General features: G+C 44.3%; 2 protein-coding genes across 13 annotated transcripts; one reads left to right on the forward strand and one right to left on the reverse strand.

Moving 5' to 3' along the window:
• Positions 1-8,927: 8,927 nt before the first annotated feature.
• On the forward strand, positions 8,928-35,388 carry dhrs7b (dehydrogenase/reductase (SDR family) member 7B). 9 transcript variants are annotated; one of them, XM_078240165.1, is made up of 9 exons: positions 8,928-8,970; positions 15,190-15,327; positions 18,054-18,189; positions 18,727-18,902; positions 23,331-23,446; positions 26,507-26,717; positions 31,091-31,183; positions 32,871-33,023; positions 33,932-35,388. In XM_078240165.1, the coding sequence occupies exons 4-9, from the start codon at positions 18,731-18,733 to the stop codon at positions 34,135-34,137; spliced, it is 951 nt and encodes a 316-aa protein (XP_078096291.1). In that variant the 5' UTR covers positions 8,928-8,970; positions 15,190-15,327; positions 18,054-18,189; positions 18,727-18,730; the 3' UTR covers positions 34,138-35,388. The 9 variants fall into 9 exon arrangements, with proteins under 9 accessions (XP_078096291.1, XP_078096290.1, XP_078096295.1 ...); XM_078240168.1 differs by having other exon boundaries at positions 8,946-8,970; positions 18,095-18,189; XM_078240169.1 differs by lacking the exon at positions 15,190-15,327 and having other exon boundaries at positions 8,934-8,970; positions 18,095-18,189.
• Positions 35,389-53,711: 18,323 nt separating this feature from the next.
• On the reverse strand, positions 53,712-67,231 carry tmem11 (transmembrane protein 11). 4 transcript variants are annotated; one of them, XM_078240173.1, is made up of 4 exons: positions 67,113-67,168; positions 59,794-59,880; positions 56,922-57,009; positions 53,712-55,772 (listed from the first exon to the last, which is right to left on the reverse strand). In XM_078240173.1, exons 2-4 carry the CDS (start codon positions 59,807-59,809, stop codon positions 55,256-55,258), a joined length of 621 nt encoding a protein of 206 aa, XP_078096299.1. In that variant the 5' UTR covers positions 59,810-59,880; positions 67,113-67,168; the 3' UTR covers positions 53,712-55,255. The 4 variants fall into 4 exon arrangements, 3 of the variants coding, with proteins under 3 accessions (XP_078096299.1, XP_078096301.1, XP_078096300.1); XM_078240175.1 differs by lacking the exons at positions 56,922-57,009; positions 59,794-59,880 and adding an exon at positions 66,067-66,134 and having other exon boundaries at positions 67,113-67,132; XR_013500655.1 differs by lacking the exon at positions 56,922-57,009 and having other exon boundaries at positions 55,642-55,772; positions 67,113-67,164.
• Positions 67,232-72,089: the final 4,858 nt, after the last annotated feature.

Raw genomic sequence — 72,089 nt, forward strand, 5'->3', positions numbered from 1 at the left:
TTCTGACCTTACGATGGAAGGAATGTCATCGGTGAAGCGGCTGAAGATGAGCCTAGGAGACCACCCTGAGGGATTGTCCAAACACCACAGCCGTCTTCCTTTGAGTTAGGTATGACTCCAACTGGTGGAGGGTTTCCCCTGCACTCCCCCCGCCCCCCCCATCCCCGATTCCCTTTGATTCCAGTTTAGCTAGGGCTCCTTGATGCCATCTCAATCAAATGCTGTCTTGAGGGAGTGCTGAGAAGGTTTACCAAACTGATTCCTGGGATGGTGGGACTGACATATGAAGAGCGATTGAGTTGGGAAGGGTTATATTCGCTTGAGTTTAGGAGAATGAAGGGGGGGGCATCTTATGGAAACCGATAACATTGTCATAGGGTAGATGCAGGAAATGATGTTCCCGATGGTTGGATTGTCCAAAATCAGGGGTCAAAATTAGGTGCATTGGCCTTGCTAAATTCTCCCTCAGTGTACCCGAACAGGCGCCGGAGTGTGGCAACTAGGGGATTTTTCACAGTAACTTCATTGCAGTGTGAATGTAAGCCTACTTGTGACTAATAAATAAACTTTAGAAAACTTTAGATAGTTTAAGGATACAGGGGTAAACTTTTTAGGACTGGAATGGGGAGAAATTTCTTCATCCAGAGAGTGGTAGGCCTGTGGAATTTGCTACCACAGTAAGTAGTTGAGACCAAAACATTGTGGCCGGGATTCTCCCAAAAGAATTCTAAGTCCCCAATTTGCGGGAAAATGGGAGTAAATCCTGCTAATTTTTTTTAGCATGATTTCCAGAATGAATCTCCCACACGCTGTGTATCACAGAGTGCCCTAGTGGGATTCACTCTGGAAATGTGTGGGCGGAGCCTGTTCCCCGCCCAAGAGGCTGGCAACATAGTGCTGGGCGGGGCACTGTGCATCTGCCAATCTGTCAGAGAAACCGGCACATGTGCAGTGGCCCCGCACTGCCGGCCTCCCAATCGCTGGCCTACCCGATTGCTATCCAGCCCCACAACTCCCACCCCCCCACAATCGTTGGTGTTCCAACACCACCCCCCCAGATCACTAGCCTCCCGGATTTCCCGGGCAAGCCCAGATGGTCCACCCCACCCACCCCCTCCCTGCAAGCCTGGGCAGTCCCGATCACCTCCTCCCTCTCTCTCCCAGTCATCCCAATTCAGAGCAGCAGCGGCACCCCCCCCCCCCCCCCCTCCCCATCCCCACCCATTGCCCTCCCACTAGGCCCCACCCCACTCTGGCCCTGCCCCTTGGCATTGCCTGATGACCGGTGGGCAGTGCCAAGGTGCCTCTCAGGCATTGTCAGTTTGTCCCTTGGCGGTGCCAGGCTGGAACTGTCCAAGGGGCACCCCCCCTTACCCCCAACCTCCTGGAGGAGCGTCAATGGTTTCTCTTCCATCGAGCGGGGTTGTGCTGCCTGTTCCTTGTTAGTGGGGAGCAGTTGTAACACCGCTGGAGTGAACCACTCCCAGCGGGGATGGGAGATGCTGATTTCCATATTGTAATAGGCTCTGCGCGGATTTCCGTGGCACCCAGCAAGAAGCCCCCGAAACGGCCTCTGCTGATGTCTCCTGGCCCGCTGCACTGCTCGAGCAAGACCCAGGAAACCCAGACTGCAGGAATAAAAAACACAAACATTTTAAAATGGAGGCAAGCAGCCTCTGATCCAACTCCTGAGAATAGATTGGTCCCTAATCCCACCTCCATTAGAAACTGGACTTGGGCAAGTTTGTAACACATTAGGTTTGGATTTGACTTTTTTAACCGTACAACTTCCCAACTCACCCATTGAAATTTGGGATTTCAAATTATACCTAATTTTCTGCTTTGAAGGTTTAAAAGGAATTCATTATTCCCCCCCCCCTCCTCCCTGGTACTTGGTAATAGATGTGGAGATGCCGGCGTTGGACTGGGGTAAACACAGTAAGAAGTCTCACAACACCAGGTTAAAGTATTCACCACCAGCAGCAACCAAGCCTCCCCCAGTACCACAGTGGAACGGACTTTAACCCATGGTGTTGTGAGACTTCTTACTTGCTCATAGAGCCACAGACCTGGTGATGAAGATCATGTTAGCCCTAGTCGGCTATAATACCTCACCTAGCGACCACTGAAACCACCAGATTCAAAATGCAGGCACAAAGCAACAACATACAGGTCAAATCTTATAGTACCGAGCAGACAATGGCCTTTCTCTCATTGCCTCTGATGTTTAGGGCGGCACAGTGGTTAGCACTGGTGCCTCACAGCACCTGGGACCCAAGTTCAATTCCCGGCTTGGCTCACTGTCTGTGCGGAGTCTGCATATTCTCCCCATATCTGCGTGGGTTTCCTCCGGGTGCTCCGGTTTCCTCCCGCAGTCCGAAAGATGTGCTGGTTAGGATGCATTGGCCATGCTAAAGTCTCCCTCAGTGTACCCGGACAGGCGCCGGAGTGTGGCGACTAGGGGATTTTCACAGTAACTTCACCGCAGTGTTAATGTAAGCCTACTTGTGACAATAATAAATCAACTTTAATGTTCTGGGTGCTGTCAGTCCTCTCCCTTGTGAAGTTGAAATCTCCATTTCGCGAGAGTCTTCCTAAAGAAGTGAAGCCTTTGTGTGATTGTTGTTAGCCCGTGGAGGACTGATCTGGCTAAAATACAAATGCTGCAGATTGGTGGCTTTTTTTGGGATCTTCGAAAATACTGAAACCCAACTCGTACACTGATCCAAGAACAACAGTTGCTAGCAAAAAAAAACCTAATTGTTAGGACCCAGCTGAGCTTGGGAATCAGCAAACTTGCCCCAGACTCCCACAGAAACAAAGTAAATGGCACAGTGCTCCCTAATGACACACTTGATCATTTCTGTTTTCTATCAGCTTTTATAGAAAACCAAAAATAAATCTCTTCAGCTCATTGGCTGGCTACAGACCAGGCATGTTCCCCAGAGGAACTTGCCTCAACTTTCTTTCTACTTCTTTCACTTTGCATTGCATAAAAGTTCTTGCCCTTACTGTTTAATTACTGTGAGGCTAAGCATGTGTTTAATTGCTCTGGGGCTAAGAATGTTCTGGAAGCTTCTTGGGAACTACAGGCAGGGTTCCAGTGGGTGCTGGAATATTTCATCCAAGCTCTTTCATCCTTGCACTGCATATCGGTTTTGATTCACTGAAAAAAAACTACAAGGGGTTGTGAACGTAGCCCAGTTCATCACACAAACCAGCCTCCCATCCATTGACTCCGTCTACACTTCTCGCTGCCTCGGAAAAGCAGCCAGATTAACCAAGGACCCCCACCCCCCCACACACCCTGGATATATTCTCTTCCACCTCCTTCATCGGGAAAAAGATACAAAAGTCTGAGCTCACGTACTGACTGGTTACATACCAACCAACTGGGGTGGCATGGTGGCACAGTGGTTAGCACTGCTGTTTCACAGTACCAGGGACCTGGCTGGGTCACTGTCTGTGCGGAGTCTGCACGTTCTCCCCGTTTCTGCATGGGTTTCCTCCGGGTGCTCCGGTTTCCTCCCACAGTCGAGAAGACATGTTGGTTAGGTGCATTGGCCATGCTAAATTCTCCCTCAGTGTACCCCAACAGGCACAGGAGTGTGGCAACTAGGGGATTTTCACAGCAATTTCTTTGCAGTGCTAATGTAAGCCTAATTAGAATCATAAAATCACAGAATCACTACAGTGCAGAAGGAGGCCATTCGGCCCATTGAGTCTGCTCCGACAACAATCCCACCCCATAATCCCACATATTTACCCCGCTAATCCCTCTAACCTATGCATCCTGGGACACTAAGGGTCAATTTAGCATAGCCAATCAACCTAACCTGCACATCTTTGGACTGTGGGAGGAAACCGGAGCATCCTGAGGAAACCCACGCAAACACAGGGAGGATGTGCAAACTCCACATTTGCGACACCAATAAATAAACTTAAAACTTAAACCGACTTCTTCCCTGCTGCCATCAGACTTTTGATTGGACCTACCTCATATTAGGCTGATCTTTCTCTACACCCTAGCTATGACTGCAACACTACATTCTGCACCCTCTCCGTTTGTAAAATTTGTGAGAAAGAATACTTTTCACTGTATCCCAATACATGTGACAATAATAAATCAAATCAAAAAGATGCAATATGGTTGACCCTATAAGGATAGATAGTTGTAGTGTATCTATGCTAAAGTGAATACAGCTTCTCTGATGTCTGCATTGGTTAATTTGTTGTCAACTATGGACCTGAAGTGTGTACAGTAGTTAAATGTATATGTTAACTGGACTAGCTCTCCAGGGAATGGTAGTACAAAGCTCACCATGTCAGATTGAGAAACTGACTTTAGCTTTAAAAAATTGTACTGTCTTGTCACTTTACCTTAAACTCATAGAAAACCAGAATTTTATTTAAATGGAGAGTGTCAGGAAATGGATGTCGTTTAAGATATATCTGTATTTATGTGTGTTGGATATAAGCCAGAGCTTTAAGTTTTAGTTTCATTTTGAAAAGTTGCCTGTAAGTTTGTGGGTTTGTTTAGATGCCTGTGTTGTAATGAGGTTTAAGAACCCTAAAACAAACACGATATAAAAACTGGGCTGATGCCTAGGAACAGAGGGGCCACAGGGGAACGGAAAGCAATTTGACTCAGTTGAAAGAATGTAACCCAGAAGCAAGGAACTTTTCACAGAATCTGCTGGAACAGGGACATGAAGAGAGATTGCAGAGAGCAGATCCCAAACTAAAGAACAGAAGAGTCCCAGAAACCAGAGAATTGGACAGAAGGAAGTTCCAAAAAGTCAAGGAACAAAGAAAAGGAATCCGGGGGGGCAGAAAGTTAAGATTGAGGAGCAGAGAGGCTCTAAATTAAAGGCTGGGCTGCAAGGTACAGACCTGGGGACATCAGCTTGCGAGAACAGAGAGATCCAAGGTGACCCAGAGGTTGGTGACACCTTACTATGGTCTGTGAAGCATGTTCTGTTGGCATGGCTGGGTATCTGAGAGATTGTGTGGAAAGGAAGCTTGAACGTATGTGGGGAAGAAGGAATTGCCTCTGTGCCAGACAGGTTAATGACTGAGTCTGCAGTCTCGATACTCCTGCCACAAACATGAATATTACTTTATGAAATAAAGTCACGGATTCACTGATTTCTCTCTGTCAAACACCAACATGCTATTAAATGTGAGAGCCTAAATCTGTGGATGGGGCTTCTACTTGCCTATAAATATAGGGACAGAAAATGCTGGAAGTGCCCAGCAGCTCGCTCTGTTGGCATCTGTGGAGACAGAAACAGAGTTAAGGTTTCAATTCGAACGATCCCTAGATGCTGCCTGACCTGCTGAGTATTTCCAACATTTTCTGTTTTTGTTACAGATTTCCAGCATCTACAATATTTTATTTTTGCACCCAATGCAAGGAAAATATTTTACAAAAAGGGAGACATTCCTGTGCAGTGGTGACGCGAGGTGGCATTTCCCACTAATTTGATGCTGCCATCAGTTCAAAAAGACATTGTGCCCACCATGCAATTCGTGGTGTGTGAATTTGAGTGCCAGTGTGTTTCTAAGTGTATTTAGATTTATTGTCACATGTACCGAGATATAGTGAAAAGTATTGTTTCGGTGCTATCCATACAAAATCATAACATACATAAGTACATCAGGGTAGTGGAACAGAGTGCAGAATGTAGAGTTACAGCTACAGATGCAGAGAAGATCAGTTCAGTATCTGAGATGTCCATTCAAAAGTCTGAAAACAGCAGGAGAAAAGCTGTTCTTGAGTCTGTTGGTACGTGTTTACAAACTTTTGTATCCTCTGCCTGGCGGAAGAGGGTGGAAGAGAGTGTAACTATGTTGGGAGGGGTCTTTGATTATGCTGGCTGCTTTCCCGATGAAGCGGGGAGTATAGACAAAGACAATGGATGGAAGGCTGGTTTGCGTGATGGACTGAGCTACATTCACGACTCTCTGTACTTTCTTTCTTGTAATTTGCCTGAAGTACTAGGTTGTCGTACCCTCACAGCTGATTTGTCCTTGGCCTGTTCACTGCATCTCACTGATGTCTAAGATATCAATCTGAAAGCCTATCTCTCGCAGTAAATGGGACATTTTCCCGCAATGGAATAGTGTTCGGATGTTCTAAGTGTCGTTCCTGGTGAAAGATTGGCCTTTGTCAAGGGTTGGACTTCCTTTCGGCTTCCATCTAGTCCCATCACACATACATCCTTTGATGTGCCATCCTTTCTTCGCAAGGGTTTGCCTGCATGACTACTTCTTGCTCTTACTGCAGCAGTGATGGGTTTTCACAGGCTGAGGCTGCTAGCCCCTTCCCAACCCTCCTCTTTATCCAGCCAGGCTTGAGATTGGCTTCAGCAGGGTTGCTAGTTTTGACAGGATTATGGCAACAAGGTTGGTCTATGCATCAGCTGCGAGAAGACCAAAGCAGTGATGGTTGGGTGACAACAAGGCCCCTCCCATCAACATCGGGCAGAAGAACATTGAGATTGTCGATTATTGCCTCTCCCGAGGGAGAAACATCTCCAGGGAGGCGGATATAGAGATTGAAGTCCACACAAGAATCAGCAACGCACCATCAGTCTTCACAGCAGCTCCACACGGTCTGGATCTCCAGCACCATCAACATGACCATGCAGTTGTGACTCTACATGTCCATTGTGGTACTAACTACAATCTATGCCAGTGAGACATGGAGGAGAACAGCAAAAGTGTCACATAAATTGGATATCCTTCACCAGCATTGCCTACATGAGATCCTGGGCATCATGTGGTGAGCCAACATCACCAATGAAGAAGTGCTACAGAACACTGGTCAGAGGCGTTTGCAGAATGGAGAGTTGACTGAGACTGGCAGAACACTTATTTTGCCTCCCAGACAGAGTGGCAGTAGAATAGACACTACTGGATGGAAGTCCTGGCAAAGTATTTTGAAGGAGAAACTTCAACAGTGAGACAGCACCTGGGCTGGAGTGAAATAAATTGTGATCAGCTGGGGCCAGTGTCAAAGCCTTGCAGCCCATTGTCCGGCATGGTACTGGAGGAACTAAGGGCAGCTCTCGCTGAATAATCCTGACTGTGCTAATAGCTACACACTAATAATTTAACATAATCAGTCAAGCCCATACGATAACTCATTTCGACTTTCTCCACGGCAGGTAAATGTCCAGGAATGGAAAGAGAAGCTATGACAGGTACTGCTCTGGCTATAATTAGATAGATAAGAATGGAACTGGGTAAGTGCAATCGTACCAGCTGATCCACAGCGGAGAGGTGTTGGAGGAGGATAGTGTTGTCACCATGTTTAATGGTCACAGGCGGGATGAAGAGGGAAAGTTTACCTTAATTGTTATATTCATATAGGATGGCATTTGCAATTTTGATAGGAGCCATTTCAGTACTGTGGCGAGGCGGAAACCTTTTTGGAGGGATTCAGTCACGGTGTTCCAGGAATAATGGGCATGAATTTGAGAAGTGACAACATGTTTAAGGATTTTGGAGAAGGAGGGAAGGTTGGAGATAGGACGGTCGTTCTCAAGGATGGGCTGAAGGATATTCTTTTCCTGTGAGAAGATTTTCACCAACACCCATTTTGAAAATACTCTCATGGCTCTGATAAAGAGTCATCCATTCTCTCTTCTATTGTGTCTTCACAAATGCTGTCAGATCTGCTGAAATTTTCCAGCATTCTGTTTCTGTTTCCAGCATCCGCAGTATTTTGCTTTGATACTATTGAAAATACTCTCTGTTAGCTCCCTAATGAACTCACCCATAAACTCTCAGCCCCTTTACCTCATGGTACAACTCTCAACACTGATTTTATTTCACCAAACCAGTTGCCTTTTCAATTCCCAGTGGTGCCATAACTCCCTGTCTTGGTATAGCTGCCACATGAAGAGAAGTATTAACCTAAACTCGGTTTACCAGGTTGATTCCTGGGATGGCAGGTCTGTCATATGAGGAGAGACTCAGGCGGTTAGGATTATATTTACTGGAGTTTAGAAGAGTGAGAAGGGATCTCATAGAAACTTATAAAATTCTAACAGGGCTGGACAGGGTAGATTCAGAAAGAATGTTCCCGATGGTGGGGGAGTCCAGAACTAGGGGTCATATTTGAGGATAAGGGGTAAACCTTTTAGAACTAAGGTGAGGAGAAATTTCTTCGCCCAGAGGGTGGTGAATGTGTGGAATTCACTACCACAGAAAGTAGTTGAGGCCAAAACATTGTCTGATTTCAAGAAGAAATTAGATGTAGCTCTTGGAGCTAAAGGGAACGAGGGATATGGGGGGTGGGGGGATGAGGATATTGAATTTGATGATCAGCCATGATCAAAATGAATGGTGGAGCAGGCTCGAAGGGCTGAATGGCCTACTCCTGCTTCTACTTTCATTGCTTCTGTGTTTATTGCCTGTACGTAAAGTGTTGTGGATGAGGTTTAATGAATTGACTGTATTCATGGAAATGATTCCTCATTTCTGTGAACTGACCCCCATCTGATCTTTGGTGCCAGACCGCAAGGCCATTTCTGTGGCAAAGTGTCTGGAATTGATGAAGAGCTGAGACCAACATATAAACTACTAGCGCAGAGTGATAATCCCACTCCCGGCCAACTGCCACCAATATTTATATCTGAACCGACTCCCCGTCCAACTTAAATCACAAACTTGACGGCGAGTAATTTTTTAAAAGAGATTATTTGAAGAAATATGACAGGACACGTGCATCGGAACCAATCTCGCCTGTTCACTGGATCACTCCGGACGCTGTTTACCCTCCCCTCGCTGTCCCTGGTGTGTCGGTAATCAATGTCCGGGTCTGAGGTCCCGCCCACCACGGCCCCGCTGATTGGCTTTCACGGGTCTGCGCCGCAGGCGGCGTGCCTGATGATTGGCCGATGGAGCTGTCAGTCACTGTGATTGACAGGCGGCCTGGAGGATGTTGTCTCAGCTGAGCAGGTGAGTGCCGGTTGAGGGAGGGGTGGGCTGCAGCACCGTGGGTCAGCCACTGTCCAGTGGCTGGAGTTTACTGACCAGAATTTCCCCCTCCTCCGGCCATTGGAAACGTCGGGTTGAATGGTCATTGTTTAGTGATTGAGGTCCCAACCACAACAGCACACTACATTTATATAGCACCTTTAACATAGTAAAACATGCCAAGATACTTCACAGGGCAAGCAACATTAAGCATGGAGATGGAGAAGGGGTGGCGCGGTGGTTGGCACTGCTGCCTCACGGCGCCAGGGACCTGGGTTCAATTATGACCTCAAGCCACTGTCTGTGTGGAGTTTGCACATTCTCTTCGTCTCTGCGTGAGTTTCCTCTGGGTGCTCCGGTTTCCTCCCACAGTCCAAAGATGTGTGGGTTGGATTGATTGGCCATGCTAAATTGCCACAGAGTGTTGGGGGTTTAACAGGGTAAATACGTGGGGTTACAGGGATAGGGCAAATTGGATTGTAGTCGGTGCAGACTCGATGGGCCAAATGGCCTCCTTCTTCACTGTAGGATTCTATGATATTGGGGCAGGTAACCTGTGGCCATTTTGCTTGTTTTTGAACTATTGCCTATACTTTTTTCTTGCCTGAGCCCCCCACTTAGTAATTTAAAGCTCTTTGTTACTGCCCTAGTTACCCTTTCTGCTAAGACCCTGGTTTTAGCTCATATTAAGTGGAGTCCGTCTCAACGGGGCAGTCATAGAATAGGTATTCTATGAAATGGAGCGTCCAAAAGGTTAAAGTTTATTTATTCGTCACAAGCAGGCTTACATTAACACTACAATGAAGTTACTATGAAAATCCCCTAGTCGCCACACTCCGGCACCTTGTTCGGGTACACTGAGGGAGAATTTAGCATAGCCAATGCACTTAACTAGCACGTCTTTTGGACTGTGGGAGGACACGGAGCACTCGGAGGAAACACAGACAGATACGGGAAGAACATCTCTAACCCATGCCACTCCCTCCGCCACTTGTTCACCTCCCCGATCTGCTTATCCCGATGCCAATTTGCACATGGCTCAGATAATAGAGAATTATAACCCTTGTTGCCATGTCCTTTAATTTATCTCCTAGTTCCTGGTACTCTCTGATGTATGTATGAGAATGATGCAGGAGAGTGCAGAGGGTTTAAAAATAAGGAACTTTATTTATCTGGCGGCTTACTTTCTGCCTGTTTCCCGCTCTAGGGACTTGTGACGTCACTTCCAGTGAATACATTAATACAACATGGCTCAGTTAGCCAATAAGAATGAATACAAATACATAACATTTCATCCCCCCTTAAATTGAATGCTCCCAACAAGTTCAAACCAATAATCAATACGTCAGTCACTATTAATAAGTCAGACGGTCTGGAGGTCATCGCTCTCAATGGTTAACAGCGAAGATCTGGTGGCCTTACACTGGTGATGAGCTCTGGTGTTGCCATAGGAACTAAAGGTTGTTGATGTCGGGGATGTAGAAAGGTTCAGGTCAGGACTTTGTACGGTTAAATCTGGATTCTCAGCAGCTTCCGATTGGACCTCCAATTGGACCATAGTACCTTGGAGCAGAAGGCTGTCCAAAGGTGGTGGGGCGAGGGGGAATGAAGGAGGATGCCGAGGATTCAGGTCAGTTCTGAGGTCTTCCCTCATAGTACCACATCTGTCACTTCTGAGAGTATTGGATCGCTCCGAGTATGGTTCCTCACTTGTCCAGAATCGACTGGTGTATTGTCTACTTGTTCAAAGTAGCAGATATTTCCGCTTGAGTAGCCTGATGAACCACCTGGCAGTGGCAATCTTGAAAGTCCATCCTCATTACCATGTGGACTTGATTGTCAATACTTAATGGTGTAAGTACGTGCAGACAAAAGCAATGCCCAAACTTCTTTCAAGATCGTTCCAGATGTCCGTCACCCTGGTGCCAGGCAAGCCACAATCTATGAAGGATTCTCAATTCTGCTTATGAAGGGTGCTATCTGCCCCCTAGTAATTGAATCCTCTACATCCTCCTTCACCCCCCCCACCCCACACCTATGGACAGCCTTCTCCTCCAAGGCTTTATGGTCCACGTTCTGCCTATCCTTCCAATAGTCTTCATCCTCAAAGGTAACAACATTGTACTTGTTGTATAGGTTCAGTTTCTGTGAATCCTCAGTCATTATCTCACTTGGGTTCTCCTTTGCATGTTATCAGTCACACCAACTTCACCCTAAGCCTGTATCTCTCTACAAGGTGTGCCTGAAGTCTGGAGCAAACTGCCCACATGCTGCTCTCTGTCTCTTACGTGTCAGAGTGTCGCCACCTCTCAGTCAGCTTAATAACTCTATAAGATGGAGACATCTGCTGTAAATCATCATAGAAATCATAGAAACCCTACAGTGCAGAAGGAGGCCATTCGGCCCATCGAGTCTGCACCGACCACAATCCCACCCAGGCCCTATCCCCACATATTTTTACCTGCTAATCCCTCTAACCTCCACATCTCGGGCAATTTTTTTCACCTGGCCAATCAACCTAACCTGCACATCTTTGGACTGTGGGAGGAAACCGGAGCACCCGGAGGAAACCCACGCAGACACGAAGAGAATGTGCAAACTCCACACAGACAGTGACCCGAGCCGGGAATCGAACCCGGGACCCTGGAGCTGTGAAGCAGCAGTGCTAACCACTGTGCTACCGTGCCGCCCTATGTGTTCACTCAGGACAGCTTTGCTGTCCACAGACTGACACGTTATAATACAGACACACAAAGTGCTCTGTAATATCTTAGTATCGATTACTTATATCTGGCTTAGAGTTCATAAGTTTTGCTTTCCTTAAGCAACACCGTAAGTGTTGGTGATTTTTTTAAAAAGCAGCACCTCCTCCCCCCGCCCCCCCCCTTCTGCACTAAATTCCTAATTGCACCACATTTTTTACTTTAGCAATCTGTTAATGCTGCAGTCTTCTAAACAACTCTGTGTGGTAGCAGATACTGTCTACTTTCCTGTACCTGAACTAGAGGGTCCCACATTTGGTCATTCTCCTATGAACTCTGTTGGTAAGGGGATTGTTGGGTCATATGCAGTCGGGAACAATTCTTCTGTTGCACGTGATGTTTATCAGAGAATTGCTTTGGGAATAGAAGTTGAAGATTAAGTTGTGTGAAATGAAAAACGAAACCTAAACCGTTACAATTCAGAGGGCTCCCCTCCTGAGAGTAGATCACAAAACCTGCTGTGTAAATAATGGCCATTTAATGGATGCATAGCAAAAACAGAAAATGCTGGAAAATCTCAGCAGGTCTGACAGCTTCTGTTTAAGTTTTATTTATTAGTGTCACAAGTAGGCTTACACTAACACTGAAATGAGATTAGTGTGAAAATCCCTTAGTCGCCACACTCCGGCGCCTGTCCGGGTTCAGTGAGGGAGAATTTAGCATGGCCAATGCACCTAACCAGCACATCTTTCGGACTGTGGGAGGAAACCGGAGCACCCGGAGGAAACCCACGCAGACACGGGGAGAACATGCAGACTCCGCACAGACAATGAGCCAAGCCGGGAATCGAACCCAGGTCTGTGGCATTGTGAGGCAGCAATGCTAACCACTGTGCCACCCTAATCTGTGGAGAGAGAATAGAGTCACAACGTTTCAAGCCTGGGTAACCCATCGTCAGAACTGCTTGACGTGTAGGATCACTTAACTTTCCATCTTTCTATTTTCATGGCGACTGCACCACTTGTTTATTTCTGTCAGACACCTTTACAGTTGTGGGGCCAGGTAGCAGTTTCCCTATTGACATTAGTTGGTGATCTCTACCTGCATTGTAACCATAGACTCTGGCTGTTTCGTGCACTGCTTATTTCAGTCATCAGACAGCAAATGGGGATTTAATTGATGAGGAAATCTGACACAGTGCTATCCTGTTTCATCCCAGCTGAACTGGTCATGGCTGTTTTATTCTCTGTCGTCTAGTTGCAATGACCCCACACTCTGCAGGAACTGTGGTTCAGTTGTCACAGTTTTGGACTAACAATCCAGGGATCACCGATTCAGATCCTACCGCCTGGTGATTTGTGCACAGGCACTTGGAGCAATGACCCTGAAAGCTGCTGCCTTCCAGTAAAATCAACACTGATTCACTAATGTGCTTGAGGGAAGCAGTCTGGCCTAAAGGGAAAACACCTTCCCACACTATGTGCTTGATCGACTTCTAATCCCCTTAGGACAACCAAGAATTGACAATAAATACCACTCTATGTTGCCACTCTTCAAGAACAAATATTAAAGATATCAACTGACTGATTTTTCAGCCACTGTTAAGTACACCAGTACAGTAATCCATGCTCCTTAGTGAAGGTGATAACGTGCCATGCTTCAGCGTGCTTTGAAGTTGTGGGGTTTTTAAAGGTCTGTGATACTCAATAGCTAAGGTCTCTATAATAGATGGAAGTGATAATTGAATCTTTGATCTGATAATTGGATCTTCTACTGGATAAATGTATCTGTTCAATATCATCATGTTCCTGAGGTAATACAAGGGAAATGAAGGATTGGGGCTCCCCCTGCTGGTCCACTTGATAAACTTATGCCCACTAGCTGTTCTGTCTGGAGACAATACACATCTCTTTAACCTGTGTTGAATGCTCCCTCCACCCACATTGTCTGTACATTTAAGACCTGGCTGGCTGTAGAGATTTGCATTCTAATCAGTATTCTGTAATTTGATTTCTGTGTCTGTTTGCACTGTTTGAGAACAGATATCCACTCCATCTGACGAAGGAGCTGTGCTCCGAAAGCTTATGGTATTTGCTACCAAATAAACCTGTTGGACTTTAACCTGGTGTTGTGAGACTTCTTACTGTGCTTGCCCCAGTCCAACACCGGCATCTCCACATCACCACTTGATAAACACAGTAAGAGTTTTAACAACACCAGGTTAAAGTCCAACAGCTTTATTTGGTAGCAAATGCCATTAGCTTTCGGTCCACTTGATAAAGGCAGACTGACTGAGCCACACAGATCAGAAGGTCCAAAGATTCACTTTCTGGTGCTATTGTAGGGGGAAATGGAACGGGAACAGGATTAATCCTTCCTATATCCCAGACATATGTGCAGACATGGATTTGCCTTTTGTATCTTCACCCTATTCCCATGGTATTGGGAATATTTACATAGAAACATAGAAACTAGAAGCAGGAGTAGGCCATTCAGCCCTTCATGCCTGCTCCATCATTCATTTTGATCATAGCTGATCATCGAATTCAATATTCTGATACCCCCCCCCCCTCTAATCCCTTGATCCCTTTAGCCCCAAGAGCTATATCTAATTTCTTCTTGAAATCAGACAACGTTTTGGCCTCAACTACTTTCTGTGGTAGTGAATTCCACACATTCACCACCCTCTGGGTGAAGAAATTTGTCCTCACCTCAGTTTGAAAAGGCTTATCCCTTATCCTCAAACTCTGACCCCTAGTTCTGGACTCCCCTACCATCGGGAACATTCTTTCTGAATCTACCCTGTCTAACCCTGTTAGAATTTTATACGTTTCTATGAGATCCCCTCTCACTCTTCTAGACTCCAGTGATTATAATCCTACTTAGTCTCTCCTCATGTGACAGACCTGCCATCCCAGGAATCAGCGTGGTAAACCTTCTCTGCACTCCCTCTATAGCAAGGACATCCTTCCTCAGATAAGGACGCCAAAACTGCACACAATACTCCAGGTGTGGCCTCACCAACACCCTATACAACTGCAGTAAAAAATCTCTATTTCTATACTCAAATCCTCTCGCTATGAAGGCCAACATACCATTTGCCTTCTTTACTGCCAGTCAGATATTGTACTGGTCCTGTATGGCAACAGGGTTTATGGTTTCCCATGACCCATACAATGAGGAGGGAGTTATGTACATCCATTGGAGGTGAGTATCCTGCTGGATATCAAGCTCGAGTACTGAGCTGGAGGTTCAGATTTCACTTACCAAGAATCCAGAATGAGATTCGAATCCTGCACCTTTGTACTCAATGGTGTGAATGTTATCACTAAACCTAAAGCTCTGTCCTGTGGACAAGCGTGAGAATGGCCTCTGTCTTGGCTGTGATGCCCCATGTAGTCAAATAGCCTAGCTTTTAGGGCAAGTGATTGGGCACGGCATGACGGCTCAATGAATCCCACTTACTGCATGCGTATAACTTGCTATCTGATTTTCACAGATTTGTGTAGAAGTTCCTGAGGGACTGAAAGTGTCAGATTTCTGGTGATAACATATTGCTTACTTTGACACTATGAAGAGTCGGATGTGATGAATGGCAGGATGGCGGATGTTTACACAGGAAAGAGCCAACACTAAGGTGAAGAGGGTGGCATACTGGTTATCACTGCTGCCTCACAGCGCCAGGGACCCGGGTACAATTCCAGCCTTGAGTGACTGCCTCTGCAGAGTTTGCACGCTTTCTGTGTGGGTTTGCACGTGTCTGTGTGGGTTTCCTCCGGGTGCTCTGGTTTCCTCCCACAGTCCAAAGATGTGCAGGTTAGGTGGATTAGCCGTGTTAAATTGTCCTTTAGTGTCCCAAGATGGGTAGGTTAGATGGATTAGCCATGGTAAATGTGCAGGGTTATGGGGATAGGGCAGGTGGAGGGGAGCGCCTGGATAAGGTGCTCTCTTGGAGAGTTGGTGCAGACTTGATGGGCCGAATGGCCTCTTTCTGCACTGTAGCAATTCTATAACTTTATGACAATGAAGGACAAGTCATTTGACCTATAATTGGGCATTAGAGAATTCTGAAAGTACTTCTGAGGAACAAGGTTACTGTAGCAAACAGCTAGAATGATTGATGAGACTGAGTGATTGAATTATGAGGAGTAATTATATAATTTGGATGCATTCTCACCGGAAAGCAGAAGGTTGAGAAGTGTTCTAAAGGCTCTAAATGTAATATATTCACTAATAAATCCAATAAAGAATTAAGGAGGAGCTTCATCAGAATAATAGAATAGAATCCCTACAGTGCAGAAGAAGCCATTCGACTCATCAATTCTGCACTGACTCTCCAAAACAGCCTTCCACTCCGGCCCTCCCCCTGCCCTATTCCTGTAACCTAACACATGGCTAATCCATCTAACCCACCTATCTTGGGACACAAAGGGGCAATTAACCATGACCAATCCACCTAGCCCGCACATCTTTGGAGTGCGGGCGGAAACCCACGCAGACACGGGGAGAAAGTGCAGACTCCACACAGTCACCCGAGGCTGGAATTGAACCAGGGTCTCTGGGCGCTGTGAGGCAGCAGTGCTAATCACTGTGCCACCGTGCCGCCCTTTACCCAGAGAGTGGTTAGAATGTGGAGCTGGAGGAATTACAAGTAGTTGGGGTGAATGGCATCGGCACATTTAAAGGAAAGCTTGGTAAGAATTTGAGTGAAGAAGGATATGCCAAAAAGTGAGGTGAGGGAGGAGGCTTGTGCTCCGCATATAATACCAGCATGGAACTGTTTGACCAAATTACCTGTGTTGGTGCTGTTCATTCTTTGTAACTTGTGAATGGAGCTGAGAAAGCAAGATTTCCCCTTGTGCGCTGGCAGCCTAACACATGAGCGACCTTCAGGCTTTATCCCACAGTCAGACAAGTACTTCCTCATTCTCAAGGATGCAGTCTACCCCCTCTCTCTGGTTCTCTGTGTCCTCTCTCTTTTTCAAACCGGCTTCCCACTTTGTCAACATTGATCCTTTTGTTGCGCAGTCCTGACCCACTGTGTGTCCTGATTTGTTTAACTTCCCCCTGGCTGGCTGCGGTCGCTTCCTGGTCAGAACAGGGAATCTTGAAGCAGAGGGTAAACAAATCCCATTACCGTGAAAGATTCCTGTGTGGTGTCGGGTATCTTTGCATGGACCAACTGAACTTCTCATTCGTTGTAATTTGCCCCAGTCAGCACAAAAGGAAGTGAGATGAGGGGTGAATGTGATGATGGGGCAATAGAATGTTTTATTTCATGGATGTTAAATATTTTCCCCCTGCTGAAAGTGTTGACTTGCACTCAGATACGTCAGTAAAGTCCCACCTCTCCCAGCTCTTCCATTTTGAGGCTACGCCATAGGCGTCAGAGACTTATTCCATTGTTTGGGGAGGAGACTATCCTGCTGTAACCCTCACCCCACCCCATGCCCACAAGCACAGGGCAGTGAACAGGATCATGAAAACAAGCCTTGGCTGATTTGCTTCGCTCCCCCTCCACCCTTCTGCTTCCTCCCCTTTGCCCCTTCCCCCCTCCCCTTTGCCCCTTCCCCCTCCCCTTTGCCCCTTCCCCCTCCCCTTTGCCCCTTCCCCCTCCCCTTTGCCCCTTCCCCCTCCCCTTCCATCTTCCCCTCTCCTTCCCCCTCCCCTTCCATCTTCCCCTCTCCTTCCCCCTCCCCTTCCATCTTCCCCTCTCCTTCCCCCTCCCCTTCCATCTTCCCCTCTCCTTCCCCCTCCCCTTCCATCTTCCCCTCTCCCTTTCCCCCTCCCCTTCGCCCTTTCCCCCTCCCCTTCGCCCCTTTCCCCCTCCCCTTCCATCTTCCCCCTCTCCCTTCCCCCCTCCCCTTTGCCCCTTCCCCCCTCCCCTTTGCCCCTTCCCCCCTCCCCTTTGCCCCTTCCCCCTCCCCTTTGCCCCTTCCCCCTCCCCTTCCATCTTCCCCTCTCCTTCCCCCCCCCTTCCATCTTCCCCTCTCCTTCCCCCTCCCCTTCCATCTTCCCCTCTCCCTTTCCCCCTCCCCTTCGCCCTTTCCCCCTCCCCTTCGCCTCTTGCCCCTCCCCTTCCATCTTCGCCCTCTCCCTTTCCCCCTCCGCCCCTCCCCCCATTCTGTCCTCCTCCCCCACTCTCCCCTCTCTCACACATCCCCCCCTTGCTTCCCCCTTCCCTCCCCCTGACTGCAGCTTGACAATAGCCATTTAAAATGTTGCCTGGGTTGAGGATGTTAGCACCGTAATGCCATCCACACTGACAGTTAAATTGAGCCACAAAAGACCCTGGTGTTTCCAACGTCATTCAAAGTTCTTTTCCAAGTATTTTAGTTACCGACGCTAGCCATTCCTCTTCAGGGCAGCCCAAGCTGACATATCCATGCTGTGTGTCATTAAAGGAGGGCTTATCTGCTCTGAGACGGTCTGTGGATCGCACCGACAAGGGGGCTTAGCTCTGTCGAAGATACATTCGTGGGGGACGCCAATCACAAAGGTGGGCTTTGAGTTATTTTTGTTTTATTTCTGTAAATGTGAAGCAAATGTAAGCAGTTTTTTTTCTCCCCTGGTTTTAACAAACGAACTCCCAGTGACTGAAATTAAAGCCAAGTTGGGTATAAGACAGAGTTCAGGTGCTGAAAATAGAATTCACAGCTGTTGTCAGGCTGATGTCATGGTGCCCTGAGCATGTCCTCTCTGGCTTGGACTGTTCACTAGTGGAGAATCAAGAGGCGGACAGGCTAATTCTTCATTTGCCAAAGAGACTACTTTGTAAAAAATCTACTGCTGCAATGTTGTAGGGGCTGCCTTTCAGCTGAGACGTGAAACCGAGACCCGTCTCCCCCTTCAAGTGGATCTCACGGCACTAATCAAAAAGCTGGGGAATTCTTCCTACTCTGTGAGCCTGGGGATTCATGCCTGACAGAGTTCTGCTCGGAGAGTAAATTCTCTTTAACTCTGGCACCAGAGATTAGTCGGCACTGCAGGTGAATTGCTTTATTTTTACACGTTCTGTTTCCCACCCCCCCCGCAGGAAGATGCTGTACAAAGGGACTCTGATGGAAATATCCTCTTCAAACCTCCTGCCACTGCTGCTGGGTAGTGTGGGCCTTATTCTTTTATTCAGGCTGCTGCAGAGCATGAAGGAGAGAGCAATAGTTCAGGATGCTGTGGTGGTGATAACGGGAGCAAGCTCTGGCCTTGGTAAAGGTAAGGTAATAACACGCATGTAACTGTCCATTCACTGTGTATCTCTGTTTCTGTACCAACTCAGCATTCACTTACTCCCTCCGTTCTTCCTTAGTTGTATCGGGCGACACAGTGGTTAGCACTGCTGCCTCACAGCGCCGGGTTCAATTCCCGGCTTGGGTCAATGTCCGTGTGGAGTTTGCACGTACTCCCCGTGTCTGCGTGGGTTTCCTCCGGGTGCTCCGGTTTCCTCCCACAGTCCGAAAGACGTGCTGGTTAGGGTGCATTGGCCGTGCTAAATTCTCCCTCAGTGTCTGAACTGGCGCTGGAGTGTGGCGACTCGGGGATTTTCATAGTAACTTCATTGCAGTGTTAATGTAAGCCTCCTTGTGACACCAATAAATAAACTTCAAACTTAAACTTTAATCGGGTATTTATCCAGTTCCCAACTTTGTCATTTCATCATGGAGTCTGACAAGCAGGTGGAATTTCGATGTTACTCTTGAATCTGTTCCCACCACTCTTTCAGGCAGAGCATTCCAGATCACAACAACTCAGAATTAAAAAATGGATTCCTCAGATCACAAATCTACTTCATTTGTCAAAGTGAGTCCTACGGTCATCATGTGATGAAGGGGCGGCGCTCCGAAAGCTCGTGATTCCAAATAAACCTGTTGGACGTTAACCGAGTGTTGTGAGACTTCTTACTGTGATGAAAGATGTCAGTGTTGGGGAACCATTTCTTTTTGTTGCTTTTGCTACACATGAAATTGGAATCGTGCATTGGATGCACCACAGATGAAATTCACTCTTACTGTGATCCCAACCATGGGGTTCAACCCCATGCTCAGCGCAGCAGTCCTTCCTACTTTGTAGTGAGCTTTTTCCTCTGCGCACACCAGCTATCCCTGTGAATCCTCTGAGTGAGTTTGTCAATTCAACGCCATTATGGTTTTTGACCCCCTACGAATGGGTTAGAGATTAGCCAAAGTCATAGATCATAGAATGGCTACGGCACAGAAGGTGGCCATTCACTCGGTTGTGTCTGTGCCATACTGTCATTTCACAATGGATCCTTACAGGAGGTGTGATGTCACTGTCAGAGCGCAATATGGTATCCGCCCCCCCCCCCCACAACCAGAGCGCAGTATGGTATCCCCCACCCCCCAACCAGAGCGCAGTATGGTATCCCCCGCCTCCCCCCCCAACCAGAGCGCAGTATGGTATCCCCCCCCCCAACCAGAGCGCAGTATGGTATCCCCCCCCCCCCCAACCAGAGCGCAGTATGGTATCCCCCCCCCCAACCAGAGCGCAGTATGGTATCCCCCCCCCCAACCAGAGCGCCGTATGGTATCTCCCCCCCCCCAACCAGAGCGCAGTATGGTATCTCTCCCCCCCCCCCCCAACCAGAGCGCAGTATGGTATCTCCCCTCCCACCCCCCCCCCCCAACCAGAGCGCAGTATGGTATCCGCCCCCCCCAACCAGAGCGCAGTATGGTATCCGCCCCCCCAACCAGAGCGCAGTATGGTATCCCCCCCCCCAACCAGAGCGCAGTATGGTATCCCCCCCCCCCAACCAGAGCGCAGTAAGGTATTCCCCCCCCCCAACCAGAGCGCAGTATGGTATCCCCCCCCCCAACCAGAGCGCAGTATGGTATCCGCCCCCCCAACCAGAGCGCAGTATGGTATCCCCCCCCCCAACCAGAGCGCAGTATGGTATCCACCCCCCCCAACCAGAGCGCAGTAAGGTATTCCCCCCCCCCAACCAGAGCACAGTATGGTATCCCCCCCCCCCCCCCCCCGAGCGCAGTATGGTATCCCCCCCCCACAACCAGAGCGCAGTATGGTATCTCCCCCCCCCCCCCCCCCCCCCAACCAGAGCGCAGTATGGTATCTCCCCCCCCAACCAGAGTGCAGTATGGTATCTCCCCCCCCCCCCCCCCCCCCCAACCAGAGCGCAGTATGGTATCTCCCCCCCCCAACCAGAGTGCAGTATGGTATCTCCCCCCCCCCCCAACCAGAGCGCAGTATGGTATCTCCCCCGCCCCCCCCCCCCCAACCAGAGCGCAGTATGGTATCCCCCCACCCCCCCCACCAACCCAGTCTCTGATAGTTTTTAGTAATTGATCTTTAAGAAGTGAAAATCTTGATTACATAAATCATACTGGAATGATAGATTTGATGTGATTTATTATTGTCACATGTATTAACATACAGTGAAAAGTATTGTTTCTTGTGCAGTTTACAGACAAAACATACCGTTCAGGGAAGGAAACGAGAGAGTGCAGAATGTAGTGTTACAGTCATAGCTAGGGTGTAGAGAAAAATCAACACAATGTGAGGTAGATCCATTCAAACATCTGACGGCAGCAGGGAAGAAGCTGTTCTTGAGTTGGTTGGTATGTGACCTCAGACCTTTTGTATCTTTTTCCCGACGGAAGAAGGTGGAAGAGAGAATGCCCGGGGTGCGTGGGGTCCTTGATTATGCTGGCTTGTTTTTCCAAGGCAGCGGGAAGTGTAAACAGAGTCAATGGATGGGAGGCTGGTTTGTGTGATGGATTGGGCTACATTCATGACCTTTTGTAGTTCCTTGCGGTCTTGGGCAGAGCAGGAGCCATACCAAGTGGTGATACAACCAGAAAGGATGCTTTCTATGGCGCATCTGTAAAAGTTGGTGAGAGTTGTAGCTGACATGCCAAATTTCCTTAATCTTCTGAGAAAGTAGAGGCGTTGGTGGGCTTTCTTAACTATAGTGTCGGCATGGGAGCCCAGGACAGGTTGTTGGTGATCTGGACACCTAAAAACTTGAAGCTCTCAACTCTTTCTACTTCATCCCCGTTGATGTAGACAGGGGCATGTTCTCCACTACGCTTCCTGAAGTCGATGATAATCTCCTTCGTTTTGTTGACATTGAGGGAGAGATTATTGTTGCTGCACCAGTTCATAGAATCATAGAAACCCTACAGTGCAGAAGGAGGCCATTCGGCCCATCGAGTCTGCACCGACCACACTCCCACCCAGGCCCTACCCCCACATATTTACCCGCTAATCCCTCTAACCTACGCATCCCAGGACACTAAGGGGCAATTTAACATGGCCAATCAACCTAACCCGCACATCTTTGGACTGTGGGAGGAAACCGGAGCACCCGGAGGAAACCCACGCAGACACGAGGAGAATGTGCAAACTCCACACAGACAGTGACCCGAGCCGGGAATCGAACCCGGGACCCTGGAGCTGTGAAGCAGCAGTGCTAACCACTGTGCTACCGTGCCGCCCCAGGTGTCGTCGCCATAGTTCACCAGGTTCTCTATCTCATTCCTATACTCTGTCTCGTCATTGTTTGAGATCCAACCCACTACGGTGGTGTCATCAGCAAACTTGAAAATCGAATTGGAGGGGAATTTGGCCACACAGTCATAGGTGTATAAGGAGTATTGTAGGGGGCTGAGAACACAGCTTTGTGGGGCACCGGTGTTGAAGATGATCGTGGAGGAGGTGTTGTTACCTGTCCTTACTGATTGTGGTCTGTGATTTAGGAAGTTCAGGATTCAGTCGGAGAGGGAGGTGCCGAGGCCCAGGCCACAGAGTTTGGAGATGAGTTTCGTAGGAATAATTGTGTTGAAGGCTGAGCTGCAGTCAATAAATAGAAGTCTGACATAGGTGTCCTTGTTATCTAGGTGTTCCAGGGTTGAGTGCAGGACCAGGGAGATGGCGTCTGCTGTGAACCTGTTGCGATGGTAGGCAAACTGTACTGGATCCAGGTAGTCCGGGAGGCTGGAATTGATTTGTGCCATGACGAGCCAGAATTAGTCAGAAAGAAGTGTAATTTCTTTTCAATCCTACCCTTTGGTGGAGCAGTGACATTACATGCTTGAATGTGTTGCAATCATAGAATCCTCTACAGTGCAGAATGAGGCCATTCGGCCCATTGGGTCTGTACCGACCACAATCCCACCCAGGCCCTATTCCCATAACCCTACATATTTACCCTGCTGATCCCCTGACACTAGGGTCAATTTAGCATGGCCAATCAACCCAACCGGCACATCTTTGCACATCAATGCTGCAATGGAGCAGGGCTGAAGGTTCAGGGGTCGCCACTGCATTTTTGATCCCAGGCTTCTTACAGAAATCCTTAGCCCCTTCTGCCCCAATGAGTCTTAATCATTGCACTATTGATGGCCAGACCTCCAGCCACCTAGGTCCTAAACTCTGGAATTCACTCCCTGAATTTCTCCACCTCTTTCTCCTCTAAGATGTTCTTTAGAATTGACTGAGCCCATGGTCACCTGTCCTAATATCACCTTATGTGGCTCAGTGTTGAATTTGGTTTGCCAATGCCCTATAAAGCACCTTAGTACATGTTACTATGGTTACATACACTATATAAATGCGAGTCTTGTTGCTGTTGAAGCTAAAACCAATGATCTTTGCTTTCCCTGTCAGAATGCGCCAGAGTTTTCCATGCAGCCGGTGCCAAGCTGGTATTGTGCGGACGGAACAAGCAGAAGCTGGAGGAACTTGTGAAGGAGCTAACAGGAATGGTGAAGGACAAGAAAAAGGTAAGGAGTTCTGTGATATATAAGTGATAATACATTTTAATGAGGATGTCCAGAAACCGGAGTCATAAATATTAGATGGCCACTAATAAATTCAGTTAGAAATTGAGGAGAATCCTCTTTATCCAGTGAGTGGTTTGTGCTGCTATATTGGAGTGGTTGAAGCAGATACCACAGGTGCGCCGTAGAAAGCATCCTTTCTGGATGTATCATAACTTCATATGGCTCTAGCAAGACCGCGAGAAACTACAAGAGGTTGTGAATGTAGCCCAATCCATCACACAAACCAGCCTCCCATCCATTGACTCTGTCTACACTTCTTGCTGACTCGGAAAAGCAGCCAGCATAATCAAGGACCCCACGCACCCCGGACATACTCTCTTCCACCGACTCAAGAACAGCTTCTTCCCTGCTGCCATCAGACTTTTGAATGGACCTACTTATATTAAGCTGATCCTTCTCTACACCCTAGCTATGACTGTAACACTGTATTTTGCACTCTCTCCTTTCCTTCCCTATGTACTCTATGAACGGTAGGCTTTGTCTGTATAGTGTGCAAGAAACAATATTTTTCACTGTATACTAATACATGTGACAATAATAAATCAAATCAAGGATGTATCTAAGCAGAGGCTAATTAAACAGACAAAGGAGAAGAGAATAGTATGACGTGATGGGATTGGCTGGGAGAAGGCTCTTGTGGAGCATAAACCGGCATGAACCTGTTTTTGGGCTTTATGCTCCCTGTCCCTTGCTTTGAAATGAGTCAGGCCTGGATAGAAAAAGAGTACCAAAGTCTCTATAATATCAGGGCTTTTTGTTGGGTTTTGGACTGCCCTAACGTTTTTGAGGCTTTTTTGTGGAGGAACTTTAGCTCATTTTCTAGATTGGTGCGGATGTAACTGATTCCAATCTGGGGATATCAGAATAATACTGCGAGTGAACCAGGCTAGAAGGACAAGGGGAGATAAAGTAAATTCAAATAAATGTACAAGCAAAGAATGATTTCACTCAAATGGTGATTAAAAATTCGGAATAATTTGGCAGCAATGATGAAGAACATCTGCAAGTGCATTAAATGTAGTTGAAGGTTAGCTAGTGCAATATATGACCCCTAACGCTTGAGTAAGTGACCGTCTGAATATTCTGTGCTAATGCCATGGAGGGGTTTTAATATTAATGGGATAAAGGTGGGGGGGGAAGATGGAGCCAGTGTAGGTCAGTGCAGGTAGGGCTATTGGCTGTGTAAAGTTTAGGGCAGGATTTTCCTGCAGGCTTCAGAATCCTGACATTGGGACCAAATGGGGGTCCCAAGCCTAAACTAGCCAGGAGCCAGACCAGTGAAGGTAATTTTCCCGGAGGTGGGCTTTTAATTGACACCTTGTTCACCATCGTTAGGCGGATTCCCAATGTTGCCGGGTCAGTAGCTCCAGATCCTCGACAGCCCCAGCAGGATAGGTGGGAGCTGCTGAGACAAGTGCACGTAAAAATGATGAAATATGCTCGAGGAGGGAAAGCGGCAGACCCCTCGGATCGGAGAGGGAACACATTCCACTTGGATTGTGGGGGCTGTCTATCCTGCTGATGGTCCCCTCCACAGTGGGGTGGAACCTCCATCTCCAATAGTCCCTGGACAGCTGCAGAGAGGCAGCCTCCATGAAGCTGATGCACCCAATACCACCCCACACACACACACAGGTGGCTGATCTGCTGCCATCAAATGGCTCTCAAAATCACCCCAAATTAGAGCCTTGACTATTTAAATTGCCTTAAATTCTCATCTCTGTGCAGTGGGCAGCTAACACGCTTCCCAGGGCACCCATGGAAAACTTCCCCTGGGGCCTGGAAAATTCAGCCTTCAGTGTGCGACGGGTGAGAAAGCTCTGGGCAAGTTGGAGTTTGAAGAGGATTGGAGACCACCTGTGTGTATGTGTGTGTGTGAGGGGAGGGATGGGGAGGTGGGCAGTATCTTGGTGATAAAGCAGCCAGCCTTGGTGACGGATAGCTTTTGGCGAGGTTTAAATCTCATCCGAGGTCTTGTTTGGTTTGAAGGAGATGCCAGGGAGGGAGATGGGAGCTTGTGGGAAGGAAGCAGAGAGGCTAGCAGGGAACGCACGCGATGGTTCCAGCCTTCCCATTGTTGAGCTGGGTCAAGTTCTGACTTCTCCGTGTCCTTAAAGCAGACAAAGACTGCTAGTTAGTGTCAGCAACAACAACTTGCTTTAATATTGCACCTTTAATGTAATAAAACATCCTAAAGCGCATCACATGGTTAGGTGCATTGGCCATGCTGAATTCTCCCGCGGTGTACCCGAACAGGTGCCGGAATGTGGCGACCAGGGGATTTTCACAGTACATAATCTTAAAATTACATAGAGTTCGCATGCGGAAACAGCTAGCCTAGCCGGTCAGCTGCACACACACAAACCTCATCCCTCCACTACTTCATCTAAACCTATCAGCAGATGCTTCAATTGCTTTCTCTCCCATGTACTTAACTCACTCACTTCATGGTTCAGCTACTCGCTGCTAGCAAGTTTCACATTTTAACCAGCCTTTGGGAAAGTTGTTTCTCCTGAATTCTTTATTGGATTTATTAGTAACAATCTTATGTTTATGGCTCCCCCCCCCCCCCACAAATGAAAATGCATTTCTCTAATTCTAACCTAACGAACCCTTTCATAATTTTTAACAGCCTATTGGTTCTTTGATAAAATGTCAGACAAGCACTGCTGGTGGCTGCCAACAGAGAAATGAACCGGAACCTAACCAAACCCCAAATGAGACTGTTTAAAATTACAGCAAGTGATTTCATGGCTTTAGCCAGGGTTCAGGGAAAAGTTAAAATTTGGTTAGTCATTGTGTCCAGTATGATTTCCAGCCTGTTATTGCTTCTCTTGTATATTACTCAGCACTTGGTCTGAGGTGAGGGAGCCCTGTCCCATCTCCATTGCAGTGCCCAGAAGACATTATCTTTTTCCCGGTTTTCAGTAACTTACAATAGATACAAAATTGGATGTGTTGTTTAATTTTTTTCACCGCAAGTTTGGGTTCTATTCACAGACGCACACACCTCATGTGGTAACCTTTGACCTGGCGAACTTGGACACAGTGAGAAGCAGTGCAGAAGAGATCCTTGATTGCTTTGGCCATGTGGATGTGCTAATAAATAATGCAGGGATCAGTTACCGAGGCGATATCCTGGACACTGCCGTTAGCGTTGATAAAGACGTGATGAATACCAACTATTTTGGACCAGTTGCTTTAACAAAAGGTATCAGCTTTTAGTCGTGTGGGTTTTCCTTTATTGTTGACCCTGGTCTCCAGGTCCTCTCCCCAACCCCAAGAGGATGGAGCCTAACACCCGTCAGTTCTCCGTCAGTATTGTTCCATAACTGGCCAGGAGGAGAGAATGAGCTGGGATGAGGCTGACTGCCTCAATGTTTTGTGTAACATCCCATCCCCTCATTAAAGGCTGGGCTGAAGTCAGAGGCCAGCAGTGTGGGAAGAGACAGAGAAAAGGACGTCTTGCATTTATAGTGCGCTTTTCATATCCTCAGGATGTCGCAAAGCACTTTACAGGGAGTTAAGTCCTTTCGAAGTGGAGTTACTGGCGTAATGTAAGAAATATTGCAACCAATTTGCACACAGCAAGATCCCAGAAAACAGTGATGTGATAATGACCAGATAATCTGTTTTAGTGATGTTGGATGAGGGATAATTGTCGGTCAGGACACTGAGGAGACCTCATCCTTCCTCTTTGGAATATTTTAGATCCAGTTGGGAGGATAGGGGCCTAGGTTTAGCGTCTTACCCGAAAGACAGCTCCTCTGATAGTGCAGCACTCCCTCAGTACTGCAGTGGAGTGCCAGCCTAGATTTCATGCTCCAGTCTCAGGGGTGAACATAGAATCCACAGGTTTTGAGACAGGAGACCACTCACTGTCCTGTGACTGATTAAGCTCCTATTCTGCTAGCTGTCTCACTGTGTTTTTTAGGCCACCGTGTTAGCATGGGACATGCACCCCTTAACGTTGTGCTATTCTGTAAATAAGAAGCATTGGATGTGTTACTATTACTGAAGGAACAGTGATTAAACTTTAATTGTTCTCAATCACGGCCTGGATTCGATCACTGTCAGAATGTTTAAGGAACAGCTCTCTCGGTTCTGAGTGGACAAATACACCACCTTCTGTCTTACTGGATGAAGAAGGCTGATCTCAGCTGGTGCAACATGGCCCAGTGGTAGTACACTGGCATCGAGAGGCAGAGGATTGTAGGTTCTAGTCGCATTCTGCAGACCTCAGCACGTGACCTAGGTTAACATTCCCAGAGTGGGAGTGAGGCAGCACTTCGCTGTCAGAGGGTGCCGTCTTTCAGATGAGATGTTAAACCAAGGCCATCTTCCCTCTCAGGTGGACATCAAAGATCCCCTGTGTGGTGAACCATTGTTGGTTACCACCAGGAGTGCTGAGCCATGGTTTGGCCAGTACTATGAGTCTGTAGATATGTTACTGTTGGGGTTAGGGTTGGGCTGTTCTACCTGTTAATATAGTCCTATGGTACACCCCAGTTGGCTCCGCCTTCCGGGAGAGGTATGAAGGTCACTGCTCTGCCTGGTGACCCTTTAGTCTGGGATCGTATATTGTATATAGTAGCTCCGTTATTGTTGGCAATAAAAGCCTTTATTTCCCCGGTACATCCAGCCTCCCGTGTGATTTATCGCGCATCACCCTGGCATTTGTTCGAAACACAGCAAGAGTTTTAACAACACCAGGTTGAAGTCCAACAGGTTTATTTGGTAGCAAATGCCATTAGCTTTCGGAGCGCTGCATCTCTACATCATTTGTTTGAAAAACAGGGGAGTTATCCTAATTCTCCTGGCCAATAATTATCCCTCAATCGACATTGCTAAAATGCTATTTGGTCATTAAGGTAATAGCTTGCAGGAACCGTCTGTGTGCAAATTAGCTGCCACATTTCCTACATTACAACAGCGGCACAGTGGTTAGCACTGCCGCCTCACAGCACCAGGGACCCGGGTTCAATTCTGGCCTTGAGTGACTGTGTGGAGTTTGCACGTTCTCCCTGTTTCTGCGTGGGTTTCGTCCCACAGATATGCAGGTTAGGTGTGTTAGGCATGGTAAATGTATGGGGTTATGGATGGAGGGGGAGGGGGCCTGGGTAAGATACTCTGTCAGAGAGTTGGAGACTTGATGGGCTGAATGACTGCCTCTGCACTGTAGAGATTCTATGACTATAATTGTACATAATTTACTGTAAAACGCTTTGGGATATAGTGAGAGTGTGAAGAACGTTACATAAATAAGTCTTTCCTGAGGGTACTGCGATAGGGCTCACGTATAGAGGGAGTGGGGTGAAATCAGCCACGTTTCCTATTCCCAATTACTATCCACTGATCCTTGCTGCACATTGCTGTATGTACCTGTTGGATGAAGATGGGATTTCCTCCACAGTCAGGTAATTACCAACACTCACTGTGCATGTTCATGCTTAAATGGACAATCGGGCAAGGAACTGCATCTTTCTGACACCTTGGAACTGCAGTTCCACACGGATCATCCTCATCAGAGGATTAGGGAGAAAAAAATGAATAATCCCAGTGGAGTTATTATGGGTGACCACTAGATGGTGCTCCAGCACCAGAAACATGAGAAATTTATTATGCTACATCTGCAAAAGTTTTGAAAAACTCTGGAAAGTTGAACATTAATTTTTTTTGAATGGTTTCTTTTGTTTTGTTCATTAAACAGTAAGAACTAAGTGTGATATTTCCAAGTTTGCAGATGACACAAAGCTAGATGGAATGTGTGTTGTGAGGAGGATGTAAAGCGGCTACAGAAGTGAGTGGGCAAGGATGTAATGTGGAAAAGTGAGAGCTAATCCATTTTGGTAGAAGGAAGATGTGCAGAGTATTTCCTAAATGGTAAGAAATTAGAAAGTATAAATGTACAAAAGGAGCTGGGTATCCTTGTCTATAAGTCACTGAAGGCTAGCATGCAGGTGCAGCAAGTTATAGGAAAGGTTAATGGAATGTTAGCCTTTATCGCAAAAAGATTTGAGTACAGGAGAAGTGAGGTCTTGCTTCAATTGTATAGGAGCTTGGTTAGACTGCACCTGGAGTACTGTGTGCAGTTTTGGACAACATAACTCGGAAAGGATATTTTTGCCATAAAGGGAGTGCAACTAAGGTTCACCAGACTTGTTCCAGGGATGACGGGACTGTTTTATGAAGAGAGACTGAGCAAATTGTGCCTGTATTCTCTTGGAAGAAACTCTAAGAGGATACAGGCCCAATTCGCTGGAAGTCTTAAAGCGCATCAAGGTAGATAAATCCCCGGGACCTGATGAAGTGTATCCCAGGATGTTGTGGGAGGCTAGGGAGGGAATTGCGGGTCCCCTAGCAGAGATATTTGAATCATCAACAGAAACAGGTGAGGTGCCTGAAGATTGGAGGGTGGCAAATATCGTGCCTTTGTTTAAAAAGGGCTGCAGGGAAAAAGCCTGGGAACTACAGGCCGGTGAACCTCACATCTGTAGTGGGTAAGTTGGTGGAAGGTATTCTGAGAGACAGGATCTACAGGCATTTTTAGAGGCAAGGACTGATTAGGGACAGTCAGCATGGCTTTGTGAGTGGAAAATCATGTATGACAAATTTGATTGAGTTTTTTGAAGGGGTAACCAAGAAGGTAGATGAGGGCAGTGCAGTTGATGTTGTCTACATGGACTTTGACAAGGTGCCGCATGGTAGGTTGTTGCATAAGGTTAAATCTCATGGGATCCAGAGTGAGGTAGCCAAGTGGATACAAAATTGGCTGGATGACAGAAGACAGAGGATGATTATAGAGGGTTGTTTTTCAAACTGGAGGCCTGTGACCAGCGGTGTGCCTCAGGGATCAGTGCTGGGTGCACTGTTATTTGTCATTTATATTAATGATTTGGATGAGAATTTAGGAGGCATGGTTAGTAAGTTTGCAGATGACACCAAGATTGGTGGCATAGTGGATAGTGAAGGTGGTTATCGAAAATTGCAACGGGATCTTGAACAATTGGGCCAGTGGGCCGATGAATGGCAGATGGAGTTTAATTTAGATAAATGCGAGGTGATGTATTTTGGTAGATCGAACCGGGGCAGGACTTGCCCCATTGACAGTGATGGAACAGCAGTATAGTTGCAAGTCCTGGTGATGTGTGGCTTGGAGAACAGGTTTGTTGGTCTCATCCACCCATAGGACAAACTCATTGTATTACTGGGAGAGCTGCTCGGGAATTTTCTGTCGCCTGAACCAAGGTCACTGCACCGAATCTGGGCTGGTTCTATTATTGTTTCACGCAGGCTCATGTTGCTGGTGAAGGTCAGGCTGCATAATTCATTAAGAAGTCTCACAACACCTGATGAAGGGGCAAGCGCTCCGAAAGCTCGTGATTCCAAATAAACCTGTTGGACTTTAACCTGGTGCTGTGAGACTTTTAACTGTGCCCACCCCAGTCCAACGCCAGCATCTCCACATCATGTATAAATTCATGAATGAGGATGGCCACAGCCAGGTTGTGTCCCATTCACTTACCCAGTGTGTTAGGCACCGCAATGCAAAGCTTTAACGTTGTCAATCACTTCACATTGCAGCCATTCTGCCATCCATGGTGCAGCGAAGAAGTGGACATGTCGTAGTGATTAGTAGCGTACAAGGGAAAATAGCAATTCCATTCCGATCTGCTTGTAAGTACGGCGACGCAATCATCACTTACTGTCTCATGAACATTTCATTCACTGGTATAATTGGGTAGTATACACAATAGCTCGATCATTTCTGGCTCTGATGTATATATTGGAGTGGGGCCTCTCTTCACGATGTATGTTTAGATTTTCACAAACTGGGCTCGCAAGGTTGCCGGAAGTGCCAGCTAATGGACTTCGTGGTGAGGAAACTGAGGCATCTGGGACCTTGGTGAAGGACAGGACCAACAGTCTATCTCCTTAACCACTGAGATTAAAGGATTGAGAAATAAAAAGGAGGGACTGAGAAGGGGTGTGAATTGGAAAATAAAGAGGAAAAGTCAGAAAAATAATCGACATCATTAAAATTTCCTTAAACATTTCACAACCTTAATGAATGAAAATCCATGTTTATTTATTTTGTAGAAGAGTCTTATGGACTCAGAACGTTAACTATGTTTCTCTCTCCACAGATGCTGCCAGACCTGCTGAGTTTATCCAGCATTCTCTGTTTTTATTTCGGATTTTCAGCTTTTACTCTGTTTATTTTGTTCGCTTTCTGGGCACAGAGGTTGATTGCCAGTCATTAACAATCATTATCCTGTTAAAGGATTAACCACCATTAATAAACAGACTTAATCTTCTGTGGCACATTGATGGGCAATTAATGAGCAAATGAAGCAACTGCATGAAACTCTGGCAGGTTGAGGGTGAGGTGCAATTTTTGTAAAACTGACAGTGGGGGAACACAGATCAGCCAGCAACTAGTGGTGATTCACACATCAGCTTGTAGCTCTCTTTCACCACAACCTGTTGGTCAATTTACACATTGATAATAATGTATCGTTCAGATGCTGTTAATTTTTCAGCTAAAATGGACCATTGCTTGAACTGGTAAACCTCTGTATTAATATTTGGATTGTATCAAAATGTTTGCCATACAATATACTATTCTGATTTAATGTAATGATGTAATCTAATAAACATTCAGTCGCACCATTACCGACAAACAGAGGCAGCAGTGTGTCCAAGGTGTACGGTAAAAACTCACCAATGTTCCTCAGACAGCCCCTTTCAAACCACAACCATTAGCATCAAGGGCGAGGGCAGCTGATACCTGGGAACACCACCTCCTCCTGGAGGTTCCCCTCCAAATCACGCACCATCCTGATTTGGTGCCAATGTCTATAACATCATTACGGGTATGAGTATGACAGTATAAATGGGTGGAAGAGTCAATTGAATGGCGCAGATGGCAGTCTAACTTCTATACACAACTGTTACTGTTTTTCCAGGCCAATCCCACATGAAGCAACCACAACTTGCAATAAGAAGCACCTTCAGTGGAGTAAAACAAATCCCAGAGCATTTCACAGGGAAGTTACCAGACCAAAAATTGACACTGGGACAAAATCCTGGAGCTCTCTCCCTAACAGCACTGTGGGTATACCTACACTGCAGGGACTGCAGTGGTTGAAGGCAGCAGCTCACCACCGCCTTCTCAAGGGCAACTTAGAGATGGGAAATGCTGGTCTGGTCAGCAATGCCCACATCCCATAAAATAAGAATTTTAAAAGTCGTCAGCCTTAGTCAGGGGGGCAATTTTAAGGTAACCTTCACATTTTTCCCTTTTTGTCAACTTTGTGGATTACACGGAATCAAAATGTTCCTAACTGGGTTCTCATTCCAGATGCAGCATCGAAACATGCTACCCAAGCCTTCTTTGACTGCCTGCGCGCAGAGGTGGAGCAGTACGAAGTTAAGGTGACCATTGTTAGTCCAGGATACATCCGCACCAACCTTTCTCTGAATGCAGTCACTGGGAACGGATCCAAGTATGGTGGTACGCTTTTAATCATTCTGAACTATACTGTATAGTGCCAGGATCTCTTTACTAATAAATCAGTGCCAATGTCTATGACATCATTACAGGTATGAGTATGGTGATATAAATGGGTGGAAGAGTCAATTGAATGGTGCAGGATGGCAGCCTAACTTCTATACACAACTGATACTGCTTTTCCAGGCAAATCCCACATGAAGCAACCACAACTTGCAATAAGAAGCACCTTCAGTGGAGTAAAAAAAATCAGAGCATTTCACAGGGAAGTTACCAGACCAAAAATTGACACTGAGCCAAAGAAGATGGTCATATACGTGTGTTTTAGGAGGAGAGAGGCAGAAGGCCTTGGGGATAGAGCTTTAGGGTTTAGGGAGCCAAAGACACGACTGCCGCTGACGAATCGATGAAAGGTGGGGATAGAGAAGAGGCCAAAGTTGGTGGAATAGAGAGATCTCTGAGGGCTATAGATGTGAAAGAGGTTACAATAGTCAATAGGGGATGGGTATATTTGAATACAAGGATGAGAGTTTTAAAATGGAAGTGTTGCGGGTCTGCGATGCAATGTAGGTCAGTGGGCACAGGGCTTATGAGTGCATGGAACAATTTAGGATTCTGGGCGGAAGAGATTTGGATGAGCTTAAGTTGATGGAGAGTAGAAGAGCACTGGTTACTGGGAGACATGATAAGGCATCTACTATTTGTCAACGTCTCTGTCCTTTTCCTATTCTTGATCTGCTGCCATGTCTTTCCTACTCTCAAGCCTCAGTGCTGTCCTTCATCTTGAGCCTCAGTTCAATAGCTAGATTTCTAAGTTTTGACAGTAAGTGAAAGACAGCCTGAGAAATGTTGCGGATTAGTGACCAGGCACATTTATATTGACTTTTTTTTCCCCCTTCTCTTTAAAACAGTGATGGACAAGAGTACAGCAGAAGGCTATGAGCCTCGTGTTGTTGCTGAAGCTGTTCTCAATGCTGTTTGCAGAAGGAAGAAGGATGTCCTGGTAGCAGGGTTACTGCCAACAGTCGCCATTTATATGCGAACCTTGATTCCGAGTCTCTTCTTTCCCATTATGGCAGCCAGAGCTAAAAAGGAGCGCAAGATGAAGGATGATTAACCTTGTCCTGGGTCCTCCAACTCACTCTGAACACTGTTAATGCCTCTTGGTGCAATTCTGTGATTGGCCACCACAGTGGTGACCGTATGTATCTAAATATGTCTCCTGAACTCTTTTTGGAACGCTCTCTGCTGCTTACACTGAAACCAGGGTAAATTCAGTACATTTGAATGTGAGCTTTTAAAAGAAATCGAATCCTGCTTTAGGAGGGTTTATAAGAGCAGAACAAATATACAACATTATATGGAACACTCCCTAAGTTTAACGGTCAGTGTAAAGCTGAAAGCACTCTGCACCGATGCTAAACTTGAACTACATATCAGGTGTAAACATCTGAACCAATTCCAAAGTGGAGTGAACTGAAACTACCCCCTTCGGGGACTCTCACTCTACTCTGTTCTGTTATCATGTCTGCCCCAGAAAGTGGTTTCAGACTGAGCTTGCGCTCTTAACTGCATCATAAGTACATGAAGAAACCCTAGTTATAGTGCAAATACATTCAAAGTATTTAAATATGTCAGTAATCTGCGTACACATTTTCAATGCATTACGTTTCTGTGTAAGCAAATAAAAATAATGGATAAATCTTTGATGTTTGTCAGATAGCAAGGACCCGCCACTTTGAATATTGTGCTCAGCTTCAACGCCTGTTTTGTGTGAGCGAACTCGTCATATCTGGTTACTAAATGCATTGAAATGCCACACGGAACCATATAGACCAGGCAGGCCCCTGCTGGGAGCTGATTTCAACAGTTGGGTGGGGTTTGTATTGGGGAAGAGCAGATAACGTGACCGCACTGAGTGTTAAACAGTTCCACATTTTACCTTGTACGCCTGTCCCCTGTGGTCCCCTAGCTTTGTTTCAGTTGCTGGAGGGGTTCAGAGTGGAAGTTTTCATTCCCCCCCCCACCCCCCCACCCCCAAATTCTGAACTAAAGCATCTGATTGCACTGTTCACTACTGATAGGAAGCTTTCTATTGAAATCACTACAATTCCAGACCTGGTGGTAGAGGGCCAGATAATCTCTTGCTAATGCTGTCCGTCTAGTATATGTAAAATGAGGAATTCAAACAGAGAGTGGGAAGAAGGGGAGACAGGCACCTGTTCTCATCAGTCATTCAGATCGTGTTACAAAAAGGTTCCTCATTTGAATGGATGTCACATATTTTGTGGTATTATTTAAAGTACCCAGTACTGGCCAATATTATCTGGGAGTTAATTCCAGAAAATAAAAATCCTAAATCAACTGGACATTTACTGAATCGCTCTTTGTTTTATGATAATGCTGAATGACTGCTATACCAGTCTACACAACATGTGACTACACTCCAAAAAACCAACTCTGCACAAAATGCTCCCAGAAATATTGATGTAGGTGCTATATATAGAATTATTTTCACAATGCAGCGCAGGCTAAATGTAGCTTTGACAAAGGAGACAACCCTCCACTAATTGTTACATTACACAAATGGACTCCTGTCCTCTTCCTTGCTCACATCTGCCATGGTGCAATAATTGCGAGGCTCTGCAATTGGCAGGTGAAAATGATTGATTTATTTATTCAGAAAGAGCTATTTACAAAGGAAGACAACAAAGACCTCCATACTCTTCAATTCCCAAGGATCAACTGCCGAGTTCAACCGCTGATCTCCCATTGCCACCCTTCAACCGCCGTAACGCGAGCTTGGACTCGTGCTCTAGCTCTGCAGAAAGTGAGCGTAGATTCGTGCTCTACCTCTGCAGAACGCAAGCTTGGACTCATGCTCTACCTCCGCAGAACGCGAGCTTGGATTCGTGCTCTACCTCCGCAGAACATGAGCTTGGACTTGTGTTCAACTGCTGTTCCATACTCTTGGCCCCACGCTGTATCGCCGCTCTGCGGTCCCGAACTCATGCTATACCGCTGCATATCACACTCTGCTGCACTACCCCATCTCCCTCCCCCTTTAAGTTTTTTACCAACAAATTTATGAAAAGACAACTATTTATATGAACAGGTGATCAAGTTATGTTTTAAAATGTTTGGGTAATATAGTAATTCTCTGAGAACGTCTCAACTTTTAACGTAGTTCTATCCATTTTGCTTATCATTACAGAATCCATGTTTCTCTCCACCAGCATCATGCATTTCCCCCCACTTCTCACCAACTTCCATCTTTTGTGAGGTTGCTATCTGATACGGGGGTGAACACGATCATTTGCAAGCTTGACCAAGTGGCTGTTCCATGCCTGTAAGCCTGCTATCACTCTCTGTGAAGGTTACATTATCATTAGGACCATCACTGCTGAGCCTGACCTCATCCAGGATGAAGAATTAAAAGTCTTAACGATGACCATGAAACCACTGTCGATTGTTGTAAAAACCCATTAATGTTCCTGTCGCCCTTACCTGGTCAGGCCTACATGTGACTCCAAATCCACAGCAATGCAGTTGACTCTTAAATGCCCTCAAGAATGGGAATAAATGCTGGTCCAGCCAGTGACATCCACATCCCATGAATGAATATAAAGAAAAATCAAACAGGAGATAAAACAAACAACTCTGTTGTATGTTATTACTCCTAGAACTAGGGCTCCAAAAGCCAATTGTCGAGCCCCAGGATTAGCTGAGCTCAGCAGAGCCAACTGAAACCAACAATTCAATCCCTTAAGGTTCAGCATAAAAACCATCACCTAACCACTTACTGCCAATTGTTTATTAACCTTTTAACCAGTGATATTTTCACCCCCTTAAATACCAACAGTTGAGAAACCCAATGGAAAACAACAAAGAAAAAAAACGAATACTGTGGCGCAGTGGTTAGCACTGCTGCCTCACAGCGCCAGGGACCCGGGTTCAACTCTGACCTTGGGTGACTGTCTGTGTGGAGTTTGCACATTCTCCCCGTGTCTGCGTGGGTTTCCTCCGGTTTCCGCCCACAGTCCAAAGATGTGCAGGTTATGTTGATTGGCCAGATTAAATTGCCCCTTAGCATCAGCGAGATTAGCAGGGTAAATACATGAGGTTACAGGGATAGAGCCTGGATTGTGGTCGGTGTAGGCACGATGGGCCAAATGGCATCCTTCTGCACTGTAAGGATTCTATGATTTCATGGCAGTGAGTAATCAAGAGACTCCAATTACATCAGAACAACTATTAATAATCTCAAGACTTTAATTTTGATGTGAACTATAGAGAAGAATATCTACATCTATTCATTTACCTGCATTGACTAGTATAGACATCAAGAGCTACTATACTTGTCATTTATGTGTAATGATAGCCCTAATGTGAACCAGTGACATTATTACTACAGGCTTATTGAAATACCACCTGCAGCAGATAATTTTATGGGTAGTTTGTGTTGCTGCTCGTGACATTTATGGCTTTACAATTACACTGTGATAATAGTAATCAGGCCATTGTACAAACTCTCATCAGAAATATTGAATATTCAATCCACAGAAATTGCAGCAAGAGCTATTTGATATCATGGTCAAAACTAAATAACAACTCTGGCCAGAACTTTGCAGTCACAGCTGTTGCAAATAATGATTTGCTTCCACCGGTTAATGATAGATGGTGCGAGAAATGTTGCAAAGAATTTTCAGTAATACTGTTTTGGTCAGTTTAAGAGGCATATCTCTTGGTATGTTTATTTGGCGGGCATTGGCTAGCATACTTGTGGTTGCTAACGTTGACAGTAAAGGGAGCCCTACAACAAAGCTGGCTGGAGAAGGTTGGGATGTGATTGACGAGAGGTAGGGAGCGGCTGCAAGTGGGATGGCATGGGAAGGATGGAATGGGAGGGGTAGATCAGAGGATGGAATTGGTCAAATGTGACCAAATGGTAAGGACAATTATTTGATATTCTGTGCGCTAAAAATTAAGATTCATTAGATGCGAATGCCCGATTACTATTATCACAGTGTAATTGTAAAGCCATAAATGTCATGAGCAGCAACACAAACTACTCATAAAATTATCTGCTACAGGTTGTTTTTCAGAAAGCCTATAGTAATAATGTCACTGGTTCACACTAGAGCCATCATCATACGTAAATGATAAGCATAGTAGCTCTTGATGTCTATACGCGTCACTGTCAGCAAAGGAATAGATATTCAAAATAGTTCACATCAAAATTAATGTCTTGAGATTATTAATAGTTGTTCTGATGCAAGGTGAACGAAAAGGCTACAGTGAATAAAAGAGGTGTGAAAACTAAATAGTGGGGCGCAAGAGATCAAGTTTGGGAAGATGTGATGAAGAGAGAAAAACAAGGCAAGGGGAATGATGATCAGAGCATAGCAGGAATGGAAAAACCCAAGACTGCACCAACAGATAAGGCAAGAGGTTACAAAATAATAAAAAGACAGAACAAAAGTCCCTATCCGAATGTGCATCGCATTCGCACCAGATGAATTGACAACACAAATAAAAATAAATATGTGTAACCTGATGGTCATTACAGAGACATAGCTGCAGGATGACAAAGACTTGGATCCTAATATTCAAGGGTACATGGCATTTAGGGAGGATAGGAAGCTAGGAAAAAATGGAGGGGTAGCTCCGATAATTAAGGGTGACATTGATGCAATAGAGAAATACGTTCTGGAAATCAAGATGTAGAATCAGTTTGGCCAGAGATGAGAAATAAAAAGTCGCCTGAGGAAGTGGTTTCTTGGCCCCCTAACAGTAACCCCACTGTAGGATAGGGTATACACACAGAATAAATAGGGCTTGTGAGAAAGGTAAATTGGTAATCATGGGTGATTTTAATCTACATGTAGATTAGCCAAATCAGATTTTTTAAAAATTCATTCGTAGGACATGTGTGTCACTGGCTGGCCAGCATTTATTGCCCATCTCTAGTTGCCCTTGAGAAGGTGGTGGTGAGCTGCCTTCTTGAAACGCTGCAGTCCACATGCTGTGGGTTGTCCCATAATGCCGTTAGGGAGGGAAATCCAGGATTTTGACCCAGCGACTGTGAAGGAATGGCGATATATTTCCAAGTTAGGATGGTGAGTGGCTTGGAGGGGAACTTCCAGGTGGTGGTGTTCCCATATATCTACTGCCCTTTTCCTTTAAGATGGAAGTGGTTGTGGGTTTGGAAGGTGCTGTCTAAGGATCTTTGGTGAATTGCAAAGGTGTCCTGGATGATGAGTTCCTTTAGTGAGTGTTTTTAGGACAGTTTCTTAGAGCAGCACATTTTAGCACCAACCAGAGTGTAGGCTCTACTAGATCTGGTAATGTACATTGAGACAGGATTAATTATCTTATAGTGAAGGCACCCCAAGGTAGTGGTGATCATAATATGATTCAATTTCAGAGTTTGAGGGAGAGAGGAGTGAAACTAAGACTAGTGTTTTAAACTTAAATAAGGGCAATTATGAGGGCATGAAGCAAGCTAGCTGAAGTGAACTAGGAAATTAAGTTAAGGGATCGGTCAGTTGAGATGCAGTGGCAGACATTGAAGGAATGCTCAGAAAAAATACATCACACAGTGGGAAAGAAAGACTCCAAGCACACACCATACACGGCTGACTAAAGAAGTTGAAGATCGTATCAAGTTGAAAGAGCATGACATTCCAGAGAGATGAGTGACAAGTCAGAAGATTGGATGGAATTTAAAAACCAGCAGGAATGTCTGAAAGATTAAGAGGAAGAAATTGGAAAAAGTTAGCGAGAAATATAAAAAGATAGTTTCTCCAGGTATTTAAAAAGGGAGTAAAGTGAGCATCTGTGCTCCAAAGAGAGAATGAGTCATAGAATCCCTACAGTGCAGAAAGAGGCCATTCGGCCCATCGTGTCTGCACCGACAACAATTCCTCCCAGGCCCTATTCCCGTAATCTCACGTATTTACCCTGACACTAAGGGGCAATTTAGCATGGCCAATTAACCTAACCTGCACATCTTTGGACTGTGGGAGGAAACCGGAGCACCCGGAGGAAACCCACGCAGACACAGGGAGAACGTGCAAACTCCGCACAGACAGTGACCCGAGGCCGGGATTGAACCCGGGTCCCTGGCGCAGTGAGGCAGCAGTGCTAACCACTGTGCCACCGTGCCACCCATAATGGGGAATTAATAATAGAAAATAAGGAAATGGTGAAAGAATTAAACATATATTTTATGTCTGTCTTCACCGAGAGCAAACAAATAACATCCCAGAGATAATTGTGAATCATAAGGTTAAAGGGAGGAAGGAAGGAACTAATAACAATTACAATCACCAGGGAAAGGGCGCTGAGAAAATTTTTGGAACTGAAAGCTGACAAGTCCCCAGGTCCCGGTGGCCTTCATCCTGTTGTCTTAAAAGTAGTGGTTGCTGAGATAGTCAATGTATTGGTTTAAATTTTCCAAAGTTCCCTAGGTTCTGGAACGGTCCCATCAGATTGGAAAGTAGTGAATATGACCCCTCTATTCAAGAAAGGAGGGAGTCAGAAAGGAGAAAACTACAGACCAGCAGAACATCTGCCGTATGCAAATAGTGGGATTCTATTCAGGAGGTTACAGCAGGGCGCTTAGAAAATCTCAATGCAATCAGGCTGAGTCAACATGGTTTTGTGCAAAGGAAATTATGTTGGACTAATTTATTAGAATTCTTTGAGGAAGTAACAAGCAACATTGATAAAGGGGAACCTGTGGATGTGCTATACTTAGATTTCTGGAAGGCATTTGACAATGTGACCCATGAAAGGTTACTGCACAAAATAAGAATTCATAGTATGGAGTAACATATTAGCACGGATAGAAGGTTGGTTAAATGACAGTAGGTATAAATGGATCATCTTTGGGTTGGCAAGATGTGATGAGTGGATTGCTACAGGGATCAGGGCTGGGGCATTAACAATTTATAACAATCACTTGGATATGGGGTCAAATGTGGATAGCATGGTGGCACAGTGGTTAGCACTGCTGCCTTACAGCGCCAGGGAGCCAGGTTCAACTCCTGGCTTGGGTCACTGTCTGTGTGGAGTCTGCACGTTCTTCCCATGTCTGCATGGGCGCTCCGGTTTCCTCCCACAGTCCGATAGATGTGCTGTTTGGTGCATTGGCCATGCTCTATTCAGCTGAACAGGTGCCGGGGTGTGGTGACTGGGGGATTTTCACAGTAACTTCATTGCAGCCTACTTGTGACACTAATAAATAAACTTAAAACTTATATGTATGGCTGCTAAATTTGTTGATGACACAAAGATAGGTAGGAAAGTGTGATCGGAAGAGGACATAAAGATCAGGATTTCTCCAAAAAACAACTATGCCCAACAGACAGGAAATTTTCCCACCTGTATTTTGGACGTACTTAACTGAATGAATCTCCAACACTGCACATCACAGAGTGCTTCGGAGAGATTCACGCCAGAAAGGGAGATGGGGGGGGGAGCCTCATCCCGCTGGAGAAACCTGTAGTCTAATACTGAGCGGGCCACTGTGCATCTGCTGATTTGTCACTGGGGAGATCCGCACATGCACACTGGTCCCCCCTACCATCACCGACCTCCTTATTGCTGGCCCTCCTGACATTTTCCCAGGACCCACCCACCAACCCTGATCACTCGCCTGCCAACTCTCTCCCCCCCCCCCCCCCCCCCCAACCCACTGATCATTGGCCGACGGGGCGACCCCAGGCAAGCCCCAATCTCTTCCCCCCCCCTCCCACATGACCAAACCCACGCGCCCCTAATGGCCAGCCCCAATCACCCTCACTCCCTCCCCAACTGATCCCATTGCAGGTGGCAGCAGGTCCCCCAGCCACCACAGATCATCCCCCAAGTAGGCCCTCCCCCAGAATGACCCACCCCCTCAGCCACCACTCCCTTGACACTGCCCAAGGGGCAACCCCCTTTCCCTTAACCTACCAGGGGAAGGGCCTCAATGGCCTCTGTCCCCATAAGCAGGGTGAGGACACCTGTCCCCATTGGTGGGGACCAGTTGTTGTAAATGCTGCTGGTGGAGTATCCCAGGAGGGCGGGCGGAGGGAAAGAGACATTACTGGCCTGGAAACTACTGTCCCAGACTCGCTAAGCGTATTGAAATTTCAATATGCCAATCAGCCCTGCACCAATTTCTGGTGCAGAGCTAATTGTGCAAAAAAAGGGCCTAGGAGACTTGTGATTGGCCAGACGCCAGTCTCAAATTCTGCTAAAGGCTGATGTCTCCCGGCCAAGGAATCTGCAAAGGGACAGAGACAGGCTAAGTGAGTGGGCAGATTTAGTATAATGTGGGAAAATGCGTTCACTTTGGCAGGTGGAATAATAGAGTGGCACATTATTTAAATGGAGAGAGATTGCAGAATCTGAGGTACAGAGGGAGCCGGGTGTCTTATTACACGAATCAAGAAAAGTTAACATACAGGTGCAGCAAGTGATCTGGCAGACAAATAAAACGTTGTTTATCGCCAGGGGAATGGAATATAAAAGTAGCTGTGTTTTACTGCGGGGCATTTATGAGACCACATCTAGAATGCTGTGTATTATTTGGGTCTCCTTACTGAAGAACAAACGAGTTAGCAGTTCAGAGAAGGTTCGCTTGACTAATACCTGGGGTGGTAGGCGGGGAGGGGGTTATCTTATGAGGAAAGGTTGGAGAGGCTAGGTCTGTATCCATGTGAGTTTAAAAGATTAAGATGATCTTATTGAAACATACAAGATACTCAGGGGACTTGATAGGGTGTATGCTGAAATATTGCTTCCCCTTGTAAGAGGGACTAGAACAAGAGGACACGGTTTAAAAGAAAAGGGGTCTCCTATTGAAGACAGATGAGAAGAAATTTCTTCTCAACAGGTTGTGAATATTTGGAATTCTTTTCCCCAGGAGAGCAGTGGAGGCAAGGTCAGTGAATATTTTTAAGGCAGAATAGATAGGGTTATTGATTAACAAGGGAGTCAAAAGTCATCAGATAGGTGGAATGTGGAGTTGAGGCCACAATCAAATCAGCCATGATCTTATTGAATGGCGGAGCAGTAACAACACCAGGTTCCCACCAAAAATCATCTCCAAACTCTGTGGCCTAGAGCTTGGTTCCTCCCTCTGCAACTAGGTCCTGGACTTCCAAACATAAGGATAGGCAACAACACCTCCTCCATGATTATCCTCAACACCGGTGCCCCACAAGGCTGTATCCTCAGCCCCTTACTATACTCCTTATACTCCAACTCCATTTTCAGGTTTGCTGATGATACCACCATAATGACGAGATGCAGTACAGGAGATAGGGAATCTGGTGAACTGGTGCGATGACAATAATCTCTCCCTCAATGTCAACAAAACGAAGGAGATAGTCATCGACATCAGGAAGCGTAGTGGAGGACATGCCCCTGTCTACATCAATGGTAATTAAGTGGAAATGGGCGATAGCTTCAGGTTTCTAGGTGTCCAGATCACCAACAACCTGTCCTGATCCCTCCATGCTGACGCTATAGTTAAGAAAGCCCACCAACTACTCAGCAGGCTAAGGATATTCAACATGTCCGCTATGACTCACCAATTTTTACAAATGCACCATAGAAAGCATCCTTTCCGGATGTATCACAGCTTAGTATGGCTCCTGCTCTGACCAAGACCATAAGAAACTACAAAGGGTTGTGAATGTAGCCCAGTCCATCACGCAAACCAGACTCCCATCCATTAACACTATCTACACTTCCTGCTGCCTCTGAAAAGCAGACAGCATAATCAAGGACTCCACACACCCCGAACATATTCTCTTCCACCTTCTTCTATTGGGAAAAAGATAAAGGTTTGAGGTCACACACCAACCGACTCAAGAATAGCTCCTTCCCTGCTGCCATCAGACTTTTGAATGAACCTACCTTATATTAAGTTAACTTTTCGCTACACCCTTTCTGTAACTGCAACACTACATTCTGCACCCTCTCCTTCTCCCCTATGTACTCAATGAACGGTATGTTTGGTCTGTATAGCGCGCAAGAAACAATACTTTTCACTGTATCCCAATAAATGTGACAATAATAAGTTAACCCAAACATGGGGCCAAACTCCTCCTCTGTATGTTTGTGTGTGTGTGTCTATCAGGTTTGCTTCTACAGACAAAGATGATGGTCAGAGCTACACCCTTCATTATTTCGACATAGTCTGACTTCAACTGTGCAATCCTAGACTCAAGGAAGAGCAGTTATAATGTTGTTGCAAAACTTTAACCCTTAACAAGGACATTGCCATGGAACAAGATTTGCTGTGAGGAAGTGGTTTTCTTCAATGATAGATGCTGAAATTATAACAGGCAAATTTGAAGGAAATATAGTATTTATCCCTCAAGTAATATTGAACCTGTCAGTAATAAACCTATCTTTTAACTCCGGAAAAAACAGCTTCCAATTAGACTTGCATATTCTTGGACAATAAATATGTCACAGAGCCAGACATTTGATAAAATTTGTATTTATGTTCATTGGCCTTTTTTAAAAAAAATACACGAACAGCTTTATGTAGTTTTTTTCCCCCCAAAGTAAGACATTTGGTTAAAGTATTTGATGAAATAACTGGAAATTCTGTATGTAATGAAGTTTCTTTTGCAATAAGGATTGACTGCAAATGTTTTGCAGGTATCTGGTAGTGCATAATTAAAAGCTTTCCTGTCAAGGGCACTTCATACTACAATGACACTGACGCCAGTTGCAGAGCCTCATATACCATTGCAGAAGCTGGAAATGTTCTGGCTTGTTGAGCTCTGTACACAGCATTTGCTTCTGAAATAAGGGCAAGTTTAATGGTGCACGCTATTAAAGTGTGAATCATCTAACAACTTGTGGCAGAGATAATCCCTGTAAATGGCAAATTGCCACAAGTTACAATTTGTGCCACTCTGCTGTTAGTCTTCTCAAAGCAGCAGTTCATTGCCTCCAGGGTTGTGAATCTTTGGTATTCTCCACTCTGGAGGGCTGTGGAAGCTCAGTTATCGGAAATGTTTAAAGCAGAGATTGTTAAATACCAATGATGCAAAGCGATATGGCGATAGCGTGGAAAAATGCATTGAAATGGATGATCACTTATGATTGTATTGAATAGTGGAGCAGGTTCAATGGGCTGATTGGCTTACTCCCTCAATTTCCCTGCAAGTTTCATGAAGTTGTTGCATTTCCACGTTAATTAGCAAACTCATCGTAAAAATGTTAGCATAAGCATCATTTTAATGAGATGTTCCTGCAATGTCTTCCAAATTCTGGCTCAGAAAGGGAACAATTTGAACACTAGAGTCTGATTCCTACAGTGAACTTTGCTTGAAATGTTTAACTTTATTTTTTACTTTTCTTTAGTCTTTTCCTCATTCTATACATGATAACTAATTCATCCTATTGCCTTCTCAGTCATTCCACTGTTTCTTTCTCAATCATAAATCTTATGGGTAAATCATTGGTCCCATTGTTCACTAAAGTCCCAGATCTCACCATGCCCTTACCAGCTTGTGCTTCCAGCAACTCTCAAAAACGTTTTCAACCTGAAGGCATCCAAGATAAAATCCAAACAACAGGGCACACGCCCCACTCCAGCATATTCTGACTCATTATACTGTATGCTTATTTAGCAAGTGCCTGGATGGAGCCAGGAGTGACAGACATAAGACTGATCAAACCCTAGTGAATTAAATTGGTACACAATTAACTTTACCACAAAAGAATATTTTCCAACATGGTACATTGCTTCCATTTCAACAGGAGTAAACTGTTTAGCCTCTCATACATGTTGTGCAATTCACTATTATGGCTGATTTGTGACCTAACCCATCTTTGTCCCAAATGCTTGTTGGTTAACAAAAATCTATCAATCTCGGTGCTATCACCAATTCCGGCAGTTGCAGAAGAGGAGTTCCAAATTTCCATTGCTGTTTGCATGTGGAAGTGCTTCCTAATATCAAACCTGGAAGGTCTAATTTTTAGACAATGCCCCTTCTTTGTTGGTTGAATAAACTAGGATTGTTTTCACTGGAAAGAGGGGAGGGGAGACTTGATAGAGGTCTACAAAATTATGACAGGCATAGACAAAGTGAATAGTCAGAGGCTTTTTCCCCAGGGTGGAAGTGTCAATTACAAGGGGACACAGGTTCAAGATGGGGGTGGAGGGGGGAAAGAGAGTTTAAAGGAGATGTGCTGGGAAGTTTTTCATGCTGAGAGTGGTGGGTGCCTGGAACGTGCTGCCAGAGGTGGTGGTGGGAGCAGACACATTGGCAACATTTAAGAGGCTGGATGGCTATATGAATAGGGAGGGAAAAGAGGGATATATGTTCTGAGTAAGGACAGAAGGTTTTTTTAAGTTTAGTTAGGGCATCATGATCGGCATAGGCTTGGAGGGCTGAGGGCCTGTTCCTGTGCTATACTTTTCTAAGACTCCCAAACCAATTGAAATGGTTTCTATTAACACTCAGTTCCCGGTGATATTTTAAAAACAAACAAGTCATTCTAAATCCCAGGGAATAGCTTGTTCAACCTCTCCTTTTAATTTAGCCTTCGAGAGTCTGGGCATCATCCTGGTAAATTATGCTGCACTTCCTTAAAAGTCAATACATCTGCCCCACGGTGTGGTGCCATGTGCCAAAAGCTGTCCACAGTATGAACAGATGAGATTTATCCAAGGCTCTGCATGACTGAAGAATGACTTCCACCTCCTTGTATTATAATCCTCTAAACAAACACCAACATTCGGTGCTCTGGTTTCCTCCCACAGTCTGAAGGACATGTGGTTGGGTGCATTGGCTATGCTAAATTCTCCCTCAGTGTACCCGAGTGTGGCAACTAGGGGATTTTCACAGTAACTTCACTGCAGTGTTAATGTAAGCCTACTTGTGACACTCATAAACTTTAACTTTAAAAAATTCTGAGAGCCATTTTGATTTAAAAACTTGTTCATGATATCCTAATGATCTAGGTACATGGTGGTCCAGTGGGTGGGGGTGTCCGAGTGTCAATAGAACTGAGAGAAATGTCTGTGGAAACTCCTCCTGTCTTACAAGTTGTCCACCACATGTGGAAAGTGAAACTTTTATACTATTTCAACATCAGATGCTCAGTAGGAGATTGGATAGATTGGAGTGGTTTTCCTTGGAGCAGAGGAGACTGAGGGGGGAGATGATTCAGATATCTAAGATTATGAGGCACATAGAGTAGACAGGAAGAAACTTGATGATGAAGAGATCAATGACTAGGGGGCATAGATTCAAGGTAAGGGGCAGGAGGTTGAGAGGAAAAACCTTTTCACCCAGAGGGTAGTCTGCAATGTCTTTAACTCTCTGCCTGAATGAGAGTCTCTTGCCTCCACCACTCAAGTATTTAGATGTGCATTTGCGATGCCAATACATACAAGATTATGGACCAAGTTCTAGAAAATGGGATCAGAATAGTTGGGCGGTTTGTCTTTGACCAGCGCAGACTTGATGGGCCAAAGAGTTTTTTCTGTGCTTTAGACCGCTGATATTCAACAGCAGCCTAGCTGAGGTGTCAAAGTGTTCTGAGCCCATACTGGCCTTTCCCACATATTCAAAAGTTAATGTTAAAAGGCCACGGTCTTGTCAAGAGCATTTTACTCATTTATTCCACAACAGGAAGGAATTTATTTAAACACAACAAATCCCATCATTATTTGCTGGGCATGACAACAAAAATAACATACTGCCTACCAAAAAGATGGCACAATGCGCTTACCCAGTAGTTAGCTGACCTGTACAGGTTTGATCCTTTGTACTGGCTTCGCTACGTCAGCCAATATGAGCCATGACAGCAACAGTATGGCCCTCTGCATTGCCGGACATTTTGATTGGGGGGGGGGAGAGAAGAAAGGAGGGGGAGAAGAGGAAGAGGATGGAGAACAGGCAAGCTGAATTGTTTTCTTTTGATCAAAAGAAAACAATTCAGCGTGCCTGTGTGGATGGCAGATGTAGTGATAAGGAGCGAGTGTGGTGCATTCATTCCCTTCACCTAGTCGCATTGCTGTCTAGTCAGCAGCTGAGAAAACAAGACACCCCACCAACCTGTTACTACTGTGTGTGGACAGGATGAAAGGAGGGAGAAGAATAAATGAGAATGGTGCCCATTTAAAACATAAAACAAATGCTAGAAAGAGGGAGGAACAGAAAATACAAACTGTCCTTTAGTTCATGTCAACAGAAGAGATGTTCTGGTAGTCCTTTGGTAGTACAGAATTTTGGAATTGATGAAAAAAAAGTAAGAAGTCTCACAACACCAGGTTAAAGTCCAACAGGTTTATTTGGTAGTAAAAGCCACTAGCTTTCGGAGCGCTGCTCCCCCGTCAGGAGAGTGGGAGTTCTGTTCACAAACAGGGCAAACGAGTCTTTACAGGTAATCAAGTCTTAAAGGTACAGACAATCTGAATGGAGAGCGTTAAGCACAGGTTAAAGAGATGTGTATTGGCTTCGGACAGGACAGTTAGTGAGATTTTGCAAGTCGTGGGGGTTACAGATAGTGTGACATGAACCCAAGATCCCGGTTGAGGCCATCCTCATGTGTGCGGAACTTGGCTATCAGTCTCTGCTCAGCAACTCTGCGTTGTCGTGTGTTGTGAAGGCCGCCTTGGAAAACGCTTACCCAAAGATCAGAGGCTGAATGCCCGTGACTGCTGAAGTGTTCCCCAACAGGAAGAGAACACTCTTGTCTGGTGATTGTCGAGCGGTGTTCATTCATCCGTTGTCGTAGCGTCTGCATGGTCTCTCCACTCACATTGTCTGTACCTTTAAGACTTGATTACCTGTAAAGACTCGCAATCCAATCATTATTTTGTAAATTGAGTTTGTGTCTTTATATGCCCTGTTTGTGAACAGAACTCCCACTCACCTGACGGAGGGGCAGCGCTCCGAAAGCGAGTGGCTTTTACTACCAAATAAACCTGTTGGACTTTACCTGGTGTTGTGAGACTTCTTACTGTGTTTACCCCAGTCCAACGCCAGCATCTCCACATCATGAAAAAAAAAGAGACAGGCTATCAAAACTTTTCATCTTACACTCATCAGGATAAGTCCAAGTACCTTCAACCATAATGGGGGAACAATTTATATTGCATGAGAGGAGTGTGCCAATTGGTTGGTACATGGACTCTGATTGGTGGAAGCATTGCCACGGAGAACGCAGTATGGAATAGTTAACTGCCCAGGTTTGTTCAAATTCAACCCAAGGTGATCCACTCTGATCAAGGCATTGCCTTTAGGAAGGAACTAGGGTCGTGGTCTTCAAACTTATTTTCCAGCAACCCATTTTATAAAATTCTGCCCCTCGTAACTCATTGACCAGGAAAGCTTCAGTACTGCTGCCGCAGTCACAATCTAAATGGGATTTACTGTACATTTAAAAATACACCTTACCTCTTCCTTTCATTAAGTGCACATAACTTGATTTGTATCAGGCATTACTATGCTTTTTCTCTTCATGCTCTAGCTATATCATCTAAGTCGAGAGATCCTCATTGTCATACCACCTTCTACAAAATGTGCACTATAAACAGAGCTTCCCACTTCTCTTTTGAACAGGATCACAAAACATCTTGATGTTTGGAACACATCCCACAATGTTTTGAAAGGATCACAGAACATCCCATTTTTTAAAAAAAAGACAATATACCTGGCAACCTATTTCCAACAACCTTCCAATTTAAAAAACCTTGAATCAGGGAATGAATCTCTAATCTTCTGTTTAATTGGAAGATACAATGCATGAACATTTTCTTTTTGACTGCAATGTACAGGACGTGAGTATATGTAACTTCTTGCCTATGTAATTGAGCATAGTGTGTGCCCAACTGACAATCTTGAATTGGTTTTCAATGTAATTTTTAGCACAATCAGGATTGTTTATTTGAGCAACAGGTGAAGGTAGCTTTGCACACTTATTATGCAGTAGCAACATGAGTGATATTCCCCACTAACAGGATGCTTCTGTCAACCCAAAAAGATGTTCAAATGAGGAACGTGGTATATGAATTTGTGTTTGAGAGATGTCAGGTATATAAGCCGTACATCCCAACATTTAAATAGTTCCTTCAGATATTCACATCGGGCAAAGTACTGACTGTACCCAACCAGCCCATGCTTATAAGATGAGATTCCGTGATTAGCCAATACCTGATTGTGCTACGAATTACACAAAACCAATTTATTATCAATTGGGCTTGCAATGTGGCTCACTTACACATACCACATATATTCGTACACAGGGCCCTGTCCTTTGCAGGTGAAAAGAACATGTTCACACATTGCTTCTTTTTCAGCTAAACAAAAGCTCTAGAACAGCCATTCTCCAGAGTAATGCTATGATCAGAGTCGACCTGTCCAGTTTGAATTTGAACAAAGTTGGGCAGTTAACTGTTCCATGCTGTCTTCACCATGGTAGCGCCTCCACTTGCCAACCAATCAGTACTCTCTTCTCATGCAGCAAAAATTGTCCCCCGTTACAGTTGGAAAATCGTTGTGAGCTATCCTGATGAGTGCAAGATAAAAGCTTTGATAGCATGTATTTTTTCAGCAAGACTCAAGATATTCTGGTGTTCTGATTAAGAGTGACCTCTTAATCAGAATGTTTAGATTAAGACTGAGACACATCAGCACTGATGTATCTGTATTTCTAGAGTTTCTTGTTTTTATCTCCGAAGACTACATTGAATGTGCTGCTGCTTTTTAAGTAGGTCTCTTACAGGTCACCATGGCTGCAGGGAGGGTGCATTTTACATTTCACTATCCATTCACGCAGGTTCTCTGGGTGTAAATCCACAACACAAAAGTCGGTACAAGTTGGCAATATTACTTACCCTCGCCATAACTTCAGCCAGCAATTCAGAGTATTAGCATAAGGCATATAGGTAAAAGCTGTGCAGGGTTAACCAACTTGTACTCATGTTACTGGGCACAGTGATAGGCAAATCTGGAAAACAGTTTATTCCCCAAACGTACGCCATCAATGAGGGAGGAAAAATTATTTATAAAACCCCCCCCCCCCCCATTGAAAAATAGACCAGCAACAGTCAAGTTTATCTCAATTGATGCAAACACCTCTATGCCATTTAAGTACAATTGTCAACTGGGAACTTTACACCTTAGCAATTCTTCCATAATCCTCAAAGGATTTGTAGCCCTGTGGTACATTAATGTCCCCATAGACAAATACAATCTTTAATTATATTGAATGGTTGGTTCACAAACTTCTGATATATTAGTTGTCTGATTAACCGTTCGATTATATGGGACGACATAGTGGCACAGTGGTTAGCACTGCTGCCTCACAGTGCCAGGGAAACGGGTTTGATTCCACATTCTGCGTGGAGCTTGCGCGTTCTCCTCGTGTCTGCGTGGGTTTCCTCCGGGTGCTCTGGTTTTCTCCCACAGTCCAAAGATGTGCGGGTTAGGTTGATTGGCCATGCTAAATTGCCCCTCAGTGTCAGGGGGACTAACAGGGCAAATGGGGTTAGGGTTTGGGTGGGATTGTCGTCGGTGCTGGCTTGATAGGCCAAATGGCCTCCTTTTGCACTGTAGGGATTCTAAATACGTGTATAGCAAATTCAATCCACATCACTGCAAATTCTTTGCTCCCTCCAACTTCCCCCACGTAACCTTGAAGCTTATCCAATGTAGTTTGACATGTGCATAGATTTCTTGTGGGCCTGGTGCTTGGGCAGGGCCACACGTTTTAAAACATTTGTGGATAAATTAACATAGAAATATTATTTCTCCCTTTCCACTCATGAAGCTACATATCTGCGCGGCTGCAAAGACTAATTCCTGGTCACCTGCTGGTACAGATAAGCTTGCTGTCTGATAATTTAACATTGCATTAGTTACTTGAAAGACAACTTGGGAATAAGCTATCAATAATCTGCTCATGACTCAGTCAAGTGAACCCTGGTGCATTGCTGCCCTGTAAATCCTATGTGGAATCCTTGTAACTTCATCACCTATATCATCTTATTTCCTTTCTATAGGACTCTTGAGATTTCCCACCCACAACTTGTGTACCAAGTCTCAAAAATAGTGTTTGTATTGCAACAGGACAAACAAAATAAACAAATTTGCCTTATTTTAGCAGCAACACATTTTGTTTGCTCACTAATATGTTTATTTATGGTATGCAGTTCAAACCATTTAACACTATGAAATGCAACACTTTAACAAACCTACTTAATCTACTATTTTGGCAGATGCACACTTTAACAGAATGGCAAAGTAGAAAAATTTCAGAACATCAGAAAGAATACTGAAACTATCCAAGGAGCATAGTCAACTCTTCCATCTTGGGGCAGGGGAGGTTGTGAAAGGAGCGATGCATTTTCACCATGATGGTATATATAAACCACGCAATGATGTACTTCAACACAACTCACATCATTGTGCCCTTTTGCTGTAAATATACCAACATCGGTCAAAAGCTTTTTCATAAAGACACTGGCCCCATGAATGAGCAACTCGTTTCAAAGTATTATACTACGTTTTGTTCTCTATAGGACCTACTTTTCAAAAAACGAAACACCGGTATATGAAAATACTTGTGGGATATTGAAGGGGGAAATACTGGCAAACAGGATACAGACAACCTCAACGCACATTGCCCTTTACTTTAGCCAGTGAAATGTTACAACAGTAACACTTGGGAGTAGTTCATTTGGGTGCCCATGGGCTGCACAATACTGTTTCCACTGCCCCACAAATACTGGATGTGCACTTCATATATTGAAGTCCATAAGCAGCTGATGGTGCAACATATAGAAAATGTTCAATGTTTTCAAACACTTTTTAAGGCAGCATTAAAGTAATATTGGCTCTGGCTGAACAAGTTCCCATTACTTTCTGGAACTGGGACGGGCATGCAGAAAGAGAAACAAAGTTTATCTGGCAAATGGGGAAAATGACTCCGGAAGTGTAGTTTCTACAGAATGATGTAACGGTAATTAATCTTGTCAACTATTACCTTTACATTTAATACAAGTGGCGAAAATCAGTCTTGGACAAGCATCTTACACAGAACTCCAAGCGAAGTGAATTATAAAGAATGGAAAGTGTTCTTTTCAATACAAAATTATGCCGTGGAGCGAGCTTTCATGGGAGACAAAGGGGAGAGAGAGATTGAGATGGGGTACAGAAAGAGAAGGAGGAGCAAAGATGAAACTGAGAGAAGGAAACAGGATGAGAACAAATGCCCAAACATTGGTGTTGTCAGTTAGCAGCATAGCCGCACAGGACAATTAGAATCAAGTGACAATTCCACAGAATATATTTTGCCTTTTGTCACTTAATGTGGCTTAAAAACTCAGTTATATCAACTGAAGTATTTCAGTTGCATCAAACACCACAGATTGCATTTGGCAAATATTTCAAAAAACCTTTTAAGCAGTTTGCTGGGAAAACATACACCAAACAAGAGGCAAAGTGATCGCTCAGCATACCCTGGTGCTTTCCAGTTCAAAAATGTAAAATTCCTTGTTCAAGTATTTATGTAGAAAGTTAGTGCCTGCCACCATCAAATATGACAATAGCTTACGGTATAGTGTTTCATATAAACTCCATGTTAAAGAGCACAAACCTCACCATCTGGGCGTAAATGTTAACCAAGTCACTGTAACATCATTTAGCAATTCCAGCACCATTTCTTCACATTCTTTATTGGATTGTCTAAGAATGTCCAAGATACACGGATCTATAAAGTTTTCAAAAAAATTACTTTTCTTAAAATATAATTTGCATAACGTGCCCAACAATCTTTGTCTGAAGTGCACCATGTTTCATCAGACAAGTCTTTGCCCCATTGCACACACAAAGTTCATCACCGCATTGTATAAATACCATTTCCACAACACAAGCCAAGGAAAGTAAATGCATTTTTTTTGAAAATTGCATTGTAACCCTAAAGTATTAGTACAACCTGGACCCACAATCTGGGCCCCTCCAATCCTCTATAATCGCCCCTTCAGAACTTCATGTTGCTTCCCATGAAATATTACCATGAGGAATGAAAACAAAATACTCAAAAAAAACATGCAGTAAATACTGACCAATGAGTCAGGAAACGCCACCAAAATTATTAGGAATCTTGGTGACATTACGACTGCGTTCAAAATGTTCCCTTTTACTGCCAAATTAAGAAAAAGGTCTTCACATTGCAGCAACAGTTTGGTTGCAAGGAAACTAGAACCAGATGATGTGCACTGTATGACAAATTCTCATTTTAAAGCTTTCTTGGATTTGGTTCAGAACGGTTATACCGTATCAGAGCGTGGCTTTCACAGGTTCTAACTCCAACTCAACTTGATGTACGTTTACTACAACAGAAGTGAGAAAAAGTGACAGCATCAGAGCTTCAACTTTTCATCTTGGGAAAAGCAGCAGCACTGGGGGATGAACCTATGTTACTGACAAATTAAAATCCCACTGATGAGCATTTGGGTGCTGCACCTTTCTCACTGGCCTTTATAACTTCAGCATTCCTGACTATATCACGGTGACCTACAGGTTTAAAAAACAAACTGAGTTATCGCACATTAAATTCAGACACGCTAACTCTACATTTTGTAAATTAGTTTCATTTTATGCCTTCAATGTGACAATTGCAATTGGAAACTTAGACTTGCAACAGTTTCACTATTGAAGTGATAACTGGACATCAGATTAAATTAATTCAAGTGCTGCAACCTAGCACAGGAAATAAATGTGAAGATCATAATACATACGCAATAATATTTCTGCATTGCAGCGATATTATTTGGCAAAACCCACCAAAAGTCATCACTTAAAATTTCAAGAGATACACATTCAACTCTGAGCGTTTACTTAGGGTCCTGGCGGGAGTTCTGTGCTGTAGAATATGATTACAACTCAAAAGCCAGGTAATGCCTTATTGGTGGAGCATATGAAAGTAATTGAGAGGATCATTTGTCTGTTAATCACCTGAAATATCTCAGTAGTTCTGCATATATTGAATTTCTTATATAAATGTCAGGTCTGTGGTCTTTTACAGAGGATCAAGATCATAGGGATGGGCAAGAACTAGAACATGGATTGGAAACTTCAGTGCACAAGGGGAGATATTTCTAAAAATCTATTTGAAACCTTGTTCCTGCAGTCTCCACTGACCACAACTTGTCATCTTAACAGTACTCTATCAGATGAATACAACAGCTCCATTTGTCCCAATCATACTGCACAGATCTCGCAAATTTTCTTCACACAGTACATTAAGGCTGCCAATGCTATTGTGTTGTGGAGTCTTTTCCTGTGAATATCATCTTTTCTAATCAGAACTACAGGTGTGGATGAAGTGAGTGTGTTCAGGGGTAACCGGGAGAGTTTGCAGGTGTCGTACTCCACTTGGTATTTGCAGCAAGGGTCGAATTGCCATGAAATGCCGTAGAGAGCTGCACAGGCCACACTGATGGCCCCGATAGGCAAGGTTACATAACGAGCGTATTCTGGAGCCATTGCTAATGGGGCTAACAGACAGACTGATCCCGCGATGACAGATGTTTTATGTAAGCAATTCCCGACTGTGATCCAGCGTGCCGTCTCGTCCCCGATTCGGGTTGGCTCAATAATAATATACTTGTACTGGGTCTCCAAGGCTTGCTCCAGCTCATATTCAAATTGCTCCTGTGCATTCTCCCCATTGTAGATTTCACGGACAATATAGCAGTCTGTTGAATTCAGTGGCGCCCTACAGAAGATGCAAAGAAAAACATTAGAATCATGCAAGTTGGAAAAAGAAGACAACAACCTTGGCGATTGAATTATCCCCAAGTCCACAAGGGCAAAAAGGCTCCAGGAGATCACCTTTTTTCATAATGCCTCATAATCAAACTTAATGGACTTCCATAACACCCAGTATCCTTCTGTCTTGGGAACTAAAGCACAACCACACTTAGTGCAACCACCAGGAGCCATGACCCACCCAGATAGCGACTGAGCAGAAACACACAGCACCACTTAGCTAACAGTGAGCAGCAAGTTTACCCCAAATTCCTTAAAGCTGCCCTAGACTAATACCGGGGAGGACGACAAAAGTTTTCAAGAAATGAGGCAGAACAGCAACATGTCTCAGGGTTTCCCTTTTAAACTGCGACATCCAGTCAAAAGGTTAAGTACTTTGTAGAACACAATGCAATGCATATCATTCTCAATTTAACATTTTACCAATTAAACTCAATCATATTACTTGAAAAGAACTTCACATCTCTGCTCAGCCAAGACTTCATTGCAGTCAGACCTTGTTGAAAGTATTCCTGACAATGGAACAGACCTTTGTAAATTAAGCGTTTATCTTTGAGCATGAGGCTCAAACAGATGGCCTTTCAATCCAGAGGTAAGATTGTACTACAACTCAGTCCAAGGGCTCAAAAAAATAACTCCACGAGGTTAACAATACCCAATACAATGCGCATTTTATTAGCAATTTAAGAGTTTATAATATACTTTAGTATTGTTCAATTTCATCAATAGACAACCAGCTGATAGCTGAAACCAGAGGCCTGCTGAAACCTTCTCTGCAACATTCAGGGGTTTCAGCAAAGACAGATTAAGTGGTAGCAATTGATAAACAAGTAGAATTGATGGGGTGTATTCATTTGTACAATTATATAATTACAGAAACTCAATCCTACATTGTTATTCTGTGAGCCAATCATGGGTGAAAAGGAATTCTAAGGCTAGTACAAATGACCAACAAATTCTTCACCATAGCAAACCTATGACGGTATTGTCTAACTCTGAAGAGAGTGCTTTATCGAGCTGGCATCTCACCCAGTTGGCTGAGGTAAGGATCTATTTGACTATATATTTTATTTATTAATGTCACAAGTAGGCTTACATTAATACTGCAATGAAGTTACTGTGAAAATCGCCTATAGATTGTCTTGATAGTTTGGAAGAAGGCAGTAGACTCCACATTGATTCCCCTGAAAAATGATACAGCAAAAGATATTGAATGCATTCATGCTAAATTCCCAACATCTACTCGGGACAGACTAGTAGAGGCCTTTGGGATCCAAACCAGAAACCAACACCTGGCTTTGGTGTTGCCCTTCTGAACTATTAAGATTCTGTTTGATGTATATACTTTGGGTACTACAGGTATAGTTTCCAAGCAGAGTTAACTCAAAAACATCTGAGTTCTTGCTAAAATCAATGACTCTTCATATAGTATCTTGAGGTGATAAGAGCACACACAAACTGCTTCAAGATTCTGCAAGGTGATAAAGGAACAAATTGGATTTTACTCTCAGAGAATGTGCAGGGCAGCTTATGTGAACCTGATAATGATCAAGGACAAGCCACACATTACTTCATCGAAAAGGCTGTCAACCTAGTGACTCTCAGCTTTCACAAAGAAGCTTTAAGTTAGTGGTACGGTGGCACAGTGGTTAGCACTGCTGCCTCACAGTGCCAGGGACCCGGGTTCAATTTCAGGCTCGGGTCACTGTCTGCACGGGTTTCATCCAGGTGTTCCAGTTTCCTCCCACAGTCTGAAATACGTGCTGGTTGGGAGCATTGGCCTTGCTAAATTCACTCTTAGTGTACCTGAACAGGTGTCAGAGTGTGACAACTAGGGGATTTTCATAGTAACTTCATGTTCGTGTTAATGTAAGCCTACTTGTGACTAATAAATAAACTTTAAACTTTATGAGTATGTAGTCAAATCTTAGATTAGTGCTTGGGTGTGAGAAACTCTGAGGGAGAGGTTCACGGTGTCCCAACTTTTGACCCATATTAGTATCTGGATTACTGAGGAATGCCAAATTCAACTTGCTGAGGGGGAACAAAAAGACTTTGTTCTCATAAAAAGGGGGATGAGAAGTGAAGTCCCACAACAGGCTAAGTTTGTAAACGACGTGTATACATTTCACACAGTAAAACGCACGAGAAGAATCTGAGGGAGAACTCTGGCCTACACTGACCAGTGCCGAATATATTGGAGGGGTAGTCAGCCTCGTTCACAAACACAGCTTTTTTACCAAAGCAGCTCACATAAGCACTTGGATTAAATAAATTGATGAAGAGTAGCACGATACACAGCATTTGGCCAGCTAGGCAATCAAGGCAGCTGGCACTTCACAACCTGCCCTATATAGATCTTTGTACCACACAAAAGGCATTGTTTGTCACATAACTGACAATTCAAACTTGGGATGACAGATTCTGGAAGGTGCCTTAAAATCCAGTCCGAATTGAGAATCCATATTTATATACTAGACAAGCTCTCTCTGCAATGACTGGATGCCTCTGTGCAAGTCACACATTTTTAAAATCGCATTTAATGCAGTAAAATGTCCCACGGTGTTATCAAACAAAATCTGACATGGACAGATTAGAAACACATTGAAAACATATGGCACATAAAGTAGCTAATCAGCCACTGCATTTGTACCAGACAGATCCCACTTTCCAGAACATCTTGAGGACAGAGAAGCAGAGAAACCATGAGGTTTAGGGAGGGGAAATTCAGTCTGCAGTAGTTAAAGGCTCAGCTGCATATTCATACATTCATAGACGCTTATAGCACAGATGGCTATTTAGTCTTTCGTGACTACACTAATCATATTTCCCAGCGCTTGGCCTGGAAGTTATGGCAGCACAAGTGAATATCTAAATATGTGCAAGAAGCTAGAATTGGAGGAGCACATATCGTAGAAGGTTATGAGGCTGAAGCTGGTTACAGTAAGAGAGAGGGGCGAAGCCATGAAGAGATTTGAAAACATGGAAGAGAATTTTAAAATTGAGGCAACTAGCACAAGGCTGATGGGAAAATGGCAATTGGTGAGAATTAGGATATGGCAGGAGAGCATTGGTTGGTCTTAAAATTATGGAGAGTGGAAGATGGGCGGCCAGCAATGTGTGTGCTAGAATAGTCAATTGGTAACAAAAGTGTGGTTGAGGGTTTCAACAGATGTGCTGATGCAGAATCAGGTACTGTGACAGAGGTGGAAATTGGCAGTTTTATTGACAGTGTAGAACTGTTGCTAATGTTCTACACCTTTAACTGGTGAAACATCATTCAATGGTGTGGTAAGGAATGAAGATGGCAATGCAACTGCATTTTAAGTTGTGCTGCTCACCATGGAACTCGGAAAACCCCTACTATTTAGCATCGATCTAGCAGAGACCCAAACCAAGTCAATCTTCTATATGGTACTATAATGTTCACTTCTGAACAGTTGAATGTACAGTACTCCAGTGTACTGTTGATGAGTGAATCAACCTGACCACGCGTGGAACCAGGAAGATTAAGAATGTCATTTGGAACTGGGATTCGTCCCAGTCTGTTCCAAATAATGTTGTAGGCCAATTTCCTAATAGGAATAGTGATTCCGGCAGCACTGAAGCAGGAAACCTACCAGAGCATGCTGTGCTGTCAAGAGAAGTAGTTTGTTAGCTATTAAGCATTTTTAGTTAAATTCCAGTCGAGACAGCTTCACTGACCTCTCCCATAAAGCTTAGACGCTGGAAACCTTGCTCTAGATATAGATGAGTGATTCACATTGCTAAAGGAAGAGAGCACATATTCCAGAATAGACAACTCCAATAGTATGGATTTTTCAGCAGCTTTTGAGACTCAATGATGGCGAAGGATTTTTGTACATCAGATAACTGGCTGATCAAAAATGAACAACACTGCACTTATCTGATAAATTATATTTAAACTTGCAGGTAAAATGTTGATACCAATTTTAAAATTTACTTACGACACAGCTGTTGCATCACACTACAGCAGAATCAATAGAATCCATCATTTTCCATGTAGCAAGCTCCAGATCTAGATCACAGATTACCTGGAATATTACAACTGCCATATCACAAACATTGCCAAGCTCTTCAAAAGATGTTCAAGTCTTTAGGTGTTTCCAAAATAATTTCCTTAAACTTCCCCTCCCACAAACCTTTTCCAATTGTTTCCATGAAATAAATCTTTCCTTTTTTCCTACAGCTTTTCATCTAATCTTTGTCACGTATTCAATTTTATGATCTCAAAAAGAAAAATGTTATCTTTCTCATGAAATGTACAGCATCACCTAATCACTATTTGCACTTTTGACCTCTGCTGTTTACCAATCTTATGATCTCAAAGAGGAAAAAAAATACTTCTCTCCCCAGCTTTCTCATGTCGAAAACAGTTGTTGAGTTGACACCTCACACTTATAAATCAACTATTTAGCCATAAAATCAGCTTCATGAAAGGAAAAATAAGATCAGTTCAGAATCAGAGTAGGGCAAGCTTAAGACACACCACCACTGGCCAAACTGGATAACTAAGATGGAAATGGCGTGTAGCACAAGTACATTCAGAGAAGTGAGAAATTCAATACCTCAGTCATAGCTTATCTCATTACATTTTGTACGGATGTCTTCAAATTAGAATAAAAAACTTGCTGAAAAGTACAGAAATCAGTACTATACCATGTATGCTGGGATCTGATAACTATTTCTGAATGCTTGCTCATATGACAATTTTATCTCCTATCCAACTACTGCTTCCCAAATTTGAATAGAATATTGAGCACAACCAAGACATTTTCTGCATAATAAACAAGCTTACATTTTCTTCCAGTTAGTTAATGCCACACCCCAAACATACTTAAACAATGTAGATGAAAAGGGCAAAAATGTTTTTTGATAACACCTGGTGTACAGATGCGTTCCAATCTGCAATAAAGGGTTTAGATATATAGGATAAGTAAACTTTAAAAGACAAGGTGCCTTTGCTGTACAGATCTGTTGAAGAAAGGGGTTTTAACAAACAAAGAAAATGAATATAATACCTGGATCCGTTCAAACTGCTTAGGTGAAATACATAACTACGCTACAATATGAGGTATACAGGAAAACAATAATGGCCATTTGTAAGAAAGGTATGTCACTAATCATAGATGATGTATAAGTTGAGCTCAGAGAACTTTCGAGACAATTTCTTTGAGCAGCACATTAGAGAACCAACTTGAGAGCAGCCTTTTCTAAACCTGGTAATATGCAATGAGATGTGAAATCATTAAGGACTTAACACCCAGGTAGCAGTCAGTGTTCATAATATGATTGAATTTTGTATAGTTAGAGAGAGGGAAGAGTAGGTCTAAGACAAGTGTTTTAAACTCAAAGAAAGACAATTACAAGGGTATAAATACGGAGCTGGCTAAAATAGACTGGGAAATTAAGTTATGGGGTAGGTCAGTAAAGACGCAGAGGCAAAAATTTACAGAGACATTTTATAGCACACAACAAGGATACACTTCTGTGAGAAAGACTCTAGGAGGATGAATCTGCGGCCAAAAATGAATGATCGTATTAAACTGAAAGAAAACACTAATCTTTACAGAATTGTATTTAAGTCAGAAGATTGGACCAAATTTTAAATCCAAAGAATGACTAAAAAAGGGAAGAAATTAGAGTACAAGAGAAAGCTAGCCAGAAATATGAAATTAGTGGAGTTTCTACAGGTATTAAAAAGGAAATGAGTAAAATGAGCATTGATCCTCTAGAGTGAGAACATTGGGAATTAATACAATGGTGGAAGCTTTGAACAGATAGCGTGTCTGTCTTCATTGTAGAAGACACAAATAGCATCCCATAAATACTTGTAAATCAAGAGGTGAAAGAAAGCGATGAACTTAAAACAATCACAATCATCAGGGAAGGTTACAGAGAAAACTATTGGAACTAAAGGTTAAAAAGTAACCAGGACTTGGCAGCTTACATCCCAAGGTCTTAGAAGAAATGACTGTTGAAACTGCAGATGCATTGGCTACAATTTCCCCAAATTCTCTAGATTCTGGAAAGGTCCTATCAGATTGTAAAATAATAAATGTAACTCCTCTATTGAAGAAAGCAGGGAGGCAGGAAGCAGAAAGGCCAGTTTCCCAGCATCTGTTATAGGAAAATGCTAGAAGTTACTTTTAATGGAAGCTATGGCAGGGTACGTAGAAAACCTTAATTCAATTGGGCAGGGTCAACATGATTTTGTGAAAGGAAAATCATGTCTGAATAATTTGTTAGAGTCTTTGAGGTAGTTACAAGCAATGCAGATAACGCTGTACCTGCAAATGTGATGTTCTTGGATTTCCAAACTCATTTAATGAGATGCCACATCAAATGTTACTGCATAAAATCTGTATCAATGACTTGGATAAAGATACTGAATGTACAATTGCTAAATTTGCTGATGACATATGTAGTAGAGCAAGTTGCAATGGGGACACAAGGGGTCTGTAAAAGGATATAAACAGGTTAAGTGAGTGGGAAAAAATTGGCAGACTGAATATATGGGAAAATATGAACAAGTTGTTTATTACTTAAACAGAGTTGTATAGGGCATTGGTGACACCGCATCACATCTGGAGAACTACGTACAGTTTTAGTTTCCTCACTTAAGAAATGATATAATTCCATCAGAGAGTGTTCACTAAACTGATTTCTGGGACGAAGGGGTAATCTTATGAGGAAAGGTTGGACAAATATTAGAGTTTAGAAGAAGAAGTTACCTTATTGAAACACAAGATCCTGAGGGGGGCGGACAGGGTGGATGCTGAAATGATGTTTTCCCTAATGGGAGAGGCTAGAACTAGGAAACAGTTTAAAAATAAGTCAGAGATTAGGATAACTTTCCTAATCAGAGGATTGCTATGTCGGTGAAAATTTTTAATGACATTTTTAGATAGATTCTTAATTGATAAGACAGTGAAAGGGTAGCAGAAGTGTACAGCATAGAGTTATTAGATCAACCACGATCTTTTCAAATGGAGCAGGCTCAAGGAGCTGAATGGGCTATTGTCCTTGTCCTCCCCCTTCAGGATCTTGTGTTTTAATAAGGTAACCTCTTCTTCTAAACTCATCTAAATGCTTCTTAAATGTTGTGTGTTCTTGCCTCTACCACCCTTTCAGACAATGAGTTCCCGATTTCCACCACCCTCTAGATTAAAATATTTTTCAATCAAATCGCCTCCAAATCTCCTACTTAATTAAATCTATGCCCCTGGTTATTGATCCTTCCAAAAAGGAAAAGTTTCGTCCTATCAACCCTATATCCCTCAATTTTGTACATTCAATAAGCCCCCCCCCCCTCCTCTCCCCTCTCTCCCCCCCCCCTCTCTCTCTCCCCTCTCTCCCCCCCCCCCTCTCTCTCCCTCTCCCCCCCCCTCCTCTCCCCTCTCTCCCCCCCCCTCTCTCCCCCCCCCTCTCTCTCCCTCCCCTCTCTCCCCCCCCCTCTCTCCCCCCCCCTCTCTCTCCCTCTTCCCCCCCCCCTCCTCTCCCCCCCCCTCTCTCTCTCCCCTCCCTCTCTCTCTCCCCTCTCCCCCCCCCCCTCCTCTCCCCCCCCTCTCCCCCCCCCCCTCTCCCCAGCCCTCTTTGCTCTACGGAAAACAATCCCAGCCTATTCGGCCTTTCTTCAAAGCTGAAACGCTCCAGGCCAGGCAACATCCTGGTGAATCTCCTCTGGACCCTTTCTGAAGCAATCGCATCCTTGCCTATAGTGTAGCGACCAGAAATGCGCACATTATTCTAGCTGTGGCCTAACAAGTGTTTTATACAGCTCCATCATAACCTCCCTGCTCTTATATTCTATGCCTCAGCTAATAGAATCCTTGCCGTAGCTCCGTAACCCCGTGTATTTACCATGGCTAATCCACATAACCTACACATCTTTTGAGTGTGGGAGGAAAGGCCTTGGTGGGATTGTCGTCAGTGCAGACTTGATGGGCCAAATGGCCTCCTTCTGAACTGCAGGGTTTCTATTTCTATGAAACCAGAGCACTCAGAGAAAACCTACACAGACATGGGGAGAATGTACAAACGCCACACAGTCACCCAAGACCAGAATTGAAGCCAGGTCACTGGTTCTGTGAGGCATGGCAATTGGAGAAGATGACTTGCAGCACAATTGATGCGTGGACATATAGAGTAAGCAGTCACTTCACTGTGAAATGCTGAAATGCTATATAGCAGCAATATCTTGATAAGCAGAACACTACCATATCCATTGAACGTCAACACTGAATGACTTGGCAAACATGATGCTTGCCAAATTTAAGCTGACACACACATGAATGCCAAGTTATAGGTGCATGACCTTAAGTGTTCCCTTTTGGAAAAAAAACAACAGCATTTATCAAAACAGCAGCTTCAGCTTCAAAACAAAGAATGTTAGTTTATGGTATTAAGTTTTATCATTGAAGTTAAAGTGACTGAAAAGATGTCAAACAAAATTGGCAACTGCAATAGAATGATTGGGCAGGTAAGTGAACAGATCTACAATCCACTACAGTTATTCAAAAGTTAATTGGTAAGGGGTCAGAAGCTCCACAAAGGAGGGATCACAGTTGACTAGTCTGAGCTCAGCCGCTCACGATACGTCACTGTGGGCTGCACAACGAGGTCATTCAGCCACTATGCCTGTGTTGGCTCACCAAGTGAATATTCACTGTTCACTCCATACCCATAGTATGCAAAACACAGGCGATGAGACACCATTCTACTTAGTACCATTTAGTATCACTCTTGATGTCTTATCAAAGGACATGAAGCTCCCAGAGTATGGAACGTCCAAGATTTCTCCCTTCATACGCCATTTTGGAGCATATAATGGAGGTTTTTGGATATCTAAAGTTTAGCACCAACATTCCCACTCATTTGTTTATATCTCAAGCTATTTATAGTAAAACCTGGCTTAGGAATTATCCCCTGATGTGATAACAGCACTAAAAATAGTCCTTTCCAAATCTTCAGCTTCACCAAATTTAAATGGAGAAAACCAGTGACTATGAAACATTGATGGAAATAGAAAAGTTATAATTAATTGCCTGTATTTTGAGGACACATTCTCCTTATTATGGAAACCTGTTAATGTTGTGATACATTCACCAAAATAATTTTAAGACAGTAGTGTGAATGTCAGTTTTTTTTAAAAGAAATGCCTGCCCTGCAGACATAAAGGATTGCATGACACCATTTCAACAATGATTACTATTGTGGCCAACATTTATCCTTCAACCAACAGCACAAAAAATGATCTGATCATTTATAACACTACTATTTGTGGGAGTAGTTGTGCCCAAAATGGCTGCCACATTTCCTACAATACAACAGTGACAACATCAAAAGAGGTATTTCATTAGCTGTAAGACTCTTTGGGACTATGGTTATGAATGGCACTATATGAATGCAATTTATCTTGTGTTTTAAGAAAGTGGCTGTACAATAAGATATTTTGCTTTTCTCCAAATTCTCTCTCTATGGGACTCAAGCTTTAGTTGTTTAAAGTTACCTTTTAAGAGAAAGTCCCCAAAATATTATTGGTTTTTATTCTTAAAATAGGCTGAAGCAAGAAACTGATTGAACATTGTCAATGGAAATTGGAGGAAATGCTTGTTACTAAAATACTCAACAAGATTTATTCAGTTAACCTCCTTGATTGGTCTGAATTGTTTCCAATTAGTTATGTTTTTTCACACCAACCAAATCAACTAACTCAGGGACAAATTAAAAGGGGCAGCTCCCCAAAAAGAAGAGGGAACAGCCCAAACCAAAAACAAAGTCGAAAGGAAACTTAAAACATCAAACCAAAAGGTGATTATCAGGGTCGATAATACACCCCAGCCCCTGCGGTGCCCAGCGGGCGCGGAAGGCGTCAACTGCGCCCGTGGACACCGCATGCTCCCTCTCCAGGGACACCTGGCCACGAATGTAGCCGCGGTAGAGGGGCAGGCAGTCAGGATGGACGACCCCGTCGATCGCCCGCTGCCGATGGCACGTCTCGCCAGGCCCAGGAGCAGGCTCACGAGGAGGTTAGTTATATAAACATATTATAGATAATGAAGAAAGGATGATAAAGAACCAAAATCCAAGATGATTAAATACTGCATTTTAAAAATTTGCAATATCTTAAATTTTGTTAAACAGTGGCTGGTACTTTCCATGTAATACCTCAGAAAACTACTTTCAAAGAAAGGATATTTTCAAAGAGATCATCTCACCAACAGATGACGGTTAGAAAAATCAGAGGCATGCTGGAATCCACCCTTTGTTTTGTTCAATTTGTTTTCTGTATGGTTTGGAAATAATTAAATATTGATGATAGTTTAGGCACATTTGATAGAATGACTGAGCCCAATCCTGTGGTGGAATGAAATTAACCAGACACTACTTCAACACCAACTGGTTGGACTAATTTGGAGTCCTCACATAGTTTGAAATAACGACTGAACTCCACCAATCACTACAAATCTTGCAGACCAAATTGAAATACACGAGAGGAGGGGTTTTTGTAATTCTTTGCAACAACTGACATTACGGTGGGTACTAATGGAAGATATCCACTTTTAATTGGAACCAAATTAATTTGCACTCTTATGGTATAAATAGAAGTTATACCAAGTATGCGATTCTATTTAAATCTCACCAATAGGAAATTTATCCATACATCGGCCTCTTCAAGTGGACACCACAGGTTTGTCCATTTTACCAACTACTTATCGGGCAATGAAGAGAGGTTAGCAACACAATATATTATTAGTTGAGGCATAACAATTATTTACTTGATTCACTCTTCACTTGTTTAAGTCACAAGGGCAGAATGTTACCGCCTAAAAAAAACCTCACGTCCAAACGATGCAGCATCTCATCACTTCATGTAGACACTGGCCACCAAGGAGAAGCCAATTTGAAGTCTTCTCCAAGCTGGTTCCTAAAACAAACCCCCTTTCCAGGCTCCGAAAAGAAAAAACAAGGTACATCTCAAGTTTGGAAGCTTCCAGAAGTACTCCCCATGCCCCTACACCTGCGAGGTGCAGTTACCGATAAAAACCCGCCACGTTTCATCGGGAGGCCGGTCATTTCCACCCGGAGAGCTCGGAGTTTGAGAGCCCGGCTGCGTTAGGCCGGCCAGCCAATGTGGAGCTGCCTTCCCGCTCGGTGGGGCCACATCAGCCGACAGGCAACGCGCCACTCCAGAAGCCGAGGCCTTCGATGAGAGAGGAGGGTTTTTTTTTTAAAAAGCGAAGGCAAGAGCGCGGACACTGACCTTTCCCGACTCCCGATGACACCGCGCCTCCTTCCCCAAGCCGCCATCTTTACCAGCATCCAGGGAAGGAATTTTTCTCGCTGGCTGGTTCTCTCTCTCTCCACACCCCCCACCGCCGGCGGTCAGGCGCGGGGCCTGCTGGGAGTTGTAGTTCCCTCCTGGCGAGAGCCGCTGGCCCCGCGCGGGCAACAGGACGACAACCCCCATCGTGCACCGCGCGCGCCGGCCCGCCAGGCGGCCAACAGCCAATCAGGGGCAAGGACACCGCTACGGATCGCCGTTTGTACTCGTCCTGAGACATGGTTTCGCGGTTGAACTGAGATCCATTGCAACACTATATTTGCTGTGAGTTGATGAGTTCGGTTGCAGACATTGAGTTCTCCACAAGTTGCATTATTGCTTCTGATTTGTTCATGCAATTGTGCCAATCCACACCATTAAAAGAGACAAAAGCTAAAGCAAAAGTGCGGATGCTGTTGAAAGAAGACTGGGTGAGAATCTGTTTAGGGCCATAATGATAGATGCAGAAAGTGATTGAAAGCATGTTTATTTATTAGTATCACAAGTAGGTTTACAGTAACACTGCAATGAAGGTACCGAGTCGCCACACTCCGGCGTCTGTTCGGGTAAACAGAGAGATTTTTAGCATAGCCAATGCACCTAACCAGCACATCTTTCAGACTGTGGGAGGAAAGAAGAGACCCAGAAGAAACCCACACAGACACTGGGAGAACGCACAGACTCCACACCATGACCTAAGGCAGGAATCAAACCTGGTGCTGTGAGGCAGCAGTGCTAACCACTGTGCCATCATGTGTTGTTTGGGTACTGGTTCCTCACTCAGTTGCGCCATAGCAATGTGAACTCCTGTCAAAGATTGCACTCAGTGAAGGATGGACACAAATGTATAATTAATATTTTTGTGGAGCTTTACTTGCTTGGTTTTACTTTACGGCACCACATAATTGTTACAGTGCAGAAGATCATTCAACCACTGTAGCACTTAAGCTAAAGTTAATTTATTAGTCACAAGTAAGGCTTACATTAACACTGCAATGAAGTTACTGTGAAATTCCCCTAGTTTTTCCCTATCTACTTCCCCTTAAGTGAATAGCTGGTGCAATCATTCTCCTACCTTCTCCCCATAACCCTCCAGATTATTCTTCTTTAAGTCTAATTCTCTTGAGTGCTGCCTTTGAACCTTCCTCCATCTCTCTCACTGTGCATTCTAGACCTTAACCACTGAAAAAAGTTTTTTCATTTCACTTTTGCTTCTTTTCCAAATTACTTTAAATCTACGTCCTCTCATTTGCGATCCTTTCATGAGTGGTAAGTTTCTCCCTATCTACTTCACAAGAATGCAAACTTTTCTCTGGGAGTGGATTGTGTTAATTTGGTTGCAATATCACTTCTGAATCGGAAGGTTGTGTGATAGTCGCTAAATTCACAAAGAGGGTGTTACATTCCCAATCTTCAGCTTTTAAATCAAGATGCTGTCAGCCTGTTTGATGAGTCAGGTGGATGATAAGCATCTCAAAGGTAATATTCTAACATTTAGCCATTCATAGTCATAGAGGTTTACAGCATGGAAACAGGCCCTTCGGCCCAACTTGTCCATGCTGCCCTTGTTTTTTTTCTGGCAAAAAACAAATTATTTGGTCTTATTTCATTGTGGGATCGTAGGTTGTTGATGTTGAAGGAAACTTATTTGTTCAACAACGATTAATCGTGTGAAATGCTTTAGAGATATTTTTGAATAAAGTACTAGCTAAGTGCCAAGTATTTTTCTCTATTTCTCAGAAGTAGGGTTGGATGGAAACCACAGTGTAGCAGATTTTTTGTGGTCTGTGATTTAATAGGTCATTTGACCTTCACTCATTCAAACATTGTCTTTCAAGCCAAAGAAAGATTAAGATTTCAAAGCAGAAATAGCTTTTGAAAACATTATTAACACAAGCAGACTGGTGACAGGGTTCATGGTTTGGCAGCTCTAAAGGATATGCCGAATATACAAACACAAGCTGCTGCTGCTGCTGTTTCCTCAAAGTATCAGTATAAAGCACAAAAAGAGGTACCTTATTTGTTCTTTGAAACATGTTCATCATTTGGAGTGTTTGGGAGGAGTGGAGGAGTGGCTGCGAAGGCCGATCTGCACCCGGATGGTTCTTGTGCAAATAGGACTGATTCAAACTCTGCGTTGAAGATTTGCATTCATAAGTGAGTGTCAGACATTTTGGCCATATGACCATCCCAACTGACTGTCTCAGTATGGTGTAGATGCTTGGCATGCCAGCTCAGGTGAGCAGCTGTGTTTGGTATTGTGTCCCGCCATCTGATTTTCAGAAGTTTCTGAAGGCAGCTCAAGTATCATGATACACCGTCCCAAGTTTCACATGCAGAAGAGCAGAACTATTACTCTATAGATCTTCAGTGTAGTAGGCAGACTTACTCCTTTTCATTCCTAGACTGATGTTCAAAATTTGCCAAAGGCTACACTTAATTTGGCAATTCTTATTGTCTATATAGACAGCTTGAGAAAGTTTGCTGCTGAGATAATTTAATTTATTCACTGCTGACAGGTTTGGTCATGTACCAAAATGTTGGGCTCAAGATAGGTCTTTCCCATAGCAGGTTGGTATATTCAGTTTCATGCTACATTGCATGTCCAACTCTGAACTGGCAGTTAGCCCCCACAGTCATTGGCAAACAGGAAAAGAAGCAGTATGTCTTTCGAGATCTTGATCTTTGCCTGGAGTATTCTCATGGTGATCCTGGCATCAAAATCGATATCCCATCATGGAAGGCATTGGAGAGCATGGTGAAGAAACCGTTGACTTGGCACTAGAATGCAGTCCTGCTCAACTCCAATTGTGACTGGGAGTGGCTCAGAAGACTCATCATTCAGGACACACGTGAGCATGCAGTTTGTTGAACCACTCAGATGACTCTCAGGGTAGCTGAACTTTTCCATTTTGTTCTAAAGGCCCTCATGCTGACTGTTGACTTGACCAAGGCATTTGAAACAATGGTGGTGTGGAGGTCAACGTTCCATTCTTGGCATTTCTCCCGAAGCAAACACCGTATCAGTGGTTCCTTGATCTTTTCTGAAATTGCACTAGCTCTGGCAGCAGCTTCTGGTCAAGGTTCAAAATGATTCTGGTGAAAATTTAGCCATTGATGGGAGAGGAGCGAGAATCCTCTAGGATTGTCGCAAGACGGGAATTTCCCTTCAGCTTGTACAGGTGAACAATAGATTATGGGATGGTTCCTTGCTCCCACATATACTGAGAATTCAATGAGCTTCCTGACCAGACATTGACCTCCAGCTTATATACCTCAGTTGAGAGAGCACCAGTTCCTGGAGCTTTGCCACCAGACAGGAGTTTTATTCAGTTTATTATTTCTAAGTGTGGGAGGGTCATCAAAAGAAAAGTTGATTGCAAAATGTAGCAGCCTATTGGTAGCTTCTTCTTTGAATGAAGAACAATTGAGGATGTGGTTAAAGTGCTCTGTCCACCTTTCTAGAATTTGCACTTTTCTTGTGTGTGTAGCATTGACCCATTGACAGAGGATTGGTTATGGATGAGCAGAAAGATTTCAGAGCATTATAGAATCTCATTTGGTCTTGGTGTGTTTGATTGAAGGTCGCCTGCTTTCTATTCAGCCAAGTGTCTTTCATCCCTAAGCTTGCATTACAGTCCTGTGGCTATTTTGGCAGGCATCATGTTTGGAAAGCGAGGACTAGCCATTGGAGGTAAACCCTGTGGAGGTGATGCTTCTCCTGCAGTAGCTTCTGGATGACATTATTGTTTTCATTAAATCAATCCTGATGCTTCAGAGGTAGGGCCAAGGGCCCCTACAGCAGTGGTATTCCCTAAAAAGTCATCCTCTGTGCATTTTCACTTCATACGTGTGACTCGTGCTTGAGAATTTCCTCAGGACTCACTTGAGCCATGAGACATTGAGATTCTTCTGGACCTTGGGGAAGAACTTCGATATACCATGGTGAACAATCAGTGCCACAGCTGGCTCTCGTTACATGCACATATTCTGCCTGTCCTTCCGTCTGGTGATGACAATCAATTATGGGCCATGCATAGAATAGGCTGTATCCAAGGCTTCCTGTTACAACAGGGAGGCAACTCATGTTCAGCACCCAACTTCAGCAAGAGACCATTGTTGTTATAACTGCTAACCTCATTTTTTCCTGGTGATCTGCACCAATTCTCGCTTTGAAGTCACCAAAAATGTTTAGCTTGCCTGACTTTCGCAATCATGGACTAGAAGTCATTGTATAATTTATCCTCGACTTCATCATGGTAGGAACATACACACTGATGAGAATTGTTAGCCTGGGTTGCTGTGCAGGTGGAGTTTAAACCCCATCAGCAGATCTTTAAAACCCTTGGAGGAAAGTCAACTCACTGATGAGATGATTCATGATAGAAAAGCCCCCCCACCAGTTTTGCACTGCTCTTCTTTTACAAAATGCATAACCTGCACTGATTTCCTTGGGCTGACCCTCCCCAGGTTAACGAGTCTGGTCTCGGGGGGAAATCTGGACATTGTACCTACATGACCAACAGCCAGCTCCCTACTGACGAGCAGTTCGGTTCTGGCAACTGTGGCATTGTTCATGTGCATGTTCCATGTGCCAATGACAACTGGCATTATCTTTACTTTTTTTGAGGTTGACTTACTATGCCTCAGTGGGATCCCTGCCAGCTGCTGGCCAGGGAGGTGAATCAGACAATGTTTAGGGCACCTTTTCTGGCCCCTAACTCATACTAGGAAGGTGAACAGTGTGGTCTTAAAGGGCTGCTCAGGCTGCCGAGTTCCAATTCTGCTTCCTTCCAATGAATAACGACCCTGTGGCCTGAGCTACTTGGCTACAGTTTCGCAGATATAGCTCCCAGTAAATCCACATTTGTTGCTACGTCCGTCATCCATCACCACAGGGCTTCTGACAGATAGATG

Source organism: Mustelus asterias, chromosome 23, assembly GCF_964213995.1.
Source record: "Mustelus asterias chromosome 23, sMusAst1.hap1.1, whole genome shotgun sequence".
In the NCBI taxonomy this organism is placed as follows: domain Eukaryota; kingdom Metazoa; phylum Chordata; class Chondrichthyes; order Carcharhiniformes; family Triakidae; genus Mustelus; species Mustelus asterias.

What these genes read in the sequence shown, in the direction of transcription:
- dhrs7b (XM_078240163.1), top strand. Translation starts at nt 18,608, where the DNA reads ATGCCTGACAGAGTTCTGCTCGGAGA. An exon ending in GACAGAGTTCTGCTCGGAGA is followed by an intron (nt 18,634 to 18,726) that starts GTAAATTCTCTT and finishes CCCCCCCCGCAG; the next exon opens with GAAGATGCTGTACAAAGGGA. An exon ending in TGGTGAAGGACAAGAAAAAG is followed by an intron (nt 23,447 to 26,506) that starts GTAAGGAGTTCT and finishes TTCTATTCACAG; the next exon opens with ACGCACACACCTCATGTGGT.
- tmem11 (XM_078240173.1), bottom strand. An exon ending in AACTTCATTGCAGTATTAAT is followed by an intron (nt 55,773 to 56,921) that starts GTAAGCCTACTT and finishes CATCTTCTGTAG; the next exon opens with GGCGCCACTGAATTCAACAG.